The 72089-nt window shown below is 33.5% G+C and overlaps 3 protein-coding genes and 1 pseudogene across 7 annotated transcripts; 2 read left to right on the top strand and 2 right to left on the bottom strand.

Annotated features, from left to right (window-relative positions):
* The first annotated feature begins 16293 nt into the window (after positions 1-16293).
* Positions 16294-25095, top strand: LOC114760058 (lupeol synthase). The gene is made up of 18 exons (XM_028949312.1): positions 16294-16846; positions 19166-19351; positions 20115-20204; positions 20286-20483; positions 20790-20874; positions 20969-21135; positions 21282-21470; positions 22036-22149; positions 22265-22384; positions 22475-22597; positions 22721-22819; positions 22929-22985; positions 23062-23108; positions 23186-23329; positions 23634-23811; positions 24359-24439; positions 24594-24677; positions 24809-25095. The coding sequence occupies exons 1-18, from the start codon at positions 16652-16654 to the stop codon at positions 24917-24919; spliced, it is 2268 nt and encodes a 755-aa protein (XP_028805145.1). The 5' UTR covers positions 16294-16651; the 3' UTR covers positions 24920-25095.
* A 1132-nt stretch (positions 25096-26227) lies between these two features.
* Positions 26228-29271, bottom strand: LOC114760066 (prefoldin subunit 1). Its single transcript, XM_028949319.1, has 6 exons — positions 29156-29271; positions 28988-29041; positions 27457-27562; positions 27189-27195; positions 26989-27073; positions 26228-26661 (listed from the first exon to the last, which is right to left on the bottom strand). Exons 1-6 carry the CDS (start codon positions 29177-29179, stop codon positions 26551-26553), a joined length of 387 nt encoding a protein of 128 aa, XP_028805152.1. The 5' UTR covers positions 29180-29271; the 3' UTR covers positions 26228-26550.
* A 3089-nt stretch (positions 29272-32360) lies between these two features.
* Positions 32361-39590, top strand: LOC114760062 (uncharacterized; annotated as a pseudogene).
* Positions 39591-41510: 1920 nt separating this feature from the next.
* Positions 41511-67413, bottom strand: LOC114760055 (ubiquitin carboxyl-terminal hydrolase 12). Of its 5 annotated transcripts, none has more exons than XM_028949304.1 (32): positions 67307-67411; positions 67016-67079; positions 66407-66557; positions 66073-66230; positions 64735-65000; positions 64444-64662; positions 64202-64310; positions 64004-64119; positions 63703-63801; positions 61897-62006; positions 59393-59467; positions 57422-57500; positions 57145-57291; positions 56979-57059; positions 56741-56860; positions 56036-56158; positions 55305-55382; positions 55078-55166; positions 54894-55002; positions 54723-54791; positions 54476-54586; positions 53521-53576; positions 53125-53302; positions 52874-52975; positions 52705-52776; positions 50488-50553; positions 49512-49577; positions 47995-48078; positions 47724-47840; positions 42774-42848; positions 42569-42655; positions 41511-42153 (listed from the first exon to the last, which is right to left on the bottom strand). In XM_028949304.1, exons 1-32 carry the CDS (start codon positions 67334-67336, stop codon positions 42112-42114), a joined length of 3348 nt encoding a protein of 1115 aa, XP_028805137.1. In that variant the 5' UTR covers positions 67337-67411; the 3' UTR covers positions 41511-42111. The 5 variants fall into 5 exon arrangements, 2 of the variants coding, with proteins under 2 accessions (XP_028805137.1, XP_028805138.1); XM_028949305.1 differs by having other exon boundaries at positions 67016-67076; XR_003742013.1 differs by lacking the exons at positions 41511-42153; positions 42569-42655 and adding an exon at positions 47501-47626 and having other exon boundaries at positions 67307-67412.
* Between the last annotated feature and the right edge of the window lie 4676 nt (positions 67414-72089).

The following is a 72089-nucleotide window of genomic DNA, read 5'->3' as shown; positions in this document are numbered from 1 at the left end:
TAAAATACGCGCATGCTTATAGAGTTTTGAGTTGTCAACAGAACAGTTTGTTGATGTATGTTTTTTCTCCAGAAAAATATTTGAGAATTGACCTATAAAATCTGGTTCGATGATTAGTGATATATATTTAGGCCTCCTTGTCAGTACAAAAGAAATGATATATATAATGCTTTGTTCAATGCAATAAGGAATATAATGGATATATGGAGAAATTTTGATGACATATGTCCTTTGAAGGAAACCAAACCAAATGTCGAAATCTGGCAAAGAAAAGACACGCCAGTCCTGTACTGAAACGATGTGCTTCCTTTGGTTAATTAGTTTTGTGCATTATGCGACGTTCCACTTTGAAAAAGCCACATCCACTGATTAGAAATACGAGCAAATGTTCGATGTATGTGTTACTGAATTATCTTGGGAGAATTACAATGAGGTCTCGAACAAGGAAAATAATTAAAAAACAAATCCCAGAGGTTGTCATTCTCACTATAAGACTTATCATTATAGGCTGTTGAGATTGTTATTAGAACCTTTTGGTAATTATTTCTGTTCTGTGAGATTTAATTGTAATTCCTCCAATTATCTTTATATATATATATATATGTATTATGTATAGCTGCATGCACGCACGCAGACTCTATTAGCAAGTAGTAACATTATGAAAAAAAATTCTAAAATATCACTTAAATTTCAAAATGTCAAAAAGTAATGTTAGATACTCTTACAAAAATATTTTAAATATTTTAACATGTTTTGATATGCAAAGCCATTTAACGCAACGAGCAACTTTTCTAATTTCTATAGAGTTTGTGTATTGCCATTGATTCACCATTACTTTTTAAGTAAAATATATCAATCTCCCCTCTATTTAACCTAAACTACAGAGACTTCTTTTTTTGTTTTAGAAACTTATATGAATCTTCCTTAAAATTAAAATATATGTTGCACAAACCTCCCTTTAAACTTTGAGATTCAACTTTCATCTACCCAGTTGTTAGTTGACAGTTAAGTCACATATTGACCCAGCATTTTGACCAAAATATCCCTTCTTAACATAAATATTATTTAATAATTATCATTTAATCACATGTGACATATCTTCATTTGAAATTAAAAATAATTTTAATACATATTTTAATATTTTTTGTTATACTATTAAATCAATTACCATATTATAAATTAATTAATTTTATAAATACAAATTTTTATTTTACAAAAATTTAAATGTTGAATCTCGTTTGTTTATTTAGACTTAGTTGGGATGTCATCTTTTAAATATATGTATTAGCTGAAAATGTTTTGTAATTGTATATATGTATTTTCAATTAAATTATAAAGTCATATATTATTTTAGTAAATTTAGTAAAAGTATTAAATAGATCATTAATAAATATTAATGTTAAAGATAGACTAGAGATTTAATATAATGAGGGGTAAAATAATAAACATGATTTATTTTGATATGGTTTTTATTTTAAAAATATATCTAAAGAATCCTTTCAGTTTACTCTTATTTTTTTCTCTGCGTCAAAATTGATTCATGATTATTTGGCCTAATAAATTGTGGAAAAAAAAAATCAACATATGCCTTCATTCCTAGGTATAACAGCTATATAAGGGGTTCACTTTGGTTCTATATAGTATAAAATTTCATTCCAATTTGCCTCGTAAATATATGATTATTTTGTCTAAATTATTCATGTTAATTACATATATTAAGAGGACTCCCAATTAAGAGGTAACTTTAATGTAGATGATTAAAGAGATTAGCTTGGGAAATCAAGATACACTCATTGAAAATAATTAATTTAATTAATTTTTAATATCTTAAACTTAATTATTTAGCTTTGACATTAAATACTACTAATGTATATACTCCTCTGGTTCTATTTACACAGCAGAGAGAGAAGACATTTTTTAGTCTTATTCATAGGACAGTGAGAGAAACTTTTTATATGAACGTATAATTTTATCTTTTATTTGTTATTATATTAGCTTTATTTATATAAAGTATAATATATATTAAATACAGATAAAACTGAAAATTTGTTGAATTTTAAATAAAATTTAAGGAAATTTAAGGTTTTTTCTGATCCATGTGAAATATATATAATCTATGACATTCTAGAGAAAGCTCCCTTCCTCCCTGTCTCTGACCAATTACCAAGCTAATCTCTAATGAACTTATTTTTCTTCTTCTTCTTGTCTAATACGACTTATTTTCGAGTTTTATATAATGAAATGCATTAGAGAACAAAATAATGTGTTTAGTTATTAATATTGTAGTTTATTTTATTTAAAAATTAAAACATTTTCTCTGAAAGATCATATACGCGAGATCGATGTGAGTCAGTACTGAGTATTATTCGTTTTTCTTTAGCGAAGTTCAATTAATCTATGACATGACCGAGAAAAATCTATGAACTTCCCAAGTTTAACATCTTCGCAAAAGTTAATAAACTTATTTGTCTTCTTTTGTGTTCTTTTTTCCTTTTCAATAATTAACGCACTTAGTTTTAAAATTTCATATACACAACTCATAAGAGAGAATAGAATGAGTTTCGTTATTAATTAGCTTTATTTTATTTGAAAATTAGAACATTTCCCCTTAACGATCATACGAGACATGAGTAGCTTAGCTTCAGTGATAAGGCCATTCTTGAGTCTCTAGTACAGTCATTTGAATTATATCCAACTTCCAAGCTTTGCATTTGATTTGGCTTACATCTATATATCTATAATACTAACTCTAGCCATTAATATAAAAGCTAGTTTGATATTTAATTTAGTCATAAATATAAGATTCCAATCCACCTTGTTTCTTATATTATCTATTTTTTCATAAGGTATTCGTTATAGTAGTTGCACATGTTAAATGTTTTATGAAATGGTAGTTCTAACTAATATTATTGATTAGTAAAAATATTTTAAGGAAGAAAATACTTATTTATTACAAATAATTAACTTAACTAATTTTATTAATTTACTTAAATTAGTCAACCAACTCTTATATTAAGGATCAGAATTAGTATGAAAATTCTAAAAACCGTAATTATCGGTAATTAACACGACTCCTTCATTTCTTAGTACCATGGCATAAAAGGGAGCTAATTAATTCCACAATAAGAAATGTCACCCCTTTCCGGCGCCGGCCAAACGTCAAGGTATATCATGTCCTAGGTGATTTTTTTTCATATTATGCTATAAAGTCCGTTGTCTTATTCCCTTTTTTTTTTTTTCTTCTCTTATTACGTGCTTTTTGCCTTTTTCAACTGAAGATTAGCGAAGTCAAATCGGCGTGTCTAATCCACAGAGCGCGTGTGAGGCGGATCTGGAATTCATCAAGCGAAAGAATTAATTTGTTAAGATTATTATAGACAAATTAAAATAATTTCGTACTAGAATTTCCTAGTAAGTATACTAATAATGTTGAAAGAAGAAATTAAGGAATTTTTTTGTGGTAGAAGAAAAGCCAGCTGAAAGTATATCCTTGCTTTTATATTATTTAAATTAATTTTACACAATTTATATTTGTATCGTTAAAATGAAAATTTCCACTATATCGAGAGATAAGATATGTAAAATTATATGCTAGTCTAATCTTGAAATGGTTACAGCTACAGAATAAGTCATGGCTTAGTAGCGCGTTAGGTTCCAGCCATCTGCTTATATATGAAAAAATTGGTCAAATAAAAGAACATGAAGGAAAGAAAAAAGTTTTAATTTGATATATTATTCAAAGTCCCTGATGTCAAAATTATAGATATCGACAAACTTTTCCTTAAGAGGACAACCATATTAGGAAAAAAAAATATATGGTACGTAGCTAAATCAATAATATGGTAACTTGTTAAGAAACAATGAATTTGAACTCAAAATGGCCTCAACCACCAGCTGAACTTTACGTGCGATATACAATTTTGTTCTTATACGTTCTTTCATGAATCGAAAGTTGTGCCAGCTGTTTATGTGTGTGTGTGTGTGTGTTTTACTGTATTATTTTGTTTTTGTGATACTATATGCTCCTATATATATACATATACATATATATACTCCTCCAGTCCTTAATATAGGACCCAATTGGTGAGTTGGTTTTGGTCCTAAATATAAGACCCATTTATCATATTTATCAATTTTCTCTAAATTACCCTTATAGATACTCCCTCAATCATAATCAAGTGTAGAAGAGGGAGGGGGTATTAAGAAAGATGATTATGGTGTTTTAGGAAAAACATGTCACATTTTTTATAATTAACTAACTTACCTAACTTCCTTAATCTAATCAAATTAGTTAAATGGGTCTTATATTAAGGACCGGAGGAGTATATATATATATCTTAATGTTTTGTTTTTGTTGTGCTTCGTGAACTAAAATTGGTTATAGGTACACTAACAATCAGGTTGCTTGCCTTGCTAAGATTCTAGAGTAACGACTAAGAAAATTATTTATACATGGCTTAAAGTTGAAGAAAATTTCGTATAATTTAACCTTATTTTAAACTATATTATATAATGCATGTGTCTAATTAGAATAATTCAAAATATATATGCTTAATTGCCATCTAAAAATCTTAAATTAATTTCCCACCAGCTAAATATCAATCAAGTTTAAAAATATTGCGACAAACAAAACATCATGTTTTTTTAGGGGTTTGATTCAAAATCAAACTTACGACCATCTAATCTTTCAATCCAAAAAAAAAAAAAGAGGCTTACATTAGGCAACCAGACGGTGCTTCAACTAATTAACATGGCGATCACTTTCGTGGCACTAATTAAAAATCCGTGAGACCGGCCTTTATTTAATTTATCAGTAATTAGTTCATTATATTTGGTCAAAAATTAATTAGTTACAAACTAATTGATTATAAGTTAATGCTTTTGATAGTACTATCAAACCTTTTCTTCGCCAACAAGGTAGTATTACTCCCTTTGGTTCTTATTATTAACTAATTTATGCGTACCCTAGTTAATTGATTACACTAGATTTTAACATTATATTTGATTTTTATTCTCTCACAACCCTCATTAATTATGGGCATATATGGAAAAAACATTGAATACTCGTTAAAACTATCAAAGAATTTTATAAAAAGGATTAATAATTTCTTCTAGAAGGGCTCTTATAAGAAGGACTAGAGGGAGTATCAAACTAGAATTACACTTTGGATTAAATTATAAACTGAGAAAAACTCACTTTTGTGGTCTAACTGACAAAATTTATTCTCCTAAAATCTATTCTTTAAAAGCTATTTTCCAAATAATGGTTTGGTTTCATTTAAACACACCAAAATCACCTTCAATAAGTTTAATCGGAACCAGGAAAAACTTAAACCTTTTTAATTGTACTTTAAAATTAAACAAATTTTCAACTTTAACTCTATTTAATATTACTTTCGGTCCTAATTAAAAGTCTTTATCTGTAGTTTATAAACAAGATCTTATAATTAGGAGCGAGATAGTATATACATTATTTACTTTAAAAAAAACAATCCAATCAATAATAAATAATGGAAGGTGAAATAATATATATTCATGCTAAAAATTTAATAATATGAGTTGTATATATGACCAAAAATTTTCTTTTTCTACACCGTAGAAATGTAAACACTAAACAAAAAGATCATTGGAATATATTTTAGCAGCAGGCACGCAGGCTTTCATGAGATTCTTGTATATATGCGTGATTATTATATTGGTCTACATTTCTACTTATTTTAATGTTCTCTGTTCACTTCAAATGATATCAATGCATGAATCAATATTAATTAAAAATTAACAACATCATGAAATATTATTAACTAGTGCTAGCCTTATCTATTGGTTGGCGAAAACAAAAAAGAAATAATACTACGATCTATCATTAATTTGCTTGGTGATGCAAGACGAGACTCGAACTCTTTTAATTATATCCTCGCGCATCACATTGTTTTTAAATAAATTCTATCTATATGTGAATCTCGCCAAATCCCAACAGCTAGCTGAGATCCAGCCATTTTTCTTTTCAAATTATATTAATATTATTGAAAGAAAATTCTAACTTATAATTTAAAGCGAGAAAAAAATCATATTAGAGATACCTAATACCTGTGCTTTCTTTCAATTTTAAATTTAGTGCCTATGTGTTTTTTTAATGAAATCATTTAATTTTACTCTTTTACTAGTAACATTAGCTCTTGTAACTTTGCTCTATTAGTATTTTTAGTCTCTTTGCAAGGGTTAACGATATTGATAGGGCAAAATTAAAGATTTAATTAAGAGAAAAGACACATAGGTATTAAATTAAAAATTAAAAAAAAATATAGATACTTTCAAAATGATTTTTCCTTAAAACAAATAGTACATCGTAATCTTTCCCGGGCAAAAAAAAATAACTAGAGAGAATTATCGATAAATTCCCAGCAGTTAAGATTTTTAGAATTAAGAGCAATTAAAAATGGATGATTGAACTGAATGAAAAATAAAGTGGGGAGAAGTGAACCTTTTGGTGGCATAAAAATACCATTATTTGGTGGGATAAAATTTTGGAAAAATTACATATAAGTCCCACATAAGACAATTAATTCATAAAAAGTCTCTAGAAATTCCAAAATGATTCCTAAGTCCCCAGGGACCTGTGTAATTATAAAATTACCTATTTACCCTAGTAATTTTATTGCAGTAATTTATTTACAACCTCAACAGTGGCTGTTCACAATCCGAGGAGAAGTGGTTAACAACCTCGGCAGTGTCCCTGACAACTCACACAGTGTGAGTTGTCAGGGACACTGCCGAGGTTGTTAACCACTTCTCCTCGGGTTGTGAACAGCTACTATTGAGGTTGTAAATGAATGGGGGTAAATAGGTAATTTCACAATTATAATTTATTACACACATGTTCCTGGGGACTTAGGAGTTATTTTGGGATTTTGACGGACTTTGTGTGAATTAATTATCTTGTGTGGGACCTAAGTGTAATTTTTCCTAAAATTTTTTATCATACTTTTTTTTTTTTCAATTGCTAATTAACAAAAATGGCAATGAAGTTAATTGTACCTGCGAAGAATATACTTTTTTCAGTTGATGCTTGTGTAAAGAAGAATATATGTTGGGAATACACGGGACAAAAAAAAAATGCAACAATTATATGGTTGACCTCAGAGATCGTGAACCATGTGCAAATAATGTATGCCTTATATTCCATGCGTGGGCTGCGTGCAGCGAATCATTCCCCACCAACACCTAATTTTTAATTAGTTCAAGCTCATTATAGTATTACTTTTCAAAATGACAAAATCTATTGCCACATCCAAACAAATTTCAACACATATTTCTTTTTTAAAATATGACAAGTGTGGACAAGAAAAGAATAACACGATGAAAATTAAAATCTACATAATTTTTTGATCAAGGGTTGGGAAAAAATTGATCTATACCTTTGTACATAATGACCTTATTGACCACATAGTATGATATGTGGTGTGATTTTTCAACAGAATTGAAACACGTACGTCCAGATTTGGCTTTATTAATTAGTGCGTTCGGCTTAATCCACAAACGTCTGTATGATACATTAATTACGTACGTGAAGAGAATTACAATTTGGTTTATCACTAATCAATGTAGACCAAAGTCAAATTCCTGTACACCTCAACTAATTCCTCTCTTATCCATAAATATAGACTCTCATTTTTTATTTTTGGCAGATAAAATGTTTCGATGAGTTGCGACGTCTTTCAAATTGAAGTTCACTAAAGTAATTATAATTAGCGACTTATAATTTCCCATTCTATACGCATAATCAAAAGTAATTATATAATGTTGCGTGCGAAGGATCTTTATTGTTTTTCTGTTTGAAAAGAAGCAAAGAACAGTCATTTACCAAACTCACCGTATATCGTATTTGTCGTGACAAGGTAATAAGTCTACACATACATCATCGTACGTTCAGGTCTTTTGTGCTCTGGTCAGTATCTGCAAAATCTATCTAATCCTACCTGCCTCCTTATCGCTATACGTATTTCATATTTGTGAGAAAAACTTAATCTTGAGGTCAATGTTCAACTTCGTCAACCTTTACTCCTAGTTACCTAAATCGTAGAAATATATATATATATATATATATATATCACTGTCTAGTTTTTCTCCAATATTATATCACTGCTAATTAATTAAAATCCTAGCTAGTTAACATGCACTAGCTGTCAAAATACAAAGGATAAACAAAATAATTAGGGGAAAAAAAAAAGACAAGGGGTTGGATTTTATAAAAATATGATTTTGATTTTACCATGTTTCTCATATTCATTTTTTCCAAGCACAAAAAAAAATTTTACCTAGTTGTGAATCTTGTAGACCATCCCCATGGGGGTCTTCCACATTTATGGGGGAGATGGTTTAAATTATCTAATTAAAAAAATCAATTTTAACAGATTTCATAATTCACATAATTCAATTATTTTTGCATCATATATATTAAGAACAGGAAGAAGTATCATGAAATAATTATATTACTTCCGGTCCTAAATATAAGATATTATTTACAGACTATAAACGATATCTTATAGATAGAATTAGAGATAGTATTATGAAGGATGAAGGAACTTGTTATTGCGTCTACGTCTTGGCTGTGCAGTTGGCAGAAACTAATGTTATGAGAAGGCATCTGCGTGATACTTGCGGTTTTGACTTGAACAATTAACAAATTATAGGTCTTGCTTAGCGGTCAATCCGCGAGTTCTGCACTAAATCAAAACTAATTGCACGTTTTAGGACTATGTCTGACTTTTGTTATCTTTTTCAATAAAATATGTATGATTGTACGTAGTGTTAAGGTCGTTGGTTGGTGTTTTTAAATCAGTGACGACGATGAGGTCATCGATTGAAAATTACTATAATAATTAATTAATTACTTAAATCAAGTATTGACCATTGATGAGCTGGACAGGGTTACGTTGAGCACCCAATTCCAATTTTAATGGACAGGGTGACAAACCACTTGTTTCCTACACACACACGAACCCTTATTCCTGATATATTGTTTCAATTATTTCATACGTACATTTGTTTAATCACATGCTTACCGATCACTCTAGCTACGTTGTGTACGTGGATATATATATATATATATATATGTATATGTGTATGTGTATGCGCTAATCGCAATAATCCTAGAAAATTTTCAGAATATATATGGCAGAAATTTATTTATAACTATAATAAGAAAGATGGCCAAGAGTTTTAGCAAAATAAAGCAAGAGGAGACCTTTGAGATGAGAATGAAATGGCCCAATTCTTTTAAGTTCAATTATAGTGAAATTATTCATGGGAAAATCCAAAAAAATAATTGTTAGATTTTAAAATTTTAAATCAGTGTTAGGTGCTATATTCTTAAAAAAAACAACTATACTTGAAAAGTAAATGACAATACATTTTGATAATAATTCAACATTCTTTTTTTCTCATTATTCATTTTACAGAAAAAAAACCTCTATCACTTAGTTCCTAAAAATAATTAATAGTTAGTGAATTCCCATATTATTATTCCGTTCTTTCTCTCTAATTTTAAAACTATACAATCAATATTCTCTGTTGCACGTGGAACGTTTGTGCATGTTATATATGATATATAGCTTTAAAGTTTAATTTATAAAGGCACTGCTTTGAAGTTAATTAGTCTGAATATTTTTTTTAAAAATATCTATTGAATTAATTTAATTAATACACTTTAAAATTTACGTAAAATAATGTTATATAAAATTCTATATAATAAATAATTATTCTTTTCTCCTCCATTTTCACGCTAAAGCAGCCTTTTCTCCCAAAATAGTTTAGTCAAATAAATGGTTTCAAAATCCGTATTTTTTTTTTATAAGAATATCAAATGTTTCCCTTGAAAAGTTATGTCATACACGTGTTAGACAGACAAAACTCAAAAGCTCCGCCGGCAATTCTATGAATTATGAGTCAATAATGATCATCGCCTGCGAGCTCCACTAACAAAAGTTAAAGTAAAAATTAATCTAAAAGGAAATATGCATAATGAAAATGTGAAAGAATATTGTAAAATATGTTTACATTATTAAAATATATAGTTTTTATATTAACGTTTTTTAACATGACAATCTCTGGCCAAAGAAGAACAAAATAATCATATAAATTGTAGTCATGAATTAGATTAATTTTTTTTTTCCATCAAATCAAAGCAAAAGCATTTGGAAAGATTCGAATATAATTGATTGCTTTTTATATTATATAATCGAAAAATATATTCTTGTTAAGTAAACGAGTGATTAGCAAATCTTCATTTTGGTGGCGCGTGAATATCGTGTGATTCGACTTTTAAGTTGCCCGCAAAGCAGAAAGTGGTCCGAGACCGTGCATTTCGATTTTAACAACACCACCACCACACTCTCTTTATTTGACCTAGTCCGGTGCTTAATATAATAATTAATTAATTAATTTGAATAAATTAATAAAATTTGTTAAGTTATTTATTTATAATAACTAGATGTTATTTTTTTCTAAATATAAGAGAAAAAATGAATTAATGTCTTATATTTAAAATCAAATTGAATGTCAAATTAGTTTTTAATTATATTAAGGATTGAAGGTATTTTTTTTTGGGTTGGAGCTTAGGTAACATTATTAAACGGCTCACTCTTTATATTTCGTTTCGTCTATTAAACTTGTTTTTTTGTTATTTTGAGAAATGTAATTAAAATGGATAAACTATTCATGTTATTTAAAAATCTGCTTTATTTTCAAGTTACTTCTAGGAGAAAAGTTATTTTATTTATATATATGGGGTAAATTTTAAATATTTTTTTACTAAACGTAATTGGCATCTGATTAGTTATATGTTTAGCATTCCTAATCTTTTATATATGTGATTTTATTAAAAGATATTAGAGATTGAATCTGTCAATTGAAGAAAAGGAAGAGATAAAATAAAAGGAGTGAGAAAAGTCTGCGTGTACGTTTGAGATGCATTCACTTTTAAAAAGTTTAGATCCTTCACAGTATATATATATTTTTCTTGCGGCTGCAGATCCATCACAGTATTTACACAAAACTTTTTTAAAAAAGAGAGCTAACTAATTGTATTTCAAAAAATAGAGAGATTTATGTATTGCAAAATAGCGACAAGCATGTGCGAGATCATCTTCTTTATATTTACTTAATTAATATAAAAGCTGAATAAATTAAGAAAATTTGATCAAGTAATTAATTATAACAAATGTGACCTGAATTTCTTTGTATACTAATGTATAACATTAGATTATGTATTGTTATGCAAATTAGTCTGGAGAATAAATATGAAAGAAAGATTATTATTACTAATTACTACTCTTAATAACACTTTTATTACTAACATTTATGGAAGGACAAATACAACACAGATAAAATTAATAAATAAATATTAATTATTGTTCAAATCAAGGTTTTTAAACTCACGAGTCTAAGTAAACTCATGATAGGTATATAAACTCGAATTATGAACTCAGATCATAAACTCGTAAGAGTTTACACCTATTAATAAATAACTATTAAAAATAGATAATTCAATAATTTAAATATAAAAAATGACCACATTTTAGTTAAAATATAATTTAAACCCAAATAATTAAAATTAAACCAGTCAACATTCATAGTTTATCATACTCAATATAGATATTTTTATGAAATTCATACATGAAGTCACTATACATAATCAAATAATAAAATAATTATAAATTTAATAAAAATTGTAATTTAGAACACTGAGTTGGATTTTTCAATATTCTAAAGGTATTTACAGTTAAATAATTTAACTGTCTTTTATGCATGCTTTGGTATAAATATTTCAATTTTTTATATAAATATTTTACATATTTTTAACAAAAATGATCTTATCGTTGTATATTAAAATTTTATGAGTTGGGAATATTATTCTATAGATTTTTCTTTAAATATTCAAATATTTTTTATGACACACTAAGTGGCATAGGAAAAAACTTCAAAATTTGGTTGCTTTCAGTGAGCTTTGTTGTTAGTTTCAAACTCGCATATAAATCACCGAGTTAATATGATTTCACTGAGTTTAAACGGGTAACAAGCCATTATTTACGAGTTTTCAATAAATGCGATTTTATATGCGTGTTAACACATTTTCTTGAGTTGAAAACGTGAAATTGGCGAGTTTAATGTATTGAAACGCGACTTTGATTACCATGTTCCAAATGACTTATATTTTGGACTAAATTACTCTTCAACTTACGGATATTGTTCACTGGACAGGGTGTTATTTATGTCTTATCGGTTGGGAAAATTTTAGTTGACATTTATCCCAATTTAATGTAATTAGTTGCCAGACTGGCCCCCCTCTCTAATGAGTTTGGTTAGACCATTTATTTGAGTGAACTATTATTGTACTCGATTCAATACACATTGACATTGCACACCCAATAAATTAGCCCTCGGCTACTTTATATAGGTCATTATTAAGAAGAGCATTGCTACTGGCTCTTGCCTTCCCCCTCCCCCCAGATGAGTTACTCCCTTCGTCTCTTATTATAAAATTTTTTTAATTAAATTGTACAGTTTAAGAAAACAATTAAAATTAGTTAAAAGAAATTAATATGTAGCAAATATAATTTTTTTTCAAATATATCCATATATATATATAAATGGATAAATGTGAGAGAGTAATAGTGAGATAAATGAAAAAAAGAGAATGTATTCAATTAGGGGTAAAGTAGGTAATAATACATTAAAAGCTCAGATAAATTCAAAGAAGGTCTTATAAAACGGAACAGACCCATTCAAAAAATTGGATCTTATAATAAGGGATTGATGGAGTATTCTTCTTATGTTATTTATAAGTCTTTTTACGGAAACTGAAAATTAAAATTTAATACCTTGTTAAATCTATCCTTACGCTTTTTAAGAAAATAACAGTTTGAAAAATAATATTATGGTGTTTATTATAATTAGAACTAAAATAAAAATAGGATTAATTTTAAACAATTTTAATGGTGTAACTATTTTTTTTTGCTGTAATACTAGTACAATAATTAAAAATATTTTATATTAAAGATTGGTTGAACTATGAAGTGCGTATATATGTATTACCTAATTAGAAGTTATAAACACGGTGGCTCACGGTCCAAATTCTCCAATGCACATGCTAATGCATTAATTAGTTTTGTTAAAATAAATGATTTCAACGCCGGTGGAAAATGACTTTTCCAGATATTCAGATCCGGTGAGAATTCTTTGTATATAGATTTCTTTTGCGGCCATGGAAATCTGTTATAGTTTCAAGAATCTTCTTTTATAGACAAAGGCCTAGCTCGCTAACAAGTCCTTGGACACTTCTTTACTCAGCTACAGGAAGTTATTATGTAAAGATAGAGGGATCATTATGTCTTAAATACTACTCTCTTGGTACTTATCCTGAATTTCAAATAACTAATTATTTATTAATAACAAACAACTAGTTAAAAATAATGAATAGGTTATAAATATACTTTTGTTCTCAAATATGCCTTTATTATAAATGAGGAAAAATAACAAAAGAAAATGTATAGAAAAATGTGATAAGAGAGAAATAGTTAAAGGCAAAGTTAGAAAAAAGTATTAAATGTTAAGATAAACTCAAATTAAAACTTATAAAATAGACTACACTTTTTTTTTAAATTTAAAGCTTATATATAAAATTTGAGAGAGCAGTTGATTTTAGCATGGAAGAATTGATATGAAGTTACAAAACAATAATTATTAAAAGGTTTTAATGACAAGGGAACAACATTCAATAACAAGTTTTAGTATAGGAAAGGATAACTTTTCATCATTGAAATAATTTTTGAGTAATTATTTTCTTTCTTTAAAATTTCATGATAATTAGCTTTTTTTTAGTTTTTCTGTGTCAATTTGTTTTGTTGCCTTTCGTTTTCTGGACTTAATTGTATTCCCAAAGTAAATACAGTAAGTTAAGTTGGGAAAAAATACAGTAATTAAGTCTAAACTTAAAAGGTGGTTCATTAATTTTTCAAGTTTTTAAATATATCAATTAAGAGTTGCTAATCCATAGATTGATTGAATAAAAATTTATGGCGGAGGCTCTGACGGATTTCTTTTTAATGGGAATGATAATTTGGGCCAATATTTTAATTTAAAACTTAAACACTTCAAAATTTTAATGCAAGCTAAGCTATTGGGGAATTGTTCCGAGTTGAAAATTTAGTTATAAATGATTACATAGTTAAAACACAATAGTAAATTTATGTGAAAAATAATTATCAGATCCTTATAATTACATATATTTGTCAAATATAATAGTAATTTTCAATCTTTCATGTTGAAAGTTGGAATATTAACTAGAAATTTTTCCAACATCCATCCAAAGTCTTAAAAGCTCAAACTCTGGTTTTTAATATAAAATATAGTTTGTCATTCAAATTGAATCACAAACTATATCTTATATTCAGAGTAGAAGGTAATATTAATTAATTTTTTTTTAAATTTTTCATATTAAAATTTTTCACATATTAGCTTGAGATTTTATAAGGTTAATATAAAATTCCTGAATATATATTAGTTAAATAAATTAATTTTTTAAATCTTCCATGTTCAAATGTAAGAAAAATTCGTTACCATAATTTCATATTCCAATATTAACTTTTAAAATATTGAAATTTTTTTAATAATAGATATTATTATAAGGATTTCAAATTTGTATTTAGAAAGAATAATAATTCAATAATTTAATTTATATATTTAAATATTGAAGACCTTTGGTATTCTATTAAAATTTCAAAATATTTTGGCTTTAAATTATAATTTAAAAAAACATATTACCACCAGCTATGGTTAAGTTTCCCACGTTACCGTATTTCTACCAATTAAGTGCATGTTGGGTTGGTTTAATTAAAGCCCGTTCAGAAACTCAATATGCAACAACAGTATTTCTTGTCGATTTGACCTTACCTAACCCTTTGAATTTTATAGTAATGATTTAATTCCGCGAATTAACCAGTTTCAACGGAGCATCGCTGTAAGTTTGAATAAAAAAGACTCCTTCTAAATCACGCAAATTAAATGTCAATATTCTTTTTTTAGCAGTAATTAAGCTCTCTCAAATTATTTTTATCTTAATTCCCACACAAAATCCCGATTTAGATCAGAATCCTATATGCTTAACGAAATTCTGTTAATTGCTAGAAACGTTCTTCGTACGTCTTTTTTGGGCATTTTACTGTAATACATAAATTTTTTAAATACATATAAGAGGAAGAAGTAAACGGTAGTACTTTATTACTTAATGTACTGTAATAAATAAAGATTAAAATAATTTTTAAAATTTTTAAATAATTATTAATTTAAAATTTGAATTTTTGTTAACAAAAAATTGTATCTTTTATATCTACTTAGGCTTGAATTGCTTTCTCCAAAATTTTATCTCTTATTATTTTCTTTAATCTTATGATGATTTTTTTTATATAAAGTACTCACATGTAACAGTAAATTATATGTCATTTTATAAGTTATATGAATTAGTTTAAAAAAAGATAAATATAAGAAATAAAATAAATTAAGATTTTATATTTAGCACAGAAATCAATTCTCTTATTAGTTCATACATTTAGGATACGAGGAGTAATAATAAAGAGAAAGGGAAAGAAAACAAAGTGGGAGTAAAGAGGACAAGGAGAGGTGTATTTGCTTGAAATTTTGAATGACTTAAAGGAGGAAGCAAAAGATAGCAATAAAGAAACAAATGAAACCGAGTGGATGGCCAAAAAAGCTGTGGGGATTTTAAAAGCTATAAAATTAATGAAGACAAAAATTAAATGAGTATATCATTCATTCAAACTAAAGCCTTATATGTGATTCGCATTAAGTCATTACTACTTCAATATTGGAGCATCCTAGCTACTAACTACTCCTTCACCCTTTTCTTCCTTAGCTAGCCTTCTCTCTATTTCTCTTTCTTACACCTCTCTGTATATCTATATATCTATATATACACACACGCACTTCCCCTCCTTTCATCGATCTCACCTTCTTCCAATATTTGAAGCAACTTTCAGTGCTGTACGCTCTCTCTCTCTCTCTCTCTCTCTCTCTCTCTCCCTCCCCCCCCACCTTTATTGCTTGATGGGGTGGAAGGCAATCTTGTTCTGTTATCAGACCTTGTTCATGACTCCCAGATTCTGCTATTTCCTCTTCTTCTTCTCTGCAATTCAATTCCATGGATCGATGATTAGACACATATATGACATGTTGTCTCTGTTTCTATATATCCTCCTACATGCATATATATATATATATATATATAAATCCCTTGTCTCTAGCTAATCCATCTGTTTCTGGCTATTTAAGACGATCATCATGGAGCGTCGTACATAATACAGTGATTATTAATTAGCTTCATTGTATATATAGGCCCCATCTCATGCATTAACTTCCTCTTTTCTGCATTTCATCTTCCTCCATAACACCAAACACCAACCCAAAAACACAACGACGATTCATATATGCATATAAACATTAATGCTCTTTTATCTGAATCTGCCCATTTATACAGATGAACATAACGCATGATGTATGTATATATCTCTGTTTTGAAAAACCAGAATTATACTGAAGGAGACGACGCAGAGAGGAGAATCGAAGGTAGAAAGAAAAGATGTGGAAGTTGAAGATAGCAGAAGGAGGGAAGGACTTGGTGTCGGTGAACAACTTCGTGGGAAGGCAACATTGGGAATTCGATCCAGACGCAGGAACGCCTGAGGAACGCGCTCACATTGAACAACTTCGTCGTAATTTCAAACTCAATCGATTTCGTGTCAAACAAAGCGCCGATCTTCTGATGCGCCACCAGGTACACAATACGACGTCGTTTCTCATTTCTTTCCTGTCCCTTCACTAATTTCTGTCGTTCCGGTGTCCACGTCACCTTCTTATAGCTCATCCTTCTCCTACTTTTTAGTTTCCGCTTTCCAAAAGAATATAATATAATAAAATAAGATAAGATAAATTCCCGAGAGTTGTTTTAAAAAATAAATATAAATAAATAAATAAATAAAAGCCATGCTAACTATGATACATATATATATTGATTTATTCATCGTAACATATGATTTGGTCTCAAGTTTTTCTATTAAAGTTGAACTATTGAATGGATTTGCATATATTCAAGGCCAAAAAATGGATTGCATATATAGCAATATTTAGCGAGGATAAAGTTTGTCAGTTGTCACCACAGTTTTAATAAAATAATATATAATGTTTCAATAATATTATTAGTATTTAATTCTTACAAATATATTATTTTAATATGCTAATTTATGTAATAAATTATATATATTATAAACAGCCTACACAGCAACTCTAGAGTATTCCCTTGATTACCTTTTAAGCATCGCTTTTGGTGAAATTTTTTATTCTGATTTATTTGTCCTTTTAAAAGGTCAGAGACGACATGAATTTCTGTTTTTCTAATTAGTACATTCTTAACTTTCTCAAACTTTAGTTATGGAGTAACAGGGATAAATATGCTTGGCATCAGAACTAGGTTTGACGGTGGTCATGATGACAAGGTGGCTAGCTAGCATCTTTGTCACATATTTTTGTGAATTTTTTATGAAAAAATTTGGTTTTTCCTTTTTTTTGGTACGGTTTCACAAAAATTAATAACAAAATTAATTAAAGCCCTTCTCATCAAGTGACGCGTCTATTTGGGGTTTGACTTGTGTTTCAACTGTCTGGGGCTAAGGAAAATGGCGATGTGTCTTGCGAAAGTAGAATCATTGAATATTTCACATCAATATAATAGAAAATTTATAATAAATATTTTTATAATCATTCAAAAAATATTGTGATTCGCTGGGGTCCACTCTCAAATTGTCTCATCCAGTTATAAGTTGTTTATAATTGAAGTATATATATATATCAACCTTGTGATGTCAGTTCTCAGCTGCCAACTGCCATAACTTCACGAGGAAAGCTGATAACATATACTCATCTAACCATACCCCTGAAAACAAATAAGAATAAATGCATCTTATATCACACATTCAATTACGGGGCCCCATATACATACCTGCCTCTACATGACAAGGCACGTTACAATTATTAGTATTTAGTATTAGTACAATACAATCAGTTTCTTTATTGCAATTTACTAGCCCCTTTACCTTTTATAAAATCTCATTTATAATTTATAAATAAGGTCTTATAGTTAAAAGAATTAGAAAGAGATGTGAAATTTAATATGGTGTTTATCTATATTACTTACTAATATTTTCTTTCTAAATATAAAAGTTATTTTGTACTATAAACTAGTTTTTATATTTAGAAGATGATGTAGTGTCAAGTAAAGTTATATTATTAAATAAGATTAAAGATGAAAATTTTCTTTTGGCTCCAACTAATATTAATAAGTTAAACCATTTTTCTTTAGTTTCAGTGAAGTAGTCAGAGGGGTTAAGAAAAATTTTAAGCCTATATTTGAAAATTTCAACGACAAGTACAGAAGTGTGTGGGCTTAAATCTTAAGGAGCAAATGAAGTAAACAAGACGCAAAAGAATAACTAATATAGAAAGGGAAGAAGAGACAGCAAAATTACTAAAGCAGGGTTAATTATCCGTGCAAGTTTTGAGAAATTTCTTTGTCTCTCTGTGGAGGCAATCGAGGAGAAAATTTGACTTGTGGGAAAACATATACTACTATATTTTTTTTTTTATTACACAGAGGACGGAAAGGCCAAAAAGGTTGATCGGATGACGTCTTGCGCATTGATTGCCTTTGCCTGCGTCGAATCTTTCCTTTTGAGTGTTAAAAGTGTTGGATTTAAATAACGCAGTAGTAAAATAATATTTCTTCTATCCCTAATATAAAACATACTTAACTAATTTGATTAAATTAAAAAAAATTAGATAAACTAGTTAATTATAAAAAATATATGTTTTTTTAAATATCATAATTATCTTTTTTAATATCCTTTCTTCCTCACTTATTTGATTATAGCTGAAAAAATATCCACAAAAATAATTTAGAAGAAACTGATAAATATAAGAAATAAATCTCATATTTAATATCAAAATTAACCTAATAATTAGGACCGGATGAGTATATAAAAGGCTTAATAATGGAATAATAATTAAAAGAAAACTGACTTGGTTGGCGTTGCACTTGCAGCTGAGAAAGGAGAATCCAAGTGGGGCGATTCCGGAAGCAGTGAAAGTGGGAGATGCGGAGGAGATCACGGCGGAAGCAGTGATAAGAACGATGAGAAGGGCCATAAGTTTCTATTCAACCATTCAGGCCCACGACGGTCACTGGCCTGCTGAATCTGCTGGCCCCTTGTTCTTCCTTCAGCCTTTGGTAACTCTCTTCATTTTCTCCTTCATTTACCATAATTTCAAGCTTGACGTGGTACATTTAATGCCCAAACAGTTTGTTTCCAACACTAAATACCCTGTGTGTCTAGGGAGGGGGGGGGACCAGCGATTCGTTGCATTATTTATTACTCGCATTAGTTGATAAAGATAGTGGGACCCATGTGAGGGGACTTGACGGCTCTCCAACAACTAATTGAATGATGAGGAAATGACAAACAAAAAAATTGAAAATTTGTATAAGAAATGTGGACAACAATTTATTATTATTTATAAATTCAGTATTATCAGTACTAAATAAAATATTGTTATCAAATCTGATTTAAAATTTAATAATTTTCAGCTTTTTTTTTTTTTTTTTTTTTTTATCATTCTCCCTTGAATGATGACAGTACTGGATCCCCCAGGGTAGGCAAATATTTGTAGGGGAGATTAAGGATAGGTTTCGCACAACACATGAATTACATTCAGCAAATTTAGAGGATTTATTAGTAATTAATTTTTCATGTACGAGGCTTATTTATAATTTGCTCAGATTTTACATATGTCCTAATATGTATCACACCACAAGAGAGCAAGCCCCGTTTCTATTTCTGTGGCTCTTGAATGGAGCAATTCAATGACTGAGAGTCTCTGACATAGATCTGTTCATTTAGCCCAATATTTCTTTCGTTACCGTACAAGAGGTTGAACTTGACCCTAATATCTGAAAATAGACAATGCTAATAATAAGTGATGGAAATGTGCAGGTGATGGCCCTGTATATAACAGGATCTCTTAATGCAGTGTTGGGGCCAGAACATCAGAAGGAGATCATACGGTACTTGTATAATCATCAGGTGAGTGAGCTGCGACGCAAAGCCTTCTTCTTGTGCATTAAATAAGAATAACTAAGATGAGTGAGGAAATGAATGGGACAGAACGAAGATGGAGGATGGGGATTCCACATAGAGGGACACAGCACCATGTTTGGCACAGCACTGAGCTACATAGCATTGAGAATTCTGGGACAGGGTCCTGAAGATGGTGAAGACAGAGCCATGTCCAGAGGCCGACAATGGATCCTTGACCATGGTGGCTTAGTCGCTATTCCTTCCTGGGGAAAGTTCTGGGTCACGGTATTCTTCATTCCTTGTATTTATCACTTCTTCCCCCCCCCCCCCCAAAAACTAGCTTACCTAAGTTATAAACTAACATATAATATGGTGTAGCACAGTAGTATTTTAAGAAAATCTTGTCATATTTATTATGATTAATTAAATTCATCAAACTTAAGTAGCTGTTATATTAAGCATCGGAAGTAGTATTAAGTAAAAACATAAGGAAATTGTACAGCTTGAGTGTTTTATGTTAATATTTTGAAAAATAATCCTTCACAACTAAAACCCCTAAATCTAAAACAAGAGTATTTATATGTGGTACAGGTACTTGGAGTATATGAATGGTCGGGATGCAACCCTCTTCCACCAGAGTTTTGGCTTCTTCCTCAGAGCACTCCATTTCATCCAAGTCTGTGCCCTAACTAATTCCCAGCCTTTTCACCTTGAAATCATTTAACTGCATCTCTGTACGTACATAACTCATTTTTCCTAATGGTGTGCAGGCAAAATGTTGTGCTATTGTCGACTGGTTTACATGCCTATGTCATATTTATATGGCAAGAGGTTTGTGGGTCCTATCACTGGCTTAGTCAAATCATTAAGAGAAGAAATGCACAACCAACCTTATGATCAAATCAACTGGAATAAAGCCCGAAACACAGTCGCAAAGGTTAGATTAAATTTTAAATTTGTGCAATTAGTTTCGTTGCCCCACTTCATTTAAGGGGGGAAAAAGACTTATTTTCCCATGGAAGTTACTAAGCCAGTAAGCCACAGTGAAAGCAAAAATGAAATGATCAAGAACTGATATTTCAGGAGGATCTGTACTATCCACACCCACTTATTCAAGATATGTTATGGGGACTTCTTCATCACGTAGCAGAGCCTATTTTGACACGCTGGCCTTTTTCCAAGTTGAGAGAGAAGGCAATTGAAACCGCAATCAATCATGTTCGCTATGAGGATGAGAACAGTAGATACCTTTGCATTGGCAGTGTAGAAAAGGTATTTATATATATGTATGTATGTATGTATGTATGTATTGTATATACATAACTAGTTGTGGCCCCCACCTGCAAAGGTTGAGATAAAATTTTTATTGCCCACAAATCAAAATCAAGGATCAAGAAGTAAAATAATACTCTTCCAGTCCTTAATATAGGACCCAATTGTTGAGTTAGTTTTAATCCTAAATATAAGACCCATTTATCATATTTATCAGTTTTTTCTAAATTACCCCTATAGATACTCCCTCAACTATAATCAAGTAGAAGAGGGAGAGGAAGTATTAAGAAAGATGATTATGGTGTTTTAGGAAAAATATGTCACTTTTCTCATAATTAACTAATTTACCTAACTTCTTTAATCTAATCAAATTAGTTAAATGGGTCTTATATTAAGGACCAGAGGAGTAGCACATAGCTTAGAAAAGAGGTGGAACTGATACTGTTCTTAGCTATAGTACTGGTTCCACCAGATTATGTATATGGATTAGCTTGCTAAAGAATTCACCAATATCTCTTAGCTTATATGAACAGGTTCTAATATCACTACTTAATGGACATGACAGGTATTATGTTTGATAGCTCGTTGGGTTGAAGACCCCAATTCAGAAGCATACAGGCTTCATCTGGCCAGAATCCCTGATTACTTCTGGCTCGCTGAGGACGGCTTGAAAATCCAGGTTAATATTATAACTTGTTCATTTACATTCTGAGTCAAATCCTTCAAATTAGAACCTTAAAAGCCTATACAATCTCTAACAACATAAATGTACTGATAATTTTATGTATATACAGAGTTTTGGTTGTCAAACGTGGGATGCAGCGTTTGCTATACAAGCAATCCTTTCTTGTAATCTGAGCGAAGAGTATGGACCCACACTTCGCAAAGCACATGACTTCGTGAAGGCTTCACAGGTTACAACCTGTTACTTAATCCGTGGCAATTAACCCGGTTGAATTCTCTCTATTTTCAAATGAGTCTAAAGACTTTGAATATATTTTAAGGTGCGAGACAATCCTTCAGGTGACTTCAAAGCCATGTTCAGACACATATGCAAAGGAGCATGGACATTCTCAATGCATGATCATGGTTGGCAAGTCTCAGATTGCACAGCAGAAGGGCTCAAGGTTGCATATATATATATATATATATATATATATATTTAAATGTGCAAGCAAACTTTTTTATTGGTAAAAATTTTTTGGGTGACCATAGCTTTTAATTGGATCATTTTCTTCATCTTATTACAGGCTGCACTCTTGTTCTCACAAATGCCTACTGATCTAGTTGGGGAAAAAATGGAAACACAAAGGCTCTATGATGCTGTTAATGTCATCCTCTCTCTACAAGTAAGCCTTTCTAACTACAATCTCATTTTTCTCTCTAAAGAAGAACAAGCCAAGCAGCAATAGAAACATAAACATGATTGATTCCATGTATGGTTGACATTGTGCACAGAGTAGCAACGGTGGATTCCCAGCTTGGGAGCCTCAGAGAGCCTATCGGTGGTTAGAGGTAAGAAGGAAAAAAATTGAGTATGCAAAAGATTGATGAACAACTCTCAACTAAGTGACATTCATGTGTTTTGCAGAAATTCAATCCAACAGAGTTCTTTGAAGACACTCTAATTGAGATGGAGTAAGCTCATACCGTTAATTGATGTGCTGTTTACCACAGGTTATCTGATTCTTACAGTGTGCCATTTTGTGAAACAGGTATGTCGAGTGCACAGGATCAGCAATGCAGGGGTTGGCTCTCTTTAGAAAGCTATACCCAAAGCATAGAAGAACGGAAATAGATCACAGCATTGCTAAAGCAGCTCAATACCTTGAAGACACACAAAATCCTGATGGTTCATGGTATCCAATTTCATTTTTCATGCTTTACATCCATGCCCTTTGATGCACAATAATCTACTGTACAGCTATATGTTACGCATTTTATCATTCCAACTGATGCCCAGTCTAAACTAATTCTAACAAAAATGCACGTATCACATGTTGATCTCTTTGACATCCCTTGAAAATAAATTACCATGCAACGTATTTGTTGTTTACCAAAGTAACTCATGTAAGCACTAAAAAATTTATTCGGATAGTAAGGTACCATTACCAAACAAACTTTTTATTTCACTTGTACTCTAAGAAATAACCTACTCGACAGGTACGGTTGCTGGGGAATATGTTACACATATGGTACCTGGTTTGCTGTAGAGGGGCTGACATCCTGTGGGAGAAATTACCAGAACTGTGAGGCACTGCGGAAAGCTTGTCGGTTTTTGTTGTCAAAGCAGCTACCTAATGGTGGCTGGGGAGAGAGCTACCTGTCAAGTCAGAATAAGGTATGAAATGTGTTTTTCATTGAACATCGATACTTCAAAATTGATTCTGTTATGTCTGTCGTTCAACCATTATATATATCAAAGAAGACATATTTTTCTGTGTATACACTGATAAGATGTGCTACCTCCGGTCCTAAATATAAAAACCAATTGATTAATTTGAGTAGATTAAGGAAATAAGTTAAGATAATTATTTGTAATAAATAAGCGTTGTCTTTTTTAAAACATCCTTGCTAATCAAGTTTATTAGCTAGAACTACCGTTATTAGAAGGACTATCTTGAAAAAAATAAATAAATATAAGAGACAAAATGAATTGAAATTTTATATTTAGAATCAAAATAAAATTAAATGGATCTTATATTAAGGATCGAAGATAGTATTACTTATGACTTGTGAATAACATGGCTTGTTATATAAATTTTATTATATATATATAGATGTATTGATATGAATTTCACTTGGAAGTTGCATACTAATTGGCAAAAGAGAGAATAATTGAAGCTACAGAAGAGGCTATATATTCACATGCCTTCCTTACAAAACAGGTATATACGAATATTGAAGGCAACCGTGCAAACTTAGTTCAGACCGCATGGGCTCTGTTATCCCTCATTGATGCCGGCCAGGTTAGTAAAAGCAAAACTATTCAACTATTTAATTAGATTTTTATTTTTATTTATTTTGGGGACATTCCTGAACATAGACTATGATTAAGATTTAAGCATGCATCAAAGTGCCATAATAACCACAAATTCGCTGTATTGTTTCTTGTGACTACAGGCCGAGATAGATCCAACACCTATACACCGTGGAATAAGATTGCTGATCAATTCACAAATGGAAGATGGGGACTTCCCCCAGCAGGTAATTCGATAATCAATTCGACATTGTTTCTCATTACAAAAATCCTATCTGCAATTTTCTCAGTAAGTTTGGTACAGAATAGTATAAATAAGCTTTCAATTTCATCGTTGTTGGATATATGGACATTACAGGAGATCACGGGAGTATTTATGAGGAACTGTACCTTGAACTACTCGTCGTACCGGAACATCTTTCCGATATGGGCTCTCGGAGAATATCGCCGACGGGTCCTCTATGCATGATACTCGAAACCCTCCCCGCCATTTCCAGATCCTCCCCGCCAGCTGTAGCATGTCACTCATACTTGGTGTAACTAAAATACAAGCGGTGCCTTCAAAATATAGTACTCCATAAGGGTATATACATGCATATATAATAAGTATTATAGGACTTTTTTTTTATGGTTCAAAAGGATATATGTAATTTGCCGGTCAAAAAAAAAAAAAGGATATATGTAATTTACAATATTATACCTTTTTGTATGGTTCATAAGGATATATGTAATTTCTCTGTGTAATCGCTGCAATGTATTGTGACCTTCGAAGCATAAAAATGTCTATATTGTTCCTTGTATTCTAATTCTTCTTTGAGACCCTATCTCTGTATTATTTTTTTGCCTTCCAAACAATTCTTCAAAAGTCACATTTAAGTCCTAAAAGAGAGGATTAATGGCAGATAGTTCTCTAATTTCTTTTCAAATAGAGTTACAAATAAATATCAATTCAGACAAATGCAAACAAAATTCAGCTGCAAATTGAAAATTATATTTTAAACTGAAATTTATCATCTGCATCTTCGACTTCTAAATTTGAAAATGTTGATCAATTGTAAATGCGAATGCCTTGAGGAACAGCCTCAAACACGGTCAAGTGTTTTTTTTCCCGAGGCAGAGCATCTTCAGAATAGCAGACTAAAATTTTTATTAGTTATATAAAATGTAATATTTCATTAAATGTGCAATTTTAGAGCGTCCATAATAAAATTCAAAATTCAATACTTATTGCCTTGATAATAATAAAAAAAATTCAACATTTATTATTCTAATTCTTTATATACGTGTGTCTCCATTAGAAAAGGCATGGACATCTATATTACTTCCATAAACACGTAACTTCATTTTGCAGGGATAGAAGTCACGGAATCGAATTTAATAATGAAAGGATGTTGAAGATCGAGACTTCCCATAGGTAATGTCATCATTAATTTGACACCTTCAAATAATGTGTTATGTATTTATGAAAAGAATAATATCAGAAGATATTTTTTTTGGGTATAAATATCAGAAAATATAATTATACCTCATCAGAAATGCATTTGCTGGCAAGGTCACGAACCAGGACCCAACCCTTGTGGTGTGGCCCAGAAATTAAAGGAACAGACAATTATTTACTAAAGTTCTCTGCTCCCCAAATAAGACCCACTTAGGTCTCATTACAAGTAACTTATAAACAACTTTTCGATCTTAATTTATAAAAGACGAGGTAAATATTATATAAACATGCTATCATGAATCAATACCAAAACAGTATGGAGATTCTCAGTATTCATAAATGCAATATGGCATAGGAGTACTTATTCCCCCACAAATACTATAATCACAATCACTAACCAGAAAATTTCTATGTACAAGTACAGCAAGGCCAAACTCACATTAAAAAGGAGATAGGAGATAAATTATTTGTAAATATTCAGCGTGAAAAGGCAGATAATTGAGGATTTTCTAAACTTGTATCATGCTTAAAATCTTAAAAATTAAGGTAACTTCCGTGCAAACATACAACAATGCCTATAAAACACGCCCTAAATTTTAGTATTTGCTCAGACGCGCAAGAAAACCGGCTACAAGCAGGGAATGTTCAATAAAAAATTTCCATCACACATTCATAGACATGATTTGACGTGCGAGACCAGGATCATGTTGTAACAGCTCCCTCAAATTATTTTCCACCTCAGCGATCTGCTTCTCTAGGTATTCTTTTGAGCTCTGTCCAAAGCCATAGAAAACAACTAATTTAACCTGACCTGAGTACTAAGCTCATATTTATTGGTAGAATACTTTACACTGATGTCATGTCAGCTCAAATAAAGAAGGGAAAGTTACTATGTGGTCTCAAGGAAAGAATGTAATTTCCAAAAAAATCTCATAACAAGTGAATAACAAGTTCTAATGTAGAAAATGACAAATCCATGCTGCTCACTTATCATTGGGTCTTTTTGGTAGTTATGTTCCTTTATTGGGAGTCCATAGTGATTTCTCCAAAACAGAATATTTTACAGTGTAGTCAGGTCAGAAAGGAATAAGGATACACACCTGTAAAGAGGTAATTGAAGCTTCACTATCCTTGATCTTGTTCTCCTGTTCAGTCATTAAAGTTGCCTTGGTCTCTAATACAAACCTGCACATGAAAGTAAATTTATTACAGGACGTCATTTACATATCCAACTACCAATAGCCAAGGCATTTCCTGTACTCTACTTAGATTGATGTTCAAATAGGTATGAACAACTCACATTCTCCCTGCAAAACAAGATAAATGGAGACATAATATGAGAAGTCGATCACAGAGCAGTAGGTAAATGAATTGTGCAAGTGGCAGAAGAGAGAAGCTTGTAAAAACAGATCATTCATTTTAGACAGACAGAAAACCAATTTTTCCTTTTACAGGATTGTTATTACTATTGCGTTCGTAATTACAATTGACTATTGCTATATCACACAATTTCATCCAGAAAAAAAACTCCATCACATAACAAAAACATGAGAATCTGATTCCAGTACCGATGGATTTGTATGCATTAGTATCATTGGGCAACTGCCGCAGCTCCTCCAAGGTTAGGAAAGCTCGCTTCTTTTCACCTTCCTTGTTACGCATCTGGTTCTGCACCTGAAGACCAAAGGTAAAAAGAAACTTGAATTTCAAATTATCTAGGAATTCCTAGTATGAGCATATAACTTTGAGGAGCAAAATTTTAATGTATTCCTTTCATTTTAGCTTTTATCATTTTCTTATATTTCAGGGCCTATAAAAAAATAAAAATAATAGCATTTCACAATTTAGATATAGTTATTCTCAGAAAGAATTGATAATGGCCAGAAATGAGCATGCAAGCTGTAATTAAGGCAGAACGAACTATGCCTTGAGTTTCACTTATCGATAGCATAGTACTGGTGCAATGACCAACGCACTCATAACCCACAGTTTTTTTTTTAAAACTCAAGCAAAACAAAAAACTGTTGACCTAGAAGTACTTTACACGTACATCATAAATAATTCAATTTTTGAAAATACTGGTATCAATACTCCAAATATGTAAAAAAAATATATGGTATGTTAATTTATTGACCTGACGTTAGAATATAAAACAGTGCTGTATAGATGTAAAATTATGTTAGAACAAAGAGCTATATGGGGTCAGCAAATTTGCAACGTGTCTTTTTGTGTTCCTTATTTTGAGAATTGTTGTTCAGTTGTCCAGAAAGAATTTTTGGACCCTAGAGTGAAACCTCTCCGTAGTAGGAGAATGAGCAAGGAAATGAAAAGTGATATTGGTAAAGACAAATGACAGAAGAATCAAGATTCAAAACTTCCACATCATAAAAGAAAAAGGAACAGGTTTGATTATATACAACAGGGTATGGACTTCATTAACTTATCGGTCAGGTCATTGATCATTCTCCCAGAATAGATTGGAACTATCAACAGTGAGGAAATCACAAATGGAAGAATTGTGAAAAACAAAAAACCCAACAATGACAGGGGTATGTCTCAAGAAAGGTCTTCTCAACCCCACGCAACCTCCCAAAATCTTATTTTCGAGCCATTAACCAATTCAGACAAATACGCTTGCAAAACAAAATTCAAAGGAATTGGATAAGTCATATCTACTGAATTGTCGGAATTCCAACTGTTATGATTTTTGTACTTGTTCAAATTAACTAGTGCCCTGAAGCGTTCCAATTAGCTGCCGTGTCAATGGTAGCTAAGCCTAACTATTCGAGGTCTGAATGATAGTTAATGGGTGGTACTCGATGAGGTGTGGTTCTAACTTGGTATGATCACCATCAAACTTATCATTCATCCCCCATGCAGTGCAATTGCCACAATTTTGTTTTTAAATCGGCTCGGTTTGGTACCATGGTTAGGATATTTTTTAAAATGGATCAACACCTCCGCTTAACCAGATATGTTAGGTCGTCATAGAACCCCAGAACCAGAAACTCAAGGAAAAATCATATGCTAAAACAGTTTCGAACCGATTTCTATACCCCATACGAGATTGAAAAATTTCGAAAGTAACACAGATTTCACCTGCTTCAGCTTCGCGGTAGTCTCGATCATGCGACCTTGAATTTCAAGGAAAGCCTGTACACAACCAACCGGTAGAAAAGGTCAGGTTAGGCATTCGGACCACGCCAAAAAACGTATTAGCTAGTGCAGGAAGATTAGCGTTTTATGACAACATGACTTGGTCCTTACAGTTCTATTGCCTTCGTCTGCCATCTTCCCCTCTTTAGACCTCAGACAGAAAATTCCACACTTCAGTGGCTATGTACGAGTTTCTAGGTCAAATCCAATGTAACTTGCAAGTCGCAAGATCGCAGAATCGGGGGAGATAGTACGACTTTGTGAGGTCGGCCACCTAGAGGAGTGTGGGACTGCGGCCTGACTTGGCTTGGCCTGAATGGTTCAGGCTCAAGCCTGTGATCCCAATTAAGTTTGCCAAACAGTGTTTGATAATTCCCACATATTTTATTAAAAAAATTAAAATTAAGTCATGATGCTGTCAATAATCACAAAAAGTCACAAGTTCAAATCCCCTTAACGTATAAAAGAAATAAATTCTCTTCAAAAATAAAATTCAAACTTTAAATTACAGAAAAATACACGCACAAAATTCTGATTTTAAGGTATACAAAAATAAATTCATTTCAAAAAGTCAAGATGAATGAATTAACTAAGGCTCTCAATTGAATATTGTCCGAGCCTATCCTTTTCTATTTATAAATCAAGGGGTGCAATTGCATTGCGACACCTGTCCTGTACAGATTATTCTAGAGGCAATAACCGAATGGCTATAATACAAATATATATACTTTAGGAGTGTACAGAAATAATATTGTTTAACTCCCTCCTTTACTTCGAACCTCCTTGGTCTTCCTCTTTTCCTTGGTGGTCTTTGGAATTTCTTGTATGGTCTTGGTAGGTGATACTGCAACACCTAGTTTGTCCCTTAGATAGCAGAATCGTGCTTGATTTAGTGGCTTAGCGAGGCAGTCAGCTACTTGATATTCAGTGGGAACATATTTCACGGTCAAGGCCTTGGACATGATTTGATCTCTAATGAAATGAGTGTCAATTTCAATGTGTTTTGTCCTGGCATGATGTATGGGGTTTGATGCTATAGCTGCAGCACTTATGTTATCTTGGATTTTGAACTTTAGTTCTGAAAGTAGAGACTTTATCCAACATAATTTAGCAGCTGTGTTTGCTAGTGATCGATATTCTGATTCAGTGCTGGAACAGGCAACTACTTTTTGTTTCTTGGAAGACCAAGTAACAAGTGAATCTCCAAGGAACACACAGTATCCTCCAACTGATCGTCGATCATCAGGACAAGAGGCCCAGTCTGCATCTGAGTAGGCCACAATATCAAGCAAGGAGGATGGTTTGATATGGATACCATGGTGTATGGTGCCTTTGAGATATCTTAACACTCTTTTAACTGCTTTCCAGTGGGCCGTTGTAGGTTTAGAGAGAAATTGACTCAATTTGCCTACACAAAAACTTATATCTGGCCGAGTGTTGCATAGGCATTGAAGCGCTCCTACTGCACTTCGGTATAAAGATGGGTTTGACAAGTCTTCACCTGAATGAATAGACAGTGAATTGTGGGTTGCCATGGGAGTCGAGCATGGAGTTGCATTGCTCATTCCAAATCTGTCAAGAAGGTCTACAATATATTTGCCTTGGGTTAGATATAATCCAGATTTATCTCTATTAGCTTCAATCCCCAGGAAATAGTGCAGTGAGTCCAAGTCCTTGAGTGAGAATATGCTGTGCAGTTTTGTAGTGAAGCATTTGAGGCTATATGAGTTACTCCCAGTCACCAGGATATCATCAACATATATTAAAATAATCAAGATCTGTGTCTTTTCAGCATACACAAATAAGGAGACATCACTTTTGGAGTTTGAGAATCCCCAATTCAGCAACATGTTTCTAAGTCGATCAAACCAAGCCTGCGGGGCTTGTTTCAAGCCATATAATGCTTTAGACAGTTTACACACACGTGTTGGTCTAGATGTATCTATGAATCCTTCTGGTTGTTCCATATATACAAGCTCAGACAAATATCCATTTAGGAAAGCATTATTGATATCTAGTTGTTTGATATCCCAATGAAAATAAATAGCAATTGCAAGAACTATTCGAATAGTGGAAGTTTTAATAACTGGACTGAAGGTGTCATAGAAATCAATACCTTCAGTTTGTTGGAACCCCTTTGCCACAAGTCTTGCCTTTCTTTTGGATAATGATCCATCTGCATGAGACTTTAATTTGAATAGCCACTTGTTCTCAACTACATTTTGCTTGTGATCTCTAGGAACCAGAGTCCACGTCTTGTTCTTTTGAAGTGCAGAAAACTCATCAATCATAGCTTGTTTCCAATAGGGTGATTTCAGCGCCTCCTTGACTGAACTGGGAGCACTTTCTTGAATCTGTGTCAGCCCAATATATGGCAGTTTTGGCTTATAGATCCCACTTTTACTCCTTGTCTGCATTGTATGCGTATTAATTGGTAGTGACAAAGCATTTTGAGTAGTTTGGGTGGCTTGCTCTTGTTGTTCAGATATAGATTGAGTATCTAATGCTTGTGAATGACTTGCTGCATTTAGTTCTGAGCTACTTTCAGAGGATGTGGAGCTGTTTGAATTCAAGCTTCTTGATGTGCTTGCTGTTGTATCATTCTGATTTGCATCTCTTGAAGTGTACAAGACAGGGGCATATGACTGAGAAGGTGGTTCACATTCTATGTTGCTCTTCTGTTGTGTGTTTTGCAGAGAAGAATGTCTTTGATAGTCATTTATATTCTGCACTTCAAGTAATTCAACAGAGGTAGGTGTTGGACAGTTCATCAGTTCATTTTGTTGAGGTTGCTTCAGATTGATGAAACCTTTCTCAAATGGAAACTCATTTTCATCAAACATCACATGTCTAGAGATATATACTCTACCAGTGGAGATGAGACATTTGTATCCCTTATGTGATCCACTATAGCCAATGAAAACACATTTTGTACTGTGGAATCTGAACTTATTTTGATTATATGGACGTAGGCATGGATAGCATGCACATCCAAATGTCTTGAATGATGCATAGCTTGGCAGCCTTTGATGTAGAACTTCAAATGGGGATTTATTCTGTAAGATAGGAGTAGGCAATCTATTAATGAGATGTACAGCAGTAGAGAAGGCTTCCTACCATTAATACAATGGCATTTTAGCTTAAGCAAGTAGTGTGAGCCCCATTTCAACTAAGTCAGCTACCAGAGCAGGAAAAAACCGTCAGCAATGGCGTCACACTTTGAAATACCACCAACCCCACCCTAGCCGCCGCCTCTGAAAACCCTAACCTCCAAAATATCCCAAGCCAAACGATCCCACATGTCTCCTCTACAGTGATGCCTTCCATCTCCGTTACTCCTTCGTTAGCCTCACCATCCATCTCCGTTTCATCCTCACTTTCTTTTCCCTATTTCACCTTCGCACCAACAAATCCTAACCTTCTTGCTTACCCGTCATCTTCGACTCTCCTTCCTCACACTTTCCCAAACTCATCTCTTCAAATCCCAGAGATTCCAACCCAGCCACCCTCAATCTCTGTCACACCGTCAGTTTCGACCCTAAACCTCACCGGCTTCACTCCACCGAACTTCTACCCAAACCAATATCTCTCTGCTCCTTTTCAGTATCCGTACCAGTCGCCAAACATCCAAGCACGACCGATTCCTCTACTGAGCTCTCTGAATCAGGCCAGCTCCATCAAGCTGGACGGAGACAACTTTATCACATGGGAATCCATGATATTGCCAATAGTTCGAGGTCACAAACTCAACGGTTTTCTCTACGGCACTACGGCCATACCATCAGAGTATATTCTAGATGCTACAAAACAGGTCCACCCTAACCCAGCCTTTGAAGATTGGCAAGCAACAGATCAAATATTGCTGGGATGGCTTCTGAGCACAATGACAATAGAGATCGCCTCCCAAATGACCCATTGCAAATCGGCAACACAGCTTTGGACAGTAATCAATGAATTTGTCGGGGCAAATACTAGGTCCCGAGTGACTTTCCTTAAAGGAGAGTTTCAGCGTATGAAAAAGGGATCGTTAAAGATGAAAGAATATCTGGCAAAGATGAAATCCATCTCCGATAATCTAACACTAGCTGGAGCAGCTATTCCGATTCAGGATCTGGTCACCCAAACACTAGCTGGCTTAGATGCTGAATACACCCCCATTGTGGTGTTGCTATCAGAAAAGGAGAATATGACATGGACTGAACTTCAGTCAAAGCTGCTAACATATGAGGCAAGGGTGGAGCACCTCCAATCATCATCTGGCACCAGCCTCTCAAATGCCTTTGCCAATCTCTCTATTCAGACAAACTATCAGCATGACAGGGGAGGACGCAACAACAATTGGCGAAGCAGGGGAGGAAGAAGAGGATGTGGACAAGTAAACAGAGGAGGCTCACGTTACAATAACAACAAATCTGGGAAGCCATACTGCTATCTCTGTGAAAAACCAGGCCATGAGGTTGCAAACTATTTCCATCGATATGACAGGAACTATAAGGGTCCTAACAAGAGTGAAAATGCCTCTGCCTATATTGCCACTCCTGAATCAGCAAGTGACCCAGCATGGTACCTGGATACAGGAGCCACCCATCACGTAACTCATGATCCGGAAAATGTGAGCTCTAATAGAAACAATACAGGTATAGACTCTTATGGTTGGTGATGGTACTTCTTTAAAGGTTCTGAAAACTGGATCATCTAAACTGCTGTGTGAAAACTCTGACAAGCATCTTCAGATGAATAATGTACTGGTTGTGCCTAAAATCGCTAAGAACCTGATCAGTGGATATAAATTGACCAATGATAGCTCTGATACCAAGTCAAGATGAATGAATTAACCAAGGCTCTCAATTGAATATTGTTCGAGCCTATACTTTTCTATTTATAAACCAAGGCGTGCAATTGCATTGCGACACCTGTCCTGTACAGATTATTCTAGAGGCAATAACCGAATGGCTATAATACAAATATATACTTTAGGTGTGTACAGAAATAATATTGTTTAACTCAAAATAATTCCTCAGGCAAATTTTAATCCAACGAGTTGGCAGGAATGATTTCTTATACAACTTAAGCTGTTTCTTTTGCCTCGATTCATATATTAGGCTGGTTTGAGTCTTGCTGAGTATAATTTTTAATCTGAAAAATCAAAATTGATTTGAACTGAAAAAATCATAATGTAAATAAAAACTGTTATCCAATTTTTACTTGATTAACTTGTGTTGACAAAAACATAACGGTATTAATCTGGAAAATCATATATATCCGATTTTAATTACTTGTCCACACTAGTCAAAAAATCATATATAATGTGCAAATTTTGCCTATCAAGAATTACAGGTGGGATGGAACGAAGTATATTTGCTTATATTCATTCATCTTAGAAGAGTAAAGTTTTTTCTTTACCCTCCTACAGCATTCAACAGAGTAGGAAACATGGGTTACTTCAGTTCAATCTTTGGAAAGTTTGAGAAAAGAAGAAGAATTATGTTTAAACAGGGTTTATTACAGGGCTAATCTTTTTAAATTTAACTTATTCTTAAAGATTCTAAATCATAAGCCCGACTCTAGACTTAAATGAGTTTAAATAGGCCAGCTTGACAGGTTCATCCTGTATTCCCCACTATATCTAGCAATGGGTGCCCAAATGCCTAATGATTATACGATCACATTAAGAGAACCAATAAGGTTGTGGAATTAGTCAATATCTTGAAGCTCAAGCAAGTGTTTGGAACACCTAAAAGTGTTTTTATGCAAATTGAGACAAACTCTTTCACATTTATTTCGTATATCATAAAATCACTTTTAAAACTATGGTTTGATTTCCACCAAAACACCATAAAAGATGCATACCAAACAAGTAAGAATTTAGTAAAAGAGTCATCACAAGCAAGCAAAGCTTCTCCCTCGGACCTTGGAGATGAAATTGTAGATCATTTAAAGCACTACCCCAAGTACATGGAATGCATCCATGCTCTAAATTGGCCACGCCAGCCCTTATTCCACACAAGCGCCACTTGAGACACTCTTTTGAGTCGTGACTAATTATATTAAAAAGAAGCGTTTAAAATGCCATCTGTTAGCAATTGAAGATACGCATGTGAGAACAAATTTCAGCACAAATTAATACCCACTAATTAATTAATGCACCCATCAAACACTCCGAAAGTTGCTCTCTTTTTTTTTTTGGTTTTTTGCCAACGACTCCAACGGTTGCCCAAAAGCTAATTAACCCAACACACTGATGTACATATGATTTTTGAAATACTACATACTACCAACCAAGCAATTGATCGATCATTTAAACAAAATGATGCTTCCACTTAACATTTTCTCACGTTTACCATATTTATGCAGTATTTCTTGTTTAAACCGTAATTACGACAAGGTCATTTTATGCAACAAACAATTAATTACATAAATGTCTGCTTTTTTGTGTTATCTCGTCTTTTATCACTTTCTCTGCATAATATTTTCAAAAACATGATTTTATTTAAAATCACAATATGGGATAATAGAGTTGGAGTCCACTGAGACAAAAATGAACATCTCTTTCTTACATTCAATTGGCGAAGGATCTATGCAAGATACTTTGTGAGCACCTACGTGAAGATATTACCAAATGCCTCATCATAAAGAGAAAAATTCATTGGCAACTTATTGAGAAGCAACAAAGGTTGAAAAAGTTAAAACTAACTAAACTATTGAAAAGGCAAAGGAGGGTATAACTCCTAAGAGAATATAAATGTTGAAAAAAATGACCCTAACTAATAGTTTGTATTGAGGATAATTTAGATATTTTATAAAAAAAAAATCTAATTTTTAAAATTTTATTAATTTATGTAAAATCATCAGGGAAAATAGTAAATAAAGACCCTAAAAAATAAAATTCAATTTAAGTTCTTAAATTCACAAAATTGCAACCAAGACTGACTGGGGTTCTAAATACAAAAGGTTAAGGTGCATCCCGCACCTCAAAATATTGTCTCAGGGTACATCTAGGACTCTAAAGTATTTTTAGGTGTATCGAGCACTTCAAAATATTTTCTAGAGGCACCCAACACCCTGAATTATATTTTTTTACCTTACTACTAGATGCACCAAAAAAAAAGACGCATATAAAAAAAATACTTGAAATGCTGGATGCACCAAAAAATATTTTACAGTTTGGACACAACTAAAAAAAATACTTCAGGGTACTAGACGCACTAAAAATACCTTAGGGTGCTAGATGTTCCTAAGAAATAACTTCGGAGTGTTGGATACACCTTAACCCAAATATGAATATGAGATATTATGCAAAGACCAAATTGCCCTCCTATTATTGGAACTATTTAACTCATTATTTAGAATACTCAACTTGTAATTTTCAAATATCCAAATTGAAATTTTTAGGGTCTTTATTTGTAATTTTTTCAAATTATTATTGAGTATTATAATAAAAGATTAAGAGAGCCGTGGCTCTAAAAAGAAGGAATAGGGCGAAGACAAAGACGAAGTCGGGAGAACCCTAAGCTGTGGCGTATCTTAATATACACCCTTCTCAACGAAGAACAAAGAGCATAGACATGCCTCGTTTCTACCGTATGTGCTTGCCAATCACTTTTGGAAATCTCTCCGTGTGCTTGCCAATCACTTTTGGAAATCTCTCCGTGCCCCATCTATGTCATCGTTCACTCTCATATATTTTTAAAACAATTACAACCCACTCTCTTCCTTCAAGACCTTTCTCTCTCTCTCTCTCTCTATATATATTATATATAATATAGCAGTAGTGAGTGTTTTTAACTGGTAATAGTTTTAGTTTCAAGTTCTTCCATATCCATGGCCGCTGCACGAGTTTTCCCACAGTTGACAAGTGCGCTTCCATAGGACGAGAGAAGCACACTGTGGTGGCGGACATGGACGGAACATTACTCCGAGAAGAAGCTCCTTTCCGTATTTTGCGCTCGTGGCGTTTGAGGTTGGTGGCGTGTTGAGGCTTCTCTTCTCTGTCTTGCTGGCTCCCATGCTGGCCTCTCTACTACTTTGTGTCTGAGTCCGCCGGCATCCAAGTCCTCATCTTCGCCTCCATGGCCGGAATGAAGGTGTCCAGCATCCAGTCGGTGGCGCGTGCGGTGCTGCCCAAGTTCTACGCCGGTGACCTCCACCCGGAGAGCTGGCGCGTGTTTCTCTTCATGTGGTAAACGGTGCCGTACTGACGGCGAACCCGAGGATAATGGTGGAGCCGTTTCTGAAGGAATTCTTGGGGGCCGACATGGTGTTGGGGACGGAGATAGCGACGTATAAAGGAAGGCCAGGTTTGGTTTCAAAAGCAGGATACTTGTGGGGAAGAAGAAAGCTGAGTCCTCATCTTCGCCTCCATGGCCGGAATGAAGGTGTCAAGCATCCAGTCGGTGGCGCGTGCGGTGCTGCCCAAGTTCTACGCCGGTGACCTCCACCCGGAGAGCTGGCGCGTGTTCTCTTCATGTGGTAAACGGTGCGTACTGACGGCGAACCCGAGGATAATGGTGGAGCCGTTTCTGAAGGAATTCTTGGGGGCCGACATGGTGTTGGGGACGGAGATAGCGACGTATAAACGAAGGGCCACAGGTTTGGTTTCAAAAGCAGGGATACTTGTGGGGAAGAAGAAAGCTGGAGCGTTAAAGAAAGCTTTTGGCCGATGAACAGCCAGAAATTGGACTTGGTGATAGATCAACCGATGCTCCTTTCATGGCTTTGTGCAAGGTACGTAGCATATACACCAGCAGACATGAAAACACACACACACGCACGCACGCACACGTCTTCAAAAAAATCAATAGAGTAAAGATCAAAAGCGAAAATAAAGAAGGGAGAAAGGCAGGAGAAGAAAAACTGAAAGTTAATAATTCTCAAATTAAGTTTGTTTCTTACATTTTAACGTTAGATTTTGACTAGACTCAAGTTGAAAATAACAATATATTTTTATAAGAATTCCTTATATATTAGAGATTTAGTAATTTTCAGGTTTTTTTTTTCCTGTTGTTCCCTCACTAATGAAAGTAAAAAAAAATTTTATGGGTATACAGTGAACACAAACAAATTAAAGATACCATTAATATTAGGGAAAATTGAGAGATTGAATAACTTTCTACGACCTTTTAATTTTTAAATTCTTTTTACAAATATTAAAACATATAAGTTCATGTAAATTTTTTTTTTTTTTGAAAAAACAAGGACACAACATCATGATCTTAGTGAGCACATGCATCTAGTAATAAAGTTAAGATATATTCTTTTGAGAAAAAAAAAAGTTATCAAAATTCTGCAAAAACCTTTGGTACGGTCAACATAAAGGTTTATTATTTGGTTCTTTATAGTAAATCGACTAAATTCATTCAAATATGAAATATATAAATTATGTACTTGTACATTTAAATTTGTTTTTTTTTGGGGGAAAATGGGATATACTTGAAAAATATGTTCAAGTTTTCTTTTATGGTGAGTCATGTTAATTATATATAGATATAATACTACATATAACTCATCACTTCCATTCTGTTTCTGAAGAATAAATACTTGGCAAATCACATTGCTTTTTGATAATTAAGAATTTCTTATTTTTATGATAATTTAATTTAATATAAAAAAGCTGTTTGATTTACGGCGATGCACGGACGACCTGTAGGAGGGATACATCGTGCCACCGAGACCGGAAGTGAAAGCCGTAGCAAGAGACAAGCTTCCGAAACCCATCATCTTCCACGACGGTCGTCTCGTCCAGAAACCCACACCACTCTTGGCTTTGCTCACAATCCTGTGGATCCCCATCGGCTTCCCTTTGGCCGTCCTCCGCATCGCCGCCGGAGCACTCCTGCCGATGCACTTGGTCTACTATGCCTTCTGGGCACTTGGCGTACGTGTGAAGGTCAAGGGCACACCGCCGCCGCCGGTGAAGAAACATCATGGTCAATCCGGAGTCCTCTTTATATGCTCTCACAGAACGCTACTTGACCCTATCTTTCTCTCCACCGCCCTTGGTCGCCCCATCCCCGCCGTCACCTACTCCGTCTCCCGCCTCTCTGAGATCATCTCCCCGATCAAGACCGTCCGTCTGAGCCGTGACCGGGCCACCGATGCGGCCATGATAAAGAAGCTCTTGGAGGAAGGCGACTTGGCCATATGCCCCGAAGGGACAACTTGTAGGGAGCCATTTCTTCTGAGGTTCTCGGCTCTGTTCGCTGAACTGACCGACGAGCTCATGCCGGTGGCCATGGTGAACCGGATGAGCATGTTTCATGGAACGACGGCGAGAGGGTGGAAAGGGATGGATCCATTTTACTTCTTCATGAACCCTAGCCCAGCTTATGAGGTAACGTTCTTAAACAAGTTGCCAAAAGAGCTGACTTGTAGCTCAGGCAAATCAAGCCATGAAGTTGCGAACTATATACAGAGAGTGATTGCCGCGACATTGTCGTATGAGTGTACCAGCTTTACGAGGAAGGATAAGTATAGAGCACTGGCTGGGAACGATGGCACTGTGGCGGACAAACCTCTGGTCAAGCCAAACAAGGTGATGGGCTGCTGATTCGTATTTTGGCCGCTTCTCTTCCATATAGGATTTTAATTTCCTTTTTTTTTTTTTTTTTTTCCTGTTCGCTTTTGTTTGCTAATGATGGTTTCAACTTGGTAGTTTTGGATTTCATCGTAAGGAAATGCAAGTGACCAAGAAATGGAATGATATAATAGTAGCCAATATTGCACGAATTAACTAAAAGGTTTGTAAAATAAATGAGTAGTGGGAATAAATCAATATATATTTAAATAGAACGAGATATAGCGGTTCTCTAAGCAATAGACATTTTTAAAGACTGCGTTTCTCTTGCCGCTTTGACTTATAAGATTAATCCATTAAAAAATTTGTCCAACATCGAAATCAACGTATCGTTTTGTCATACTCTATGCACGGAGTCTAGCTACATACATAAATATTCAGGTAAAAAGGAAGGTACATACCAAAATATATTACATATAAATTAGTCACGAATTAACTCAATGATGGCCCAACATGCACATCTACAAAGGAAACGATGTCTAAGATTATGTCTAAGATTATTTACTTTATTTTAGTTATCTTTTATTTAATTACGATTTATATTTTAATTATATAAGATTATTTAGATTACTTTATTCTAATTATCATTTTATTGTAGTTTTCATTTTTATTCCTAATTCATTATATGTCTCTCTCATATCTTTTTTCTACCCATTCTCTTTTTCACTTACCCTCTCTATAACTAAGAGTGTTTTAGAAAAAATAAATTATACTACCTCCAGTCCTTAATATAAGATCTTGTTTGAATTTTATTTTGGTCCTAAATATAAGACCCCAATCCATTTTGTCTCTCATATTTATATATTTTTTTCTAAGATAGTCATTCTAATAATAATAGTTCTAACCAATACATTTAATTAGTAAGGATATTTTAGGAAAGATAACACCTATTTATTATAAATAATTAACTTAACTTATTTCATTAATCTCCTCAAATTAATCAACTAGTTTTTATAATTAGGATTAGAGGTGGTATTTTTTTTATGTATTTATTATCTTTAATCAATTTTAACCAACTTTTTAAACTGTATAATTTAATTATTTGATGCTTATATTTTGAAATATAGAGAGTATAATTGAAGAAAATATTATCATCTATATTTTAATAATTTAGTTAGAAGGTTAGAGCCCTACACATAGAACTACAAGTTATATGTTCGTCAAATTTGATTAATTAGAATAAAATTTGAGTTTTTGAGTTGTCTCACTTTACATATATTTCTGCTTCTTCTTTTTTTTTTTTCGCCAGACAAACACACATTTCTTCTACATCACCCTTATTTTCATTTATTTTTTGCCCGTTTCTCCCTCCTCCCTCTCGGTTCATATCCCGGCTAACATGAATGTCCACAGCTAATCGTGGGGCTAATTATAGCCTATATAGTATGCTTATTGATACATTAACTAGAATATGCCCATGTGAATCGAGCCAACACCGTAGCTAACCGATGACGCCAACTGACATATAAACAAATTGAAGATTAACTCATGATTAAGGAGGATTTGATAGAATGGAACCAACTTATCAAATAACCTCTAACAAGATAAGGTTACGATTTAAACTATACATCTGAAAGGTTTGGCCGAAGAAAATAAAGCAAAGAGTTCTGCGGTTTTGCAACCTGCCTAAGGTGCCCAGAGCCCTATTTATCTATGGTTATACTCCTTCGGTCATTAGATTAAAAAAATTAGATAAATTAGTTAATTATAAAAAATATGATATGTTTTTTTTGTAAAATACTATAATTATTTTTCTTAATATCCTTCCTTCCTCACTTGATTATGATTGAAAGAGTATCTATAGGAATAGTTTAGAAAAAATTAATAAATATAAAAAATATATCTTATATTTAGGATTAAAATTAACTTAATAATATTAAGGACCAGAAGAGCACATTACAAGTCAAATTGTATAAGAAGCAAATTTCTAACATCCAGGTCGAAAATTCGTTAAACCAATGAGCCCAATTATCGGTCAGTCAACTTATTTGTTCTAAACAACCAAGCAAAATATTCAGCTGCTACAGATACAAAATTGAACTATGCAAAAGGATATTAACACAACTCGTAATGCGTCTAATAGCTAAAGAAAAAGATGACGAGATTTTTTTTCCCCCGAGGAGGGGGGCCCCTGCAAAAACAATACGGTCACCCCTATCCTCAATGCTTATCTCCGGAAAGATGAAAAAAACTCGACGGGGAAAACACTATTTGGATGACATGAATATACCTATAGCCACTATACAGCAGTGATCACTCCACCAAAATCGCATGTCCCAAGCTACACGAGTTAAAAAAACTCAATTTTCATGATCGCCACAAAAGTGTGCTCGAGAGATTTTAGTTCAAAATGCTTCAAGGCTAAAAGCTTAAGAATTATGGATACGGATACGCCGAAGTACTCGTACGAACATTGACAGCTTCTCCATCCTAACTTTCTTACTGCCTTCAGAGAGCTCATTATATTAGCTTGAACGAGTTGGCTGAGGGTTTTCTAGTTGGAGATTTTCACTGGCTTCTCAAATGTATGACGATTCTGCAAGATTGAGAGATAATATCATAGGAATCTAAAATTTGTACATAAAATTAATAACATAAGTAACGATATAATGATCTCTTCATTTTTCTTTTTCATTTCGAGGATCAAGAAGATATGTAATTGAAGTATCATGTCCTATCAATTTTTAGGCTGTAAACAGATTTAGGTTAGAGCAATAGTCAGCGAAAGACCACACCGAGGACCATCTCAATTCAACCCATCCAGCTACATAACGAATCCACGTAATTGATTATTTTATTTAATCTCTGTGACAATGGATGCTACTCACTTAACCTATATATAGTTCTATCCTACCCTACTTTACCAGTAAGAGTCGTATCGACAAGAATTTAATCCCATCCCTTAATTAGATAGGTTTAGTCTGAACTCTGAAGAGCAACATATCACACACCTGGTTTGCTGCAAAGGACCTTTTTGCGGCATGGTCAGTGTGCTCCAGTCCAAGATATTGCTCCCAAGCACCATAGATATCCCTTCTCTAAAAATTAAAGATACAGTAAGTAACTCGTAGAAAAGAAGCAATGTCCCTACGGAAATCCTTAGACTAACACAATCAAAAGGAAAGGCAAGCCGCAGGAAAGAGAAAATTAAAACACCTGAAACCGAGTTGAAACTACACTTGAATCTTGAAGGTATTCAGGACGACCAGATGATAAAAAAACAAACTTCCACTGGAAAAAAGGGACAACAGAAATATTACGTCATTCATCAAAGAAAACCAAATTCGTTCAACATAAAAGAGTTCCCACATTAGAGTGAACATGGATCAAACTGATCAGCCAGCAATCATTCTAGACGGTGAAATGATGGCGCAAACAACATAAATCTCTTTATTACAAGAGGCAGGTTAGAACCATTCCACAAGTGCCAAAGTTAAGGCACGTGAGATTGATAGTACAAAATGATGGTGAAAGTGATGGAGATGTTAAGCATTATAAGTTGGGTTGATGAAATGGAAGAAGGCATCAAGAGTCATCTGCGATCATAAAGTAGCTAAGAAGCTTAAAGGGAAGTTTTATCGAAATGTTACAAGGCCAACAATAACTCCGCCTATATTGTATAGCCGGTCCCAAGCCCGGATAAAGAAGGAGGGTTGTGTTAGGCCCTCGACAGCCAACATAAAAACCCGTCGAATCTCATGAACATGCGTCAACGAAGTAATTATGCTAACGTTAGGTTGTTGCCCAGAAGTAGTGCACTGTATGACTCGAGTACAGGGAGAAGTGGGCTAGAGTTGCTGCATCGTCATCCGGATGTAGTATTAAATGAGCGAGGGCTACCGCACTCTCTTGGATAAAGACAGCTAAAGAAGTTAGTTTGTGAGACCAAGATTAGATCTGGCACTTGGAATATTGAGACGCTGAATGAGAAATCTATGGAGGTAGTAGGAGTTATGAGGGTCAGAAGGATTAATATCTTATGCCTCCAAGAAAACAAATGGACTGGAGAAGTTGCCAAGGAACTTGGAGAGTATAAACTATGGTACACAGGAAAGGTGAGTGTAAGGAATGGTGTTGGTATCATAGTTGATGAAACATGAAAAAAAAAATGAGATAGAGGTTAAAAAGTTTGAGGACAGAATAATATCTTTAAAAGTAGTTGTTGGAAAGGATACTATCAATATCATTAATACCTATACACCTCAGGTTGGGGCAGAGGCACACCTTAAAGATAAGTTTTAGGAAGATATGGAGGGGTTGGTTCAAAGCATACTATTCGAAGAAAAAAATTGTCCTATAACATATAACATAGAGTACTTATCCTTGATGTACGTTTTAAAAGTACCAGGCAAAAGTGTCATCAAGTGGTAAAACCCAAGATTAAGTGGTGGCAGTTAAAGGGTGAGAAGCGGGAGTTATTCAAAAAGATCCTTTTAGAGGAAGGGATTTGGGAGTTGCAGGGAAATGCAAACATGATGTGGGAAGAGATAGCTACAAGGGTTTGTATGGTAGCTAAAGCAATTTTGAGAGAATCCAAAGGTCCTGATTAGAGAGATAAGGAGACTTGGTGGTGGGATAAAAGTGTGCAAGAGAAAGTCAGACATAAAAGAGATTGTTTTAAGACCATACATTTGTGCAATAGTGTAGAAATCCAGGAAAAGTATTAGTTGGCTAAAAAAGAGACGAAGAGAGCAGTGAGCGAAGCACATATTAAAGCTTATGAGGGGTTTTATCAGGAGTTAGGAACAAAGGCTAAAGAAAGAAATATTTACAAGATTGCGAAGCAAAAGGAGAGGAAAAAGAGAGATCTGGACCAAGTAAAGTTTATAAAGGATGAAGATGATAAAGTGCTAGTCACTGATGGTGATACTAAGGACAGATAGGAGGCTTACTTTTACAAGTTGTTTAATGAAGGCAGCAATTATGTGACTCAGGACTTACAGGACTTGCTAATTAACGAAGATGATCGGAATTTGGCTTTTTACCACAAGATCTGTATCGGAGAAGTTAAGGCAACTCTCAAGAAAATGGACAATGGTAAAACCGTTGGGCCTAATGATATTCCTATTGAAATTTGGAAATGTTTGGGCGATGAGGGTGAGGTGTGGCGAACCAAGCTTTTTTAATAAAATTTTACGCTCTAAGAATATGCCGGATGATTGGAGGAGAAGCATTTTAGTTCCTATTTACAAGTATAAAGAAGACATTCAAAACTGTGCAAGCTACAGAGGGATAAAACTTATGAGTCATATAATGAAGTTGTGAGAAAAAGTGATGAAATATAGGTTGAGGTTGAAGACTTCTATTTCGGAAAACCAATTTGGATTTATGCCAGGGGGATCCACATCAAAAGCTATCTATTTACTAAGAGGGTTAATGGAAAGATATAGGAGTAAAAGAAGGGATTTACATATGATTTTTATTGACCTAGAAAAGGCTTATGATCATGTGCCAAGAGAAGTAATGTGGAAGGTTTTGGAAAAGAAAGGTGTACGGGTTGCTTATATTAAAGCCATACAAGATGTGTATGAAGGGGTAACTACTAGTGTAAGAACGCCTGGAGGTAAGACAAAAGACTCCCCATTAAGATTGGCCTACATCAGAGATCTTCTTTGAGTCCGTACTTGTTTAATATTAGTATGGATGTTCTAACCAAATCTATTCAAGAAAGAATCTCTAAATCCATGCTCTTCGCGGATGACATAGTTCTCATGACGGAATCAAAAAAAGAGATTAACACTAGATTAGAATTATGAAGAAGGACTTTGTAGTTGAAAGGTTTCCGCTTGAATAGAAACAAAATAGAATATATACATTATAATTTTGGGGGCAGGCAAGGCAATGGGGATTTGGAGGTGAAGATGAGGGATCAAATCATTCTTCAAGTATCAAAATTTAAATATCTAGGATCCATTACGCATGAGGATGGGGAAATTGATAGAGACGTCTCTCATAGAATACAAGCTGGTTGGTTAAAGTGGAGAAAGGCTACCAGAGTTATTTGTGATAAGAAGGTACTTGAGAAGCTTAAGGGAAAATTTTATCAAACTGCTACAAGACTAGCTATATTGTACAGTAGTGAATGTTGAGCAATAAAGGGAAAACAATAGCATAAAGTTGGGGTAGCAGAAATGATGATGTTGAGATGGATATGTGGTCATACAAGAAAAGATAGGATTCGAAATGAAAATATCAGAGCAAGAGTCAGTGTAGCACCTATCCAAGAAAAAAATGATTCAAAATCACTTAAAATGGTTTAGATATGTGCAGAGAAGGCCATTGGAGGTCCTAGTGAGGAGGGTAGATCAGACAATATGGAGTCCCATAAAAAGAGGCAGAGGAAGATCGAGAGGAACGAGGTCATTGAACAAGATCTCTTGATCAACAACATATCCAAGAACTGAGTTGTTGACAGAGCACGATGGCGTCGTGTAATTCATGTAGCCGACCCCACCTAGTGGGATAAGGCTAGTTGTTGTTGTTGTGTTACAAGATCAACAATGTTTTATGGTAATGAATGTTGAGCATTGAAGGGCAAGTGCATAACATTGGGGTAGCATAGATGAGAATGTTGAGAAAGATATGAAATCATACAAGAAAACACAAGATATGTAATTATTGTACATGAGAATGGCTCTATCAAGGATAAAATCATAAAAACAGTTTAAAACAGTTTTAACATAGGCAAAAAGCTGGTAAAGGCGCCCATGAGGGGGGGTTGAGTGGTAAGAAAAGTAGAGAGAAGCCAAGAAGGACGCTCAAGGAACTTACAAATGGGATATGTTGGTGAATGATATCTATGAATTGATTGCAAATAGAAAATAACGACATCATGCAATTCATGTACTCAACCTCACTTAATAGAATGATACTTGTTATTCTGATATTTGAGAGGTCCCTGTATATGTTCAATACCAAATTGATTACAAACTATTTGTTTGTGAACCATGCACATGGTAAGATGATTTCTCAATAGCTTTAAGTTGATAATAGTTCATTGGTGATGATTTTGAAGGGATCAAAAGTTTAACAAAGGAAGGAATAAAAGTATTGAAATCAATGTAAGTAACAGAGCATTTGCATCATTAATGCGGACGTTCAAGTGAAAAGATTCAAGAAAGACAATTAAAAGAAGAACAGAAAAAGAGAAAGAAGAAAAGGAAAGGAATAAAGTATTGAAATCAATGTGACTAACCGAGCATTTGCATCATCAATGTGGATGTTCAAGTGAAAGGATTCGAGAAAGACAATTAACAGAAGAACAGGAAAGAGAAAGAAGAAAAAAATGGTTATATGATAATTTGAATTCTTGGCTGGTTGTGTGCACCGCAGTACAATCTTCTAGGGTTTTATGGTGTATCTGGTTTAGCTTGGAGGGGAGCCCAAGGAATTATGATGGTATGTCATGGTCTCTGCAAGAGGGTGGGATACAGGTGAGTTTTAAGCTTCATTCTGGCGTTCTTCTCAGAAGTGTATTAATAGGAGTGCCCAGTGGAAGGTGAAGAGGGATTGGAGACTCTGCACATTTAATAAAGTTTCTTTGTTATCGTTTCATAACAAGATACCCAATGCAACACACACTAGTTCTAATGCAAACAGGAGGTTTAGGGGCAAGAGATATAGAAACAGAGAGGGAGGGAGGGAGATCACAAGGCTTCTAAATATCATTCATCAGGTGTGCAGTATTTATCATTGGCTGTTTAGAGACTAATCTTTCCTTCCCATTAAGGAAATGTAGCCATCAACTTGACAATATGAAAATTAAAAACACAGGCAAATTTGGGTTTCCTTCACAAGAAGAAAACTCACAAGAATACAATTTAAAACATAAAAGCAAAGTCATTTCTTTCAAGAATAAACTTTTCCATATTTCCTATCAATACCTCGTTTCCATCTCAATAACTTCTCCCTTCAAATAAACCTTTCTATCAACATTCTTATAAAATGTGCGCGCTTGTGTGTGCGCATGCGGCACTCACACATGCGGCACTCACGTGTGCACACAATACCTAGTTTAATCAGAATGCCATTAAAAGATGACTTTATAACGTATATTTGCATGCATTTAGAAGTAAAGACATCAAAAAATTTCCACGAAAAAAATACCTCAAAAAATTCTTCATCAGGAACTTGCAACTTCTTCTGTATTCGCAATTTGACTTCAGCTAAGGTCTCAAACTCAGAAATCACCAACAAAAATGGATCTCCAAAGTTCTGAACATGCTGCTTAACCCATCATACCACAAAAAAACCAAAACCACCCGACCAAGATAAATCAAATCAAATAAATTAGTAGTAAGTTAACACCTCACATAAAGCATGATTTTATGAGGTGATCAGGGAATAGCAGCAAAACATTAGTACTATCTAACAATACCTGATTTTGAGTTGTGTCTCTCATGAAATGACAAACATGGATCAACCGATCATGAAGACCAAGCTTTTTCTCTTCCTCAGGAATCTGGAGCATAGAGAAATAAAAATAAAACTTCATAGCAAGAAGCTGAAAGGAAGAGGAATAATACTGTAGGGTGAAAAAGTAAAGCCATTACAGCAGAGGTGTTTAATGAATTTTGAAACATCCCCCCTCTCACCACCCAAAAAAAGGCGGTTTGGCATATTTCACTGACAAAAAGTTTTGACAAATTAGTGTGGTTTGCTCTGCGACTTGTGAGATTAATGATTTACAATCAAGCAATCTATAATTAGGGTAATTTTAAGGGTTTCTTCATGTTGGAGAGCGCCAAATGCCAACCCCCTTTGCACTATCTTCTCTTTATTTTTTAGGGTTTACTATTTTGATTTTGATTATTCAATCCATTTAGGGCCCTGTATGATTTGGCCAGATTAGGAAAATACTACGAGGATATTTTTATTTTATTTTTCACTTGATTATAGGAGATTCAGTCCGATATATTGCTTCTCATCTGCTACATGTATTGCGCACAACATGAATAATACCAAGCAATTGTGTCTCAAAAATCTTCAACAATTAATTTTAAAATTTCAATTTCATTCTCAAAGTAGCAGATCAAGTTTAAACCATCAGAACAATGTTAGTCATAGTACCATTAGATAGTTGAAGAAAAAAACAGAGAGAGAGAGAGAGAGAGAGAGAGAGAGAGAGAGAGAGAGAGGAAAACACGGCTGAGGGATCAAGTGGAAAATAATATAGTTAGATACCCATATAACACTGGCCTAGATAAAACCATCTTTAAGTGTTACCCTTCCAAAACAAAATGACCAATCTACAATCCACATATATTATTACATAAACTGATGGACGGCTGAGTAATCAGTTTCTTAGCTTCTTGATTATATTCGATTAACAAAAGGGTAGGGTACTGAATAACCTGGATAAATTAGGATAAGATTCTAGATAATGATAATATTTTATCTAATCTACTAATTAGAAATAAGGTAAAATTAAAAAAAATACACTTAAATAATGAACTACTTAAACTTAAGACTATTACATTGTATCTGTGGGCCTTTAAGCCCTCCAGCTTTGTTTCACCTCCCAACATAAACTTAAAAGTAAACATATAATAAAAATTATTTTCTAGTACACTTTCTTCATCTATTTTTATCATCTCATTTTCTTCCTAGTTTAATATTCATGCAGACATGTAAGTTCATTTTTCTAGTACATAAAAGAGAAAAAGAATGCACTCATCACAAAATTTATAAAAAAATCATAATAGTGTACCATTTAATAAAAATTCAGCTACATTATTACCCCATATTTGATAGAGGTTGAGGCATGCCAATTGGCCACCGATATCAACCAATTCAAGTCATCAATTACCATATATCAACCCATCTATCTAAACAGCGCATCATACAAACAATCATTCCAAAATAATCTGTGTGGATACGATAATAGTTCTTTACCTCCTCAGCTCTTAATGTCCAATATTGATCATTAATATTCTCAATCTTCTCGTTGAGAAGGAAAACCTGGATTAGGTAGAGCATAAAATTACAATAGAAACTAATCAGCAATAGAAACACCTTCAAAAACAAAAATTAGAACAGAAAAACAAGAATAATTAAAATCAGGAACATGGCTTAGAGCAAATGGGTACTGTGGTGGAAAATGGTGAATGCATTAACACGTTGAAAATGCATCAAGTAACATAATTATTAAACAATAATTAAATAACCATTGTTTGAAAGTTGAAACATTATATTTACTTATTATAATAATTAAATAATAATTAATAAAAGGATGAAAATTAAAATTATTTGTCCTGTATGGTATATCTAATAGATATTTTCATATACTAACCAATTTCTCATTTCAGGTGATCACAAATAATAACAAAATTAAAAATGATTTGAAAATAAAGCTTTTGTACAAAACAAAATATCAGGATGGTTCACCAGCAATTCCCATTGTAGTTGTTTGGCAGTTAGAAACTTTCAAATAAACATGAGAAGAAAAGAAAATACGGAAAAAAGAAAAATAATAATATATTCTCAAATGCTAATTACAATGATTTAATATAACCATAATTCAATTCCTTAAAAAAGGGGTATCATACAACAGTTTATTGGTTTTTCCTCCAAACCACTCGAACTGGGAAAATCAGCATGAAAGAGTATGATTTTAAAGAATTGACGAATTCTCCTTCCCTCCTTATAGATTAACACATAAAATGGGAAAGTCTAAACCAAGCATTTCTGCAGCTTCCCCTCCAAACTCCTCAAACCAAATATCATAGAGGAATCCTTTGCCTGAATGCTGGAAGTAAATATAACAAGAGCAGAATAGAACAACAATGCTCAACCCCTAGAACTTGTTCAAATACCGTTAAATAAAAGTAGAACTCAAAAGAAAATTTACTGATTTAATAATATAACGCACCTTGTAGATTTTATGACTAAAAACCTCGAGCAATCTAAGCTCTACATCAGGACGTGATAAATCAACCTGTTTCACAGCACAAAAATATTAGTTAAAAAGACTTCAACTGCAGAAATCAGAAATAATTGGCAAATATGAGAAAAGAATGCAATGCTAATGATAGAGTAATAGGTGACCCAATAGAAGTGGAAGAAGTGAAAGTAGGGCAGAGGCCTGACAAGGCCATTCAAAGGTAAGTTATTACATAGTAGTAATAGAAGTTTTTAAATGCCGGTTGTGTTTTGCTATCAGTTATGTTTGAGTCATATGTAATATTAGTTTTTTTTCCAATCTATGTGTCATGTTCAAGTATAAATACTAATGCTTCAGAGACAGTAGGCAATTTAACGTATTTCACTACCTCTGTATTAAAGATTCCCCTAGCTTCCTTGCTCACAATATCTAGTAAAGAAGCCTCAACTTCTTACGTTACATATCTTAGATTTTATCATTTTGGTATCAGACCCAGAACAACCCATTATGAGTGCACATCCCACCCACAATTTCCCATCTTTAATAGACGTGTTATTGTCTCCTCCACCTTGAACACTACGCACAATTTCTTCTTACGTTGCATGTTCTAGATTCTATCTCCCTAACTGTTCCCCACAGAAATAACCCATGCCCTTATCTCTGCTATTCTTTTGTTCAACATTCCACATAGTTGTTTGCCTGGTTCAAGGTGGAGGAGATGATCACAATGCTTGGGACGAGATAGTCATGGGACAAGTCCTCAAGCATCACGTATTCCTCACTAGTAGAGTCAAATAGTGACAGGCGAAACATGCCCTCAAGGAACCAAACCTATAAAATGCCAAGGCAAGAGGCGCTAAAAAGGCACAAACCCTGGTGAAGGAAGGCATTACAATTTTAAAGAAAATGTTGTATAAACTATATAACTAATAACTCAAATAATCATATAATATTTTAGATATAAATCATCACTATTTTTTATGAGGAAAATTTCTTACCCCATTTAATATTTTAAATTTTGATCTTCCTATTTTATTACAAAACATTCCTATCTTCCTTATTTTATTATTATTTTTTATACAGGTGCTATAGTTTGTTTTAAATATACAAATTTTTACCCTAAATTCACAATACAATTAACCACAAAACTAATACCCTAGCATGGAGAGTATTCAACAAAGCTAAAGGCAGAGGCTTGGGACACTGGCAGAACAGCATTAGAGACTGGGACACATTTTCAACAAAGAACAACAAGAGCAAAACAGCAGCCATGCTGAGGATCAACATGTGCGCCAAACAGATGAGTTAAACAGAAGGGTAAAATAGGGAATTGACCACAAAAAAGAGAGAGAGAGAGACAGACAGACAATATCTATATACATGGATGACTGAAGAAGACATAATAATTTTGAAAATCCAGATTAATCACAACAAAGGATGAAAGAGAGGATGAACAGCAAATCAACAAATTAATTACAACAAATACACCAACAAAATAAGATGTCGAATGCTCAGAAATCAACAAAAGCAGTCAAGCCACAGATAACAAAAGCAAAAAAAAAAAAAAAATCACATATACAATTGAAAGAGGGAGAAAAATTCCTGATCAAGCTATCAACAGCTGAGAACAAGATCTAGGAATATAATGGAACACGTACAGACATGAGAAAAAGAGAATCGGGAGTGATGCCAACAAACCACATATTTGCGAGTAAGTAGTTTCACTGATTTAACAAGACATGGTAGATTCAAGAAAACTAGTCAGGTAGTCAAGATTTCAATTTTTTCCAGCTTTATTGTTCTTTGATACTACCAATCATTAATTATTTGTTAGGTAGGAGGTAAGTAATTTTGATATAATCTAAGGGGCATTTTAGGTGAAAAGTTACTAACTGCTGTTAGAACTCTGTAAAGTGACTTATATATTGAAACATAGGATTTTACAAAAACATGCCTTACATTTGAAACAGAGGAAGTGACCTCTTCCCCGCCCCCCTTGTCATCAATAAATTCTTTTTATACAAAAGTATAGGGAAAAAGTTAAAAAAATGACAATCTATTAACATGGTAAAAGAAGTATCTATAAGACGAAAGCATAGGAAAGGGCACCATTCAAAGTAGTAATACCATGTTTTTGCAAGCGTCTATCTGCAATTAGTGCATCCTTTATAATTAAAGCAAACATTATGTTTGTGTAAAAGTTACCTTCGATTTAAGATCTTTAAGTACATCATCCACAGTGCTCTGTTTCGGTAATCTAATAGTATGAGTCACTATCTGGTAAATGATAAATCTGTTAGAAGCATAAGACTTGATATAGAAAGACTGCATAACAACTACATGATATATGAGGGGAACTAATACCAACACTCACTTCATCCGTGGTAGCATGATGAAAAGCAATTTTAAGAGTTTTCAGCCCTTCCAGTTCTGGCAGAGGAATATCCAATACTTCATAATACAAAATATCAGAAGTCTAGAAACAAAACCAAATGGCGAGATTTAGCATATCATAGTCTGAGAACGAAAACAAAGATCCATTTGAAATTCCTCTCAACAAATTCTTCCAAGCAATTTTAAAATGACAGAAACTATCACTAAAGACTTGGAATTGACAATGATAACCTGATTGTAGTGTACTAGCAAGTCGGACAAATGTTCTGCTCCTCTGTACTTGATAGGCTGCGGTTTAGGCTGCTGGGAGTAGCAGTTATGAGATGTTAGCCTGATTTTAGAAGGATCATCCCAGTCAAGATGTTGTGCTACTCTTTCAACGACATCATCATAGTTGTGAAGCTTTGACCTATATTGTTGTAGAATATAACATATGAGAACCACCGGACGTACTTAAATGAAACATATCAATATATCAATATAATATATAAAAAGAGTCACACTATATTCATAAATTTTAACTTTGTAAATGATAGAGCTCTTCTTGGGATCCACACAAATGCATGGAACTCACTATAGTTCATAGGAAAAAAACAATTAAAATCAAAATTACACAAGAATACTCACAACTCAAGACAGAATTCATCCTCTTTTGGTTTCCCCAAATTGCGGAAGTGTACAACCTGCAGATTAAAGTGCTATAAGAAATCCCACAAAACAAACACTGTAAGATATTAAAACACGAACTGAAGGTTAAAACCAAAAATCGATTCCTTTATGACTAATCATTAGTTTTTCTATCAATAAAAAGTCTAATTTATTCAAATAAAAGAGTCTAATTTAATTTAAGCAGCTTCCCCCCTTCTTTGCTCCTTAGTTTTTACTGGTCAAAATTAAAATAGGAACATACCAGACAAAGGAAAGCAGAAGCTTTTAGGCGAGGCTAATGATAGAGTTGCTTGTACTGGTCAAAATTAAAATAGGGAGATACAAGAAAGAGGTAAGCCACTTTCTGATCCAAGGTAGGCATTGACCTCAAGATTCTTACTCTTTTGGAACTAAGCATTAGAGTTGCTTTAGGGCTGCTATAGGCCTGACCAAGGAAAGGGTTGTATGGGGGCTGTGACTTGTGAGAATCACTTTTTCTACTTACAATAGTTGTTGGTTTCTCAAAGGGAAGGCATGGATTATTTTGCATTGAGTTTGGTGAGGAGAGTGGCCTCTCGAAGATTACCTTTCTTCATCATTTTATCTTTGTTTTAGTGTGTTCTCTTACAGTTATAACTTATGTCTCTTCTTGGAGGAAGATTATTGTGATTCAATCCAGTTTCAGTGTTGTTTCTCTACTATCTCTGTTGGCTTCTTTCAGTATCATTCTCTAGCAATAATGAATGAAAATATAATTTTTCCCCACAATTCCACAGCCCCATATCTAACACATCAGATATGGCAAGGTTACCTGTTTTGCTGATTTTATGCTTCTTAAAATGGGAGAATACAAGATTAAATATACAAAAATAAGAACGTAACAAAAGAAATACAAGAATATTCATACAATATCCCATCCTCAGAAAGCTCAAACCTGGCGGTTATGCACATATTCCAAGAATGAAGGAACATCTGGGTAACGATATTCTTCACTTTTTCCAACTTGTGAAGCCTTCTGAAAGCATATAATATCTCCATCCTCAAGCTACCCAAAAATAAGAGGGCATAGTAAGATGCATGGATAAGTGAGCCCAGAAAAAAATACTGATATTGTCAAAGAAACAATATAAAAGGGAGTAGCAAAACATCAATCAATTCATATAAAAAAAAACCTGCTCTACCTGACTGACACGGAATGTGACCTTCTTGTCAATATGTTCACATATAACATGAGGCTCAAAGTTAACTTCCTGAATGAACATGATAAAACATAAGCACTCTTTCCCTCTCTTGTTCTTTTGATGCTGTACATATTACAACAATATAAAGAGATGTTAAACAATTTGACTAGCCTCAAAGAGTTCAATTTCTTCTTCAGGAGCAAATCCAACCATCGCATTTAGTTTGGCTAATATATGTACAGGCTTCCCATGGCTCTTCACAAATAGTCTCCCAACATACCTGAGGAAACCAAATTAGGAAACCCCAAGCAATTAAGCATTGTTTAAACTCAAAGAAGAAAGGGAGAGGAAGTACCGAAGCACTTCTACTGCAGGGTCATAAAGTTTAAAGAAAAGTAAGAACTCCTCTTTAGACCTTGCTGGTGGAGGAATGGGCTTCAAATCCTAATTCATTTTGCGAGTCATCATGAATAAGTCCGTCTCAGTTATAACTAAGTCATAAAGGTAAATTCCATGCCCAAGAAAACCCCACTATAATTCAGATAAACCAATTGAAGAAGAAACTATCAAGGAAAACATTACCTGCCCCGTCTCTGCTTCCAAAAATAACTTGAGCTCTGCGCTATTAGCCTTGCTAGAATTTTCTCTTAGTTGTCCCACCTACAAATGTTCAGTGTCACATCACAGCTTATACAAATCAACGTCAGCAAGATAATTATGAATATTCCCCATTATGTAAACATCACTTTTTATCAAGAAGCTTTAATTCTATTTTTATCAAGAAGCTTTAATTCAACTAACAAATAATATTGTTAAGATTTTGAATTCTTTCTTCTCATGAGTCTTGGTAAAAATTCATTCAATACTATACAATATAACAAAATAGAGAACTTTGATAACAGGAGATTTTCTTTTATTTCTCTTTTTATTTTTTTTTACTGGAGTGATAATAGGAGAAGATTGGCCTGTCTCAGTACTGATCTAACGCCACATTCCCAACATCAACGTGAAGATACTCTCCAAAAAAATGGTCATGATATAATAATGGACTCTTGAAATTATATTCATTAATATGAACGATTGAAACATATTAATGAATAAATTAGATGACACAGATCATTAATTCCTTTTTACCTATGTTAAAAGGTACAAACACAAGCAGATATGAGGAAAATCCCACACAACTAAGATTGTGAAGAAGGGTAAAATATATAATAGTCAACTCATGAAGATATGATAGCTAAAATGCTTTATGAAATATAAGAACGGATAAACTTGATTTGAAAATAGGCAAAAAACTGAAAATTACTCACAGATTGAGCTTCTTCTTCAGGTGTCAGTGGTCTATGTAGCCTATATGTGTGGTTTTGGCGTTTCGCCCACAACCAAAAACGTTGACACTCAACAGGTACACCAAACTCTCGTGCAACTTCTTCCTGACAAAACCTTTGTCAGAAATTCATTCATTACTGAAAATATTCTGAATTTTTCATGAGTCAGAGAATATTGAATATCGATACAAAACGACAGCTAAACAAAAATAAACATAAATCGGGGAGATAAAAGACATGAAAGTCAATGCTCCTGGAAACGGAAAAATGCATTAAAAATTAAAAATTACACAGAGCAAACATTAAGGGAAAGAAATGCCCAACAGTTAAGAGGAGATTAGGGTTGACTGCTGCACAGATTCCAAGAGGAATAAGCCAACAAAATATGCTGAAGGTCATAAAGGTGGAATCACATGAGATCTGGAAATATTTCCACATGCGGTCATGCCCAATTTTTTTCCCCCTAAACGAAGGCTATGGAATTAATCCATACAAAGGAAACTGCAAACAAACAAAGCACAGCCACCCATCCTCAGCTCTGCCACAGTACAACAAGTATCTCTGCAACCCTTCCCAGCTGCAATATTTCTTATTTTATAATGAGCTTCACAAATCTAGAAGGCGATCAACAAAAAAAAAAAAGGCCTAACAAATCAAAGTGAGCCAAAACAAAATGTCCAATAATACCTTAAATGAGGTGAATTGCATTTGTTTGTTAACACGAAAACTTCGCACTTTATCATGATCCACAAGATCAAAGAATATATCTTTCCCAATTTGTTCATGCAGATCCACATCACATGCAACCTGAGGCCAACAACAGAAAGTTTAGACAAAATAAGGCCAAGACAAAAGGCCCATGCATGATATACAATACATCAAAACCTAACAATTCTTTAACGGAGATAAGATTACAAGTTTAAACCTTCATGATAGTGTACAAATGAGCCTCATCCTTTTCCTTCATCTGCTTCTCTCTCTGTTTTTGTTCTTTGTTTAACCTCAACTGCATAGTGATTCTAAAGTTAACCATGCTTACATGCAAATACCACATAAAAATCATGCCATAATTAGCACAGCAGATATCTTACCCTAAGGTGTTCGGCGATGTCCTTCTCATCCACATTACAAATGATCTTGTCCTTCTCACTTTCACGTATATAAACAAGCATGTAAGCATTTGAGTGCTTTGTAAATTTGAAGGAAGAGTTATCGAACCTAGGATTTGTATGAGGTAGCTGTGGAGGACAAGGAAAAATGAAGGAAACAGGACAATATTAGACAATATTAGAAGAAAATTTTCATTAAAACAAATATAACATGCCAATGTAAATGAAGGAGGCTAAATCACTGCTTATAGAGTAGTACCTCTTCTTCACCACCATATTGTTCTTCTAAAGCTCTCTTCATATCTTCTTTTGTTACTCGTTCATCATCAAATTTAAACCTATGAACAATCAAATCATGTTGCACATTCAAACTTGATACAATATGAAACTACAAAAATAGAGATACGTTAAAGGCCCCACTAGAGCAACAAGCAGAATCATGCTTGAAATAGTACTGTATAATCTATCCAACATATAAATCATTTTATACTATCTGGTACTGGCTGCTTCAAGGCATAAGATATATGACAATATCATGGCTTTGTTGATAATGTGAAGAATAACATTTTATAAATGCAATAGAGATTATACTCATTATCTAACATGATAACGAAGATAGTAGAAGCTGTGGTGGTGATGAGGGTGGGGAAAGAAGAGATAATGGTGGTGACAACATTGGTGACAGTTGTGGTGGCAATGATGGTGGTGAAAGTTGAGGTAGAGGATAGAAGGACAGTTTTGGCATAGTGGTGCTGTGGTGGTAGCAGCAGAGGCAACAATGGCCCCATAATGGTATGGGTGGAATGGATGCCAGCTCTTGCAGGGGTGGCAACTGCAGTAGCTAGAGGAATGCAATGCTGGCAAGGTAATAGCAATGGTGATGATAGTGATGATGAGAATATATTAGCAACTGAGGATAGAAAACATAATTTTTTTGCTATGAAAAGAAAAATAATAAGATATCTTGTCATGGCTTCTTCAACCCTTCTTGGGTGGATAATGATTTACCATATAACATTTTCTATCCATCTAACTCAATTCTTTGCATGAACCAAACAACACTTAAGTATGGATGTATTAGTTAGTAGGAAAAATGACATTTGAGAACTTTCAAAGAACATTAACTACAATTAAGGACAAGAAGATTTTAGAAACTCCAAAGATGGACCCATGGTCTTTGGTTAGAATTAAGATTTTTCTAAGTTGATTTTTTAGTACTTAACTTTGATTCTTTTCAATACTTGATGCATGTAAAATGGGAAATATAAAGGAAAACGGAAAAAAAAAAAAAAAAAATTCACCGACATAGGGAAAACATATATGCTAGCCCTTTATATAGAGAATGTTGACTAAATTCCCAAACTACGCTCTTCCTGCAACGTAATTAACCCCTAATTCCCCATATAACAGTACTCATCTTTACTATTTTTACTACTCTGGTATGATTTTTGTTCAGCAATTCATATTTTTATTTTCGTCAGCAATAAAAATAAAAATTAGTATTCAAAATCAAAGTTGAAATAGGAAACGTTGAAAAGATGATTATTTTTAAAAAGGAAAAAAAACAAAGTACCGAAAAATGAAAATGAATACTAAATAATCAATTTAAAAAAAAAAAATCAATTCAGGACAAGACCTTGGTCCTTTGAAATTTCTAAATTCTGTAATCTTCAAGTGTAATTAATGTTCTAAAAATGTTCACAAAATATCATATAACTCCAGTGCACCAAAAGATAAGATCACAAGACGATAGAGACAATCGTAACAATTCCAGAAGAAAAAGAATGCCCGTGGGAGATAAAAGAAGCAGTCAAACTCAGAGTAGTCAAAATAGAGCATTTAGATAGGATTAGCCAAGAGTTTGAAAATTTCAACTTGAACACTGTAAGATCCCACTTCAGCAAAATCATATAGTCAAGATGGTGGTGCTGGTCACATCAAACCTTAACAAATCTCTTAAGTCAAGAGATCTGAAAGTCGTAAATCACAAGATAAAAATACTAACAATTCGATACTATAATACAATATAAGGTGGTAAGCTTGGACTGTACAAGATTTTTCTTTTTACTTAGTACAGGGGAGTAAGCTTTATCAGGACATCAGAGACAATTCAGGGTAGAAATATGTTTAATGTAGGATCAATGCAAAGAAAGATTGGATAATAATGTATCACGCACAAATAATTGCTCTGATTTTGAATTTGGAATTTTTTCTGGAACAAAAAACATACCACTGATTTGATAATGTTGGTCTAATGAAAGCATAATAGTGTCCTCCATGAACCCCACCAGAGTGAACCAAAACACTGCAAACAAACAACATTGACAAGATCCATAAACATAATACACAGTCCAATGCAAGCCAAACCATTAAGATGCAAGACTCATTACTAACCAACCAAATTATTGTATCATACAAATACTTTTGATCTACAGAAAAACATATGGCACTATCCAAACATAATAGTTTCCAGATAAACAAATGGGCATTTCAAAGAACTGAACAACTTCCATTAATGAGGCATTTGTTTGTTTCAATATGTTTATCCTCTGACCCTGATGCATTTCTTTGAGCAAAGTACCAAGGCTTCAGTAAGGATATGGAGCCAGAGAACTGTGGAGCACAATCATTTCCGCTTTATGTTTACTAGATTCAAACATAATGGTCACCCTTTTAAATGTGAATCCTGCATCTTCAGCTGAAGTAACACGGGACAGTTCCGATGCCTCCACTTTGATGTTCTTCTCAAGGTCTCTTCAGGGGGTATCTCTGTTTTCTTTTGTTCTTTATCAAGTTTTGCATGTAATGTTCTTTCTCAGTCTAGAAAAAATCATTTTAAACCCAGAATGAGGAATAATTGAAGCCAGGTACAGTTCAACCTCAAATGAATCGACAAGCCAAACCCTATTCAGTGGTGACCGATCTTTTTGTAATATTGATGTCAGGAAAATTCAATGTCCAACATCCATGACAATCAGCCGGTGGAGGTTCCTAACACTCCTAAATCAGGGTCTAAGAGTTGGAGAATCCAAGAGAATCTGCAAGTTGTTCTTCAGATGTCAGAAGTTAGGTTCATAGGCTGAAAGTGAGAGTTTCAATGCTTTCTAGCTGAATAACAGGATAGAAAAAGAAATATGAACTAAGATTATATTTTGGGTTTAAAGGGCAAGGAGAAGCCCATCCATCGTGTGTTCATGGCTAAGTCTAGAAGTGGTGAAGGATTAGGAGAGTATTATGATTCTCAAAGATACTACCTGAGTGTTAAACTAAGGAGACTTCTTAAGAGGGTGTTAGGTCCCAAGTCCCTCACTCAAATAGGTAAGTCTTCAATAGGAACAAGAGTCATGAAGGTAGACCCTGCGTCGGCAATAGTTTCACTATCAGAGAAAAGATCATTAAAAGCCTTTATAACATTGTCCTCCAAAAAAACCCCAGGATATGTTCAGGAAAAAAACAAAGAAAACCATAAACCTTCTCCTTACCATATTCCTCTTCACAATCGGCAATTTTTCACAAAACACACCCATGCCCTTCCAAAGCCAGCAATTAATGGTGCAAATGGACCTGCCTGTAGAACCCCTTGAGCCAGATTTCCTGGCCCATGGCCCTAAATGGGTTAGAACCAGTGGCCATCAGGCTGGACCAGGGGAAATAGCAGGTCAAGAATGGACTAATTTTTTTTGGGGGGGGGGGGGAGGTTATAAAAATACCCCTGAAAATGTCATTGTCCTGTTGTCAGTGTCCAAAATTCTCATATGAGGAAAAAGATAACCTTATGAAGCAGACCAAAACCACTGGAGCCAAGGATTAGCATAAAAAATGCTAAATAAGCATCATTTGCATCAAAATTCAAATCCTAGCTCCCAGAGTGGGCAAGGTTGCACCAGATGCTTTTGGCCCTTTTCAGTTTTTGACTCAACCCAAAATGACCAGGTTGGAGCAGGTTTGCTGAGCCAACCAGACTTCTGGACAACCCTACTGATACTAAATGAACTCAATCGGTTAAATCTATTTAGTAAGGTTTGCAAAGCGTGACACAACTAAGTATTTACGTTGCAAATGGTACTGAAAAGCAACATTGTTATGAAGGTAACATCAGTCTCCATCCAGCTTTCCTTGGTTTGGCAAGGCCCATCTACAGATCCAGGTGAATACCAATACAAAATTTGTTAGGGCTCAACAACTTTGATCTGGGTTGCTCCTTGCCAATCCGCATGCCCACTGCACTTACCTTTCCCAGCAATTGCATGAGGGAGGACCAATATACACTTCATATATATCAACTATTAATTGCTTCACACTTGTTTCATGGAATATACAATGGATGATTGATTAATTGACTATGTTGTTGCATGTGACAAAGAAACACGTGGCAAAGTAGTAAATTCTTCCTGATGTTAAAATAACAAAAATATTTCCCAGAATATTTGAGATGGATGCTGACAATAACAGAAATTGGCAAAAAATTATTTTCAAATTGAAAATGGAAATGTGATTGAAACAGCATCTTCAAGGATACTCAATTCATCTAAAAGAGAGGTTCATGTGACTACATCTAAAGTTCATGACCTGCCTCTCTAATTCCAGCAAATCAGCTCCAATAACTCATCCATTAGAGATGGATGTGTAAAAACGGTTTTCAAGTCTAACAAAGAGCTAAGCTACATAGTTTGTCAATATGGAAAACGATGCATTTATTTACATGCAATCATCAATGAGACGTAATCATCATACCTGTGAAGGGTGTAAAGGTTCCGAATACTTCTGTTTGCTTCAGGAGATAAATATTTGCCATTATCCCTATCAAGATCCAGATGCAAGGGGAACTCATAATGGTCATTGATCTGTTGGCAATCAAACTATCAGTGATTCCAATTCTGGGCACCCAAATGAAAACAAAATCATACAGAAGAAAGAATAAAGCACAATGTGGGCAAAAAGAAAATCATAAAGAAAAAAGAATAAAGCACAATGTGGGCAATATCTAGAGCCAAGAATAGCATCTAAACAAGCAACTAAAAACCACTGTAAATCCAAGAAGCCAACTGTACAGTTTGCTTCAAGTCATTAAAAACAAAAATCACTTCATCAACAAGAATTAGGAACACTTCAGGGAAGGGAAAAAGAAGAGCAGCTACACAGATATTTACCCTCATTTTCCGTTTGAGAAGACAAATTTATCAAAAGGCACCAAATAAATAGAAAGGAAAAAAATTCGCTAGGAAACGGGGTAAAACCATCAGCACCAAATCTTCAATCCAAAGATCCACCTATTACTTTCAAACCAACAATTGGACAACAATAAACAGCAAATTATGAGTTTCTCATCCTTGTGTTTGAACCAACATAAAAAGAATAAAAAAAGAGTTATTAAAAATAAGCCAAGCACATAGTTAACATTAAGCTCGCAGAGGATTGGAAAGCTGTGGACAATTTATGCTAAAACCCATATTACCGTTGGAAATAAGCAGAACTATACTCTCAAAGAGATGGAATACTTTTTGTACTTTTTCTTACTATAAATATAATGCAGCATAAGCTATCTTCTTATGAATTCCACAGTATTCTATCTCTCTTTCTCTCTCTCCCAACTCTTACTATCAAATTACAATCAAGAACAATAAAAGGAAAAAGCAAGAAAACTAAACCCAACCATCATAACATCAATCTTAATGATACTCCAAGAAGGATGAAAGTAAGCCAAATGGCCAAGAGCCTTAAATAGCCAACCTAACCTAGTATCCTCAAAACGTCTGACCAGCCTTGCAATAAGAATACGATACCATCTTTCTGTATAGGCAGCCTACTAGGCAATTCATTGTGTGGAGATTTTCATGAAAAAGTGGTCATTCTGCATTTGGTTACAATAATAAAAAGTATTTTTTAGTTAAAAGCACTTCTCAAAATATTCAAAGGCATTCTCGAATTAATCAGAAACCTTACTAGCTTTCAATTATTTTTAAAAGCATGAACATCTTGAAATTCCTTATAAGTGCTGTTTTTAAGAGGGAAAAAGCAATTTTTTTTTTCATATAGCTCACAACTAAACTTAAGGGACTTCCTACACAATAAAGCTAAGATCCCCAACCAGTCTGATATGAGTCCTCCCCTTCCAACTCGTAAGTCTTAATGAACCAAACCAGATATGAAAGCCTCATCCTTGGACCACCAATCCTAAGTTTCGATTGCCAACCAAACTCTTAATGAAGCATATGAATAAAATCATTCTTAAAAGAAACTCTTCCGCCCAATGAGCATAAGGAAAAACCACTCAGTCATTCAGTATCAAGAATCAAAACACGTTTTCCCTAAAAATAAAGGTTGTGAATAGTTTAGTTATGACTTCAAGCAAAATATAGGATAACTCAAGAGGCGTCAAGGCCATGATTACACTTTTATTACCGTTACCTTACACAAAATTATGAAGCAACTACATCTGGTGCTACAGAAAAAACTAAACAAAGAAAGTTCATTATTCTTTTTTTTTTAGTTTGACTATATACAAAAAGGGAGAGGATTTGATCTTGAATTAAAACTGACCTTTACCATAGTGTCTCGCATATAATCATACTCAAATCGCTTTAACTGAAGTTGAAGGACAGGTGGAAAATCAATGAACAACACACCTTTCTTGGCATCCTGAAAGTGAAATCTTAGTAATGACAAAACATGAACAATTACAGCACTAATGACAACAGGGAAATCAAAAATCAGTACTTCAAGCAGTAAGAATATCAGAATAGCAAGAAAGAAAGATTATTATCGAGAGTATCAACCATAACTAATCCAAAAGAAAGAAGCTAGATTGGCAATCATAGGGATAAATTCAGTTATATTTTACCTGTAGACCATACTGTTCTGCATGATACTTGTTATCACCCTCAAGCCGCTCCTCTTCCACATACTTGTCAAACGAAGCATAGACATCTCGACAGCCTTTTACATCAAGCTGAAGATCTACAATTTAATATCCCAAATTTCATAAGAATTAGTAGTGCATAAAATAATGATGTAAGCAACATCTTCCTAGAATGCATACCATAAAATGATTCTTTCCTTGTTGACCTATAGTCCACATCGATGCATTTGATATAGTTCATATGGTGGCCTTCAAATAACTGCTCTATGGTGCCTTCAACAGCAGTTCCCTATGCCAGTAGGAAAGTCCAACGCATTGATCTCCAAGACATCAATATAAATATTCATGTGTCTAAAAGGAGAAAAACTACCTTGTCTTTACAACATGACTGAAAACAGTTTCCATTAAAAAAAATCATGTACCTTCATTTTATCTTCAAGCTTTTCACAGAGAACCCTGTTAAGCTCTTGGACATCATGCTGCATAAATGAATCGTGTGTATCCCATCCAAAAGACTTCGTCAACTCCTCCGTTGCTACACTAGTGTCACCATACTGCAACTTGTAAAATAAACTCTGTAATGCCAAAGGTATGCTCCCTGTAGGCAAATCATTCTCAGTTGTAGGCATATGGTACACAGCCTGAAACAAACAAAGGCTTATGAGCTGCTTCCTTCTACATAGAAACACATGGTTTATAACACGGCAACTGACCTTTCTGAAATAAGAAATATGGTACAATGTCTGAAGTAGAGAATTCATGTAACAGGTAGCTCCTTGGTTTTTCAGTCCAACATAACCAGTTTCTTTTTTTGAGTCATGAGAACAGTAATCAACCTCTGTCCGTACAGAAACATCAGCCTCAACTATACATGTATCATTTACAAGATAACCTCTACCAGGATCATACAATTCAGCAAGAGGCATAAATCTAGTAAAACCCCAATCACTCTCACGTGCATTGAACTGGTGTTGTGTTTCTGCAATGAAAAAGAGTAGTCATATCATGTTAAAGCACAATAAGAGGATAAGAAGGGAGCCACAAGCATCTAGGTGCCTTCTTTTGGTGATAGCTTAATAAGACTAACGAAAAATTATGCCATCTCAAGAAAACTTCCTATCTTGTCACGTAATAAAAATTTTCCTACCTATTCATGCTTTTGGACATCATATGCTTGAATAAACAATTATGCTATCACAGTAAGGATAAAATATATTTTGCATGAGAGAAAAAATACTACTTTTACCTTACAAGCAAAGAAGCAACTCTTAGGAGCATTTGGGATCCACATCAACGTATGACACAATTCACTTGAGAAATAAAATCAATATAATTCAAATCTTATCCCACTCAGAGCATAATTAAAAAATGAAAACAAAAGAAAATTAAAATGCATACTTTTTAAGGAATGCAACTGGTAAACCTCAGTGCTATCACATCAGTTGACACGACCACTTAAATCTCCAACTAGTGTTATCTTCACAATAGTTTCACTACCACACTTTTTACAGTAACAGCCGCCATGAACATAACTGTAAATAATTATTTTAAATGCTTGCATTTTAATTAGTAAATCAACCATCAAAACAAATTGTTTACTGACTGCACAAGAGAATTTTCTGATAAATTGTTTTTATAAATGTTGACGACTCTAGCCATTGAGCCTAAAGCCCACTGACTCTGCCATACTCATCTATCTGAAGTAGACTGAATCAGATTTATTTGAAGTATAGTTTCGATTCAGATTAAGATAATAAGAAATATAATTAACAGCTAAGCAAAATCTAATAAGAAATATAAAAAGGGTGGGTTCAGCAGCAGATAAGACTGAAATGTTTGGCCATCTAGCAGCATCAATTGGCAATGCTAGATTAACCAAAGCATACAAGATGAGAAGTATAACATTTGAGTTCATGAGCTCCACTTCAATTCAGTATATTGCAGTGTATACAAAGAGAAGTGCCGAATGCTCTCCTTCATACATGAAAAGCCCCACCAATGTAACTCCGTTTCTTATATTATACATACAATATGAAGACATTGGAAAGTACCTTTGCGGATTGAGTCTATGTTATGAATTTGACTAACAATGGTCAAGCTGAACTGAGCATATATACTCCACCCATATTGCAATGTCAACGAATCCGCAACATCCAGATACATTGACAAATGATCAATATTGTTCCCTTTTGGGAAGATAAGTATCTGCCTGTCGTTGCGATTTAATGGCGATCAAAATCAGTCGAGACCAGCATAATTTAGCATTTATATCAGTACCCATATTAACAACTAATAAACATTAATTGGCAAATAGAAATTCAACAAAAAATGTATACTGGAAGATTTTAATTCACCCAAAAATAATATTGGCAAATATCAATGTACCATTTGTAACCCCCCACGCAGAAAATGTCAGAATATATGGGTTTTCTTGTAAGCCTGGAAAAATTGTAAATGGACCAGGTGAATCTCCCTGATGGTGAGTCATCCACTACCGCAGGAGCATCCACTGCACCAATGTTTTCCGCTTGGACAACTACAAGGCGAAACATAAAGATGTGGATCCATTAAAGATAACTAACTCAACCAGTTATACATACCATTATGCCATTTATAAAACAAAAGAAAAGGTACTAAATCTTCATCATTTTAAATGGACCGAATAAACAAGACAAGGCCCCCAGAATAACCGCGCAGCGTAATATCCACATTCCAACCCGAATAACAGCCTCAGCAACCCGAGCACTCCCGCAACATATGCAAGATAACCGGCCAACAGAAGAACAACAAAATGAACATTATTTTGTTCATCAAACCTACCGCTCACTTTACATTAAGCACAGTTGACCAAAACTAAACCAACTGCCATAAAAATACGTATGATCTGATAACAGTAAGGGAGATAACTTTCGCGCTAAGTATTATCATCATACACATTCAGTGACTGATCTTCCACATGGCAACCTGTAAGTGACATCCGGAAATCCAATTTACCTTGAACAGGTCGAGGACCCGCTGGAAAGTCGGAGCGGGGACCAAGTGTCTCATCGTCCTCCTGCTGTTGTAGAAAACAAAGTCAAATTGGTAAACCGCATCCAGTGACCGAAAATCCTAGTAACAAAGCGAAACAGTGGAGAGAAAAGTAGTAATTACGGTCGATTTCAAAGCATAAAAAGCAACATGCACAGCAAAACCACTTCCATTATCGATTGCTCTAGAATTGAATTAAAAGCTACAGAAGAAAAGCCAAAAACAGAGAGAAGAAAGAAAGAAGTTCGTAATCACATCTAGTGGCGGAGGAGTCATCAGAGTCATTTGCTAGGCCGTTGAAGCGGTTCCAATCGAAGAATCCAGAGACGGTTACAGTCAGGGAGAAGGAGGAAAAGCAGAGAGTGCGATTAAGCGCGGCACAAGAAAGAAAGCGGTCATTTGGCCTTTTATACAAGCAGCGTCGAGGGAAAGCGTGTCAATATGTCATTGGCCTTTTGTACATTCAAAATTGAGCATGAATTTTGTTTATTTAAGGTGCCGTTGTGCCTTGGCAAAGGAAAAGAAAAGTGAAAAAATAAAGAGAATGGCTCCTGGAGTATTGAGGTTGCGTGCTCATCAATCTAAGCCAAAAGAAGCCCCGTTTTAACGTTACTTTTTTACCTGAAATTCTAACGTTCATATTTCTTAAATAAACGATATTTATTGTTTTTTTTTGCCAGCTATGTGGTATTTATTGGCATTTCTTTACTTTATATTAGTATACGTATAGATGCAGATTTGGACATCAAGAGATGTAGATTTTGGTCTCAAGTGTCTCGAGCTCATTTTTGGTTAATATTTTATTTTATCTCTAAATATTTATCAGCTAAATACAGACATATATGGTCACTAATTAAATACAGCATTAATATGTGTAAAGAGTAATGTATTTTACCTTTATATATTACTTATGTTGATTATGTTTTTATTTTTTTGGCAAAAGTTTGTGTCAACTCTGTTGTGCATCCAAATTTGATCTCTCATATCATCGGCTGTTTGGCCTAGTGGTATGCATGTGTGTGTGTGGGAGTGTGTGCGTGCGGGTTCGATCCTGCCTCTTGTAACCAAAAAAAAAAATTGATCTCTCATGTTTTGGGAGATTTTGAAAATGCTAATTTCTCTATTAAATTGTTGGCAAAAAATAATTTTTCTATTAAATATATTGCTGAAATTTCATACATGATCTATTAAAAAAAATTATAGATAAAGTTTTTTTCCCCCTTGTCCTTTCATTCATTCTCGTGCCTTGTATGGTGTGTGAGAATCTGAACACAATTATGAAAATTTAAAATTCATCTTCCGTTTCTTTGCTTTATTTTATTTTTTTGATAAAATACATTCACTTTATTTTAACTACCAAACTTTAATGTTCACACCTTGTTGGCCAAAAAAAAAATCATATCTTTGCTTGACTCACTGAAAAATGAGAGAATAAATGAGTTTTTTTAGGAGAAAAATAGGAGGAAAGAAATGTGGAACTCATCTCATGCTTGTCCTCAACTTTTCTCTTCAGGTATTGAAAGGAAATTATAAGTATTTCGTGTGCCCTTCCTTATCTTAGGCGAATTAGCTTCTTAAATATAGTTCAATAGACATTTGACACAAATTTTTCTTTTTAAGTTTATTTATGGCCATTCTTTTTAAGTTTATTACGGACTTTGCACGAATTACACACACATTTTTTTGCCATCCGCACACGTATATATTTTGCCTATATATATACACACACAAACACACAACTTCAAGTGTTTAATATAAGAGCTAGTTTGATATTTAATCTAATTCTAAATATAAGATCCCCATCTATTTTATCTCTCATATTTTTCTATTTTTCTAAAGTAGTCATTAGTTGTACATGTTAAATGTTTCATCAAATAGTAATTCTGATTAATACATATGATTAACGAAGGTGTTTTACATAAGATAATACCTATTTATTACAAATAACCAACTTAACTAATTTTTTTAGTATACTCAAATTAATCAGTTAACTCTTATATTAAGAATCAGAAGTAGTATTTTCAATTTTTTCATCTCTTTCAACTTTTATAATAAATTTTTATCATTTAATAATAATTTTAAATAATACTACCTCTATTGTCTTTCTTAAAATCTATTTGTTAATCATATGCGTTAGAATTATTCTATCATGAAACATTTAACATGTATAATTAACGTATGGGTTACTTTGAAAAAACTAAATAAATAAATATAAAAAACAAACTAAATTAAGATATTATATTTCAAACCAAGTCAAATCTCCAACTAATTCTTATATTAAAAATCGAATATAGTATATTTTATTTATTTTATTTTATTGTATTTAATTTCAAAAAAAATTCTGAAAAATAAAATTTTCGAATTATTTGATTTTTAAATATAGTAACATGATAATATATCTTTTTCCATTATATTTATTTTGAATTATTTGATTGTTTTAATATTTTTATTATGATATTTAATTTAATTTTAAACATAATATATTTTGATATGGGAGTAAGGGTATTTTAGTTATTTAAATATTTACTCATTTTATTTTCTTTCTATTTTTCTCCTTCATCCAAATAAGGAGATAACATTTTCTCATCTTAATTTACAGTTACAATTAGCAAATTTATAATACCACGTAAGGAAATTAACAATTCCCATTTTTCATATTCTCATCCAAATTTACAACTCTCGTTTCTCATATATTTTTGCATCCTCTTGTATGTGTTATTATAAATTTGTTAATTATAATTGCAAATTAAGATGAGAATAGGGGAAACATGATTTGTAAATTTACTTGTTATTGTAAATGTGCTAATTGTAGCTGTAAATTATGATGAAAATATGGCAAACGGGAGTTGTAAATTTCATTATGTATTGTTATACATTTACTAATTATAGTTGCAAATTATTTTTTACTGGTTGGACTTCCAGCTAAATGCCAATGGTCAGAACTCCTGTAGGCAATGATGGTTGATTTTTTTTTTTTTCCTTAAAGAATATCAAAGACGCTAATGTCTTTCCACCCACAAAAATTAAATTTTATTTTGATCACTGAGAGTAGAATGAAATTTCAGGATTCTTTAAAGACAAATGCGATTAAAATGGATGCACTGGGGGTGCAGAGAAATTTGTCCAACGAAAAAACTTCCTATTTATAATATACAACAAAACGCCCAATTCATGCAACAACCACATATTACCATTGGTGGGTTATTGATACATGAAAATGTATTAAACTTTAAACAACTGATTATGTCACTATGAATTGGTCCAATATCAAAACCGAAAAGGTCATACTTTGCAATTATGAAGTTCTTCCAAAAATAATCATATATACAAGACCATCAAAAAAAAAAAAAGATTGTTAGATTTACGAGGCAGATGCCGTTTTGCCATAGTGTTAATCAAATTTTAACATCATTCACAAAATTGACTTTGATTTTACAGAAACTTCCTCAACTCTGCAAAATTGGCTTCTCTTGGATTTAGGATGCCCATTTGAGAACATTGCTATGATGCTCGATTTCACCGTCAATGGTCAGTCTCTCAATTTCAGGCCCAAATGAATCTCCCTTAAATGCCACATCTATTCAGCAAACAGTTGAACAATGTCGGATTCAACAATATATATGACCAATCGAATTCTTTATATTTATATTCATATCTAATTACAAGGGAAAAAAAACATTTAATTCCAATTCTACCTTCAATTACATATTATTATTGAAAAGTGCACTTTTATTAGGCAAGAGCAAGACAAGTAATGTTGTATTCCTCCGATCATAAATATAAGACTCATTTTGTAATGTAATTTACATTACAATATGGGTCTTATATTTAAGACCGGAAGAGTATTTTGTTTGGTTTTGTTTTTACTGATTAGTGAGGGTAATTGTTTTTGAAATATTCACGTTTCTTTTTTTTTTTTTTTTTGCAAATAAAAACACTTATCTCAATCTCAAAATTTAATTTCGATTAGGGAGAAAGAGTTATAGATCATTTCAATCAAATGAAACATCACTTAAAATTTCAAGACAACGTAGAGTTAAAAGTAATGAAACCTGGATTGGAGAAAAGCCAAAGAATGATGGCACAAGCAAACAGCACAAGAGGAATAACGTGAACTATATTCTCAGCAAACTTAATGCGAGCTTTTTCCTTCTTCGTTAACTCTACAACGGGATCATATACCGGTAGATTGGTGTCATCTATTGCTGACGATGAAAATTTAAGCCCTCCTAACGATTGATACGTTGTGAATTGTTTGAAATAATCTTCAGAGTATCGATTCCAACTTGCCGATCTGTGCATTTTTTTTTTGGTTCCTTAATTTGATAGCTAAATTGAATGAGGATCTAGGAGGAATGAAATATAAAAGAGATAGAATTGCTAAGAAAGAAGAAAATAGGCAAATGAAATTCTATGAGATGGTTTAGAACCCACAAAAAAAGTGAGTCTATTTATGGCATAGCACTGAGTTCGGCAACCTTTGCTCTCCTCCACACTCTTTCCAATTTGTGGAAATAGCACTTTTGTCCAGTGATATTATTTCATGAACAACATTTTATGAAGATTTTTATCATACTATCTCTAGTCTTAATTAGTAGAACTAATTGGCTAATTTGAGAAGATTAAGAAAATAAGTTAAGTTAGTTATTTGTAATAAATAGGTGTTATGTTTCTTAAAATATCCTTGCTAATCAAGTTTGTTGGCTAAAACTACTGTTATTAAAAAGACTATCTTGAAAAAGAATGTATAAATATGATAGACAAAGTGAATTGGGAGTCTTATAATTAAGGTCAAAGTAAAAGTCAAACAAGGCTTTATATTAAGAATCGGATGTAGTATTATATAACTAAATTGATATCATCCAAAAAATTTAGATCTGCTCAACTATTTATTAACAAAACTAATGTAATGAATATGCTGACATAAATAAATAAATGTGATTAATATAGGGATCCTCTGAAATCTGAATGAATAGAATATCAGAATATAAATTTCAAATGGCTAAATGAAGAAGAAGTACTTTTTGTTGAACTATTT

The sequence above is a fragment of the Neltuma alba genome, unplaced genomic scaffold, assembly GCF_004799145.2.
Source record: "Neltuma alba isolate B1F8T4 unplaced genomic scaffold, ASM479914v2 tig00010929_pilon, whole genome shotgun sequence".
Taxonomy (NCBI): domain Eukaryota; kingdom Viridiplantae; phylum Streptophyta; class Magnoliopsida; order Fabales; family Fabaceae; genus Neltuma; species Neltuma alba.
Note: the sequence above shows the minus strand (reverse complement) of the source record. Positions and strands in the feature narration are given on the sequence as shown.

Excerpts from the sequence above, each read along its gene's own strand:
- LOC114760058 (XM_028949312.1), top strand. The coding sequence starts at position 16,652 with ATGTGGAAGTTGAAGATAGCAGAAGGAGGGAAGGACTTGGTGTCGGTG. Across the intron at positions 22,150-22,264 it reads AGGACGGCTTGAAAATCCAG|AGTTTTGGTTGTCAAACGTG; the intron begins GTTAATATTATA and ends ATGTATATACAG. Across the intron at positions 23,812-24,358 it reads ACCTGTCAAGTCAGAATAAG|GTATATACGAATATTGAAGG; the intron begins GTATGAAATGTG and ends CTTACAAAACAG.
- LOC114760066 (XM_028949319.1), bottom strand. The coding sequence starts at position 29,179 with ATGGCAGACGAAGGCAATAGAACT. Across the intron at positions 29,042-29,155 it reads CAGACGAAGGCAATAGAACT|GCTTTCCTTGAAATTCAAGG; the intron begins GTAAGGACCAAG and ends GGTTGTGTACAG. Across the intron at positions 26,662-26,988 it reads CTTCAATTACCTCTTTACAG|AGCTCAAAAGAATACCTAGA; the intron begins GTGTGTATCCTT and ends GGCTTTGGACAG.
- LOC114760055 (XM_028949304.1), bottom strand. The coding sequence starts at position 67,336 with ATGACTCTGATGACTCCTCCGCCACTAGAT. Across the intron at positions 64,311-64,443 it reads AGCTTGAAGATAAAATGAAG|GGAACTGCTGTTGAAGGCAC; the intron begins GTACATGATTTT and ends CTACTGGCATAG. Across the intron at positions 48,079-49,511 it reads GGACATTAAGAGCTGAGGAG|ATTCCTGAGGAAGAGAAAAA; the intron begins GTAAAGAACTAT and ends TCTATGCTCCAG.